General features: G+C 48.4%; 3 protein-coding genes across 3 annotated transcripts; 1 reads left to right on the top strand and 2 right to left on the bottom strand.

The window, feature by feature from the left end:
• Positions 1 to 8,257: 8,257 nt before the first annotated feature.
• Positions 8,258 to 10,864, bottom strand: Chp2 (calcineurin like EF-hand protein 2). The gene is made up of 7 exons (XM_026392163.2): positions 10,651 to 10,864; positions 10,000 to 10,072; positions 9,820 to 9,900; positions 9,577 to 9,704; positions 9,357 to 9,418; positions 8,530 to 8,652; positions 8,258 to 8,335 (listed from the first exon to the last, which is right to left on the bottom strand). Exons 1-7 carry the CDS (start codon positions 10,715 to 10,717, stop codon positions 8,282 to 8,284), a joined length of 588 nt encoding a protein of 195 aa, XP_026247948.2. The 5' UTR covers positions 10,718 to 10,864; the 3' UTR covers positions 8,258 to 8,281.
• A 24,228-nt stretch (positions 10,865 to 35,092) lies between these two features.
• Ern2 (endoplasmic reticulum to nucleus signaling 2) lies at positions 35,093 to 52,743 on the top strand. The gene is made up of 22 exons (XM_026392083.2): positions 35,093 to 35,188; positions 37,297 to 37,402; positions 37,757 to 37,790; positions 37,998 to 38,070; positions 39,084 to 39,156; positions 39,272 to 39,379; positions 39,677 to 39,778; positions 40,587 to 40,851; positions 42,709 to 42,787; positions 42,871 to 43,018; positions 43,128 to 43,249; positions 43,937 to 44,092; positions 44,341 to 44,500; positions 49,414 to 49,498; positions 49,685 to 49,874; positions 49,948 to 50,047; positions 50,137 to 50,336; positions 51,382 to 51,529; positions 51,613 to 51,740; positions 52,091 to 52,214; positions 52,288 to 52,355; positions 52,438 to 52,743. The coding sequence occupies exons 1-22, from the start codon at positions 35,093 to 35,095 to the stop codon at positions 52,741 to 52,743; spliced, it is 2,871 nt and encodes a 956-aa protein (XP_026247868.2).
• A 135-nt stretch (positions 52,744 to 52,878) lies between these two features.
• Plk1 (polo like kinase 1) lies at positions 52,879 to 63,522 on the bottom strand. The gene is made up of 10 exons (XM_026392132.2): positions 63,124 to 63,522; positions 62,328 to 62,496; positions 61,413 to 61,557; positions 60,462 to 60,555; positions 58,859 to 59,078; positions 55,167 to 55,322; positions 54,118 to 54,195; positions 53,770 to 53,924; positions 53,492 to 53,674; positions 52,879 to 53,313 (listed from the first exon to the last, which is right to left on the bottom strand). The coding sequence occupies exons 1-10, from the start codon at positions 63,520 to 63,522 to the stop codon at positions 53,107 to 53,109; spliced, it is 1,806 nt and encodes a 601-aa protein (XP_026247917.1). The 3' UTR covers positions 52,879 to 53,106.
• Between the last annotated feature and the right edge of the window lie 6,668 nt (positions 63,523 to 70,190).

Below are 70,190 nucleotides of genomic sequence, written 5' to 3'. Positions count from 1 at the left end.
GCCTTTCCACCGTCTCTGGCCTCCTGCCTTGCCATATGACTGCCCTCTCCCTCTTTGAATGCAACCAGTTCCTTTTCTCCATGTTATAGCACAGCCCGGGGGCCAGTGCTCTACAGATTGGACCCTCCAACCACCACAATTATGAGCCAAAAGAATCTCTTTTCAAAATAAACTATCTAGCCTCAGCTATTTTGTTATAGCAGCAGAAAACTGACTAACACAAACTCCAACTGAACTCAAACACAAAGCATTAGTGTCCTAGAAGCAGACACTCAGTATCAGGAGTATGGAGGTTTCGTTGGGAGAAACATCTGCAAAACGTCAAATGATGAGCAAGCAGGATAGACCAGGGAGGGAGAACTTCAGGGGGCAAAGTCAGGCCCATGTCTTGCTCAGTTTTTGTTAGACTTGCCTAAGAGCGTGACCACAGCTTAATAGATAAGGCATACCCCGAAGGGTAACAGTTGAAATCTATCAGTGGCCAGCTGAAGAGCAAGTTCCTTCTTGAAGAGAGTTTCAGGCTCCCCACCCATGTGCCACCTGGTCAGCTGACATCAGTTGTTCACGTTGCTATCAACAATACTTAAGTGAACCGTCTTGATGGTCAATTGTTCTGCACATCCTTAACTAATTACTCAGGATAAATTCCTAGAAATGAGTCTCTGGGACACAGAACATGCCCATTTTTAGGGCTTTAACACATAAAACCAGGTTGAGCCTCAGAAGAATCATGGTTTTAATCAGAACCTAGTCAACAATGGACTAAACATCTATCTTTCTTTTTAAAAATTTCTTGTTCATATTTTTGTCTACACAATGTTCACCTTTTTCTAATTCTAGGAGGTACTTATATGTAAAAAAAAAAAAATGGTAACCCCTTCTCTGATAGGCATAATGCAAATATTCTCCCATTTGTCCTTCACCTTTAAAGTTTAAAATTTTTGTTTAGTTAACACATGAATATTTTCCTTGAAAATATTAGAGAATCCTCTGCACCTCAAAATTGCTTTAATATCTATACTCCTTTCTCTCTTTTTTTAAAAGCAGTGCATTGTACTGTTTGGTTAGAAATACAAGTGCTAAACTGACCCTGTTTTGTTTTTTTGCTTTTTGCTTTTTGTTTTTTTGAGACAGTGTCATGCCAAGTTGTGCAGGCTGCCCTTGAACTTGCAATCCTCCTGCTTCAAACTTCTGAGCAGCTGGGATTACAGGCATGAGCCACCATGCCCATGTCACCCCTTTCTCCAAACTATTTGCCATTTCATTTTGTAACATAATCTGGGCATCTAGTATGTAAATATATCATATAAGACATATGTATAGACTTCTATATGCATACATGTAGGTTTATGTTTCTTGGATTTCTTCTTTGCCTCAATGATCAGTCTGTAGCAGTATTGCAACAATTTTAATTATTTTCTCTCTCATTCTCTGTTTGTGTGTGTGTGTGTGTGTGTGTGTGTGTGTGTGTGGCATGCTAGGGATTGAACCCTGACCTTGTACATGTTAGGCAAGCACTCTACCTCTGAGCCACATTCCCATCCTTAATTATTTTCATTTCATGCTAAATGTTAACTGGTAAGGCAAGGCCCACCTTTAAAAAAAAAAAAATGTCTGCTTCCATTCCCTGTAAGAGGATTATGCATCCTCACCTATAGCCATATGCATTAGTCCATTTTCTGTTACTATAACAAAAAAACCAAGGCTGTGTACTTTCTAAAGAAAAGAGGTTTGCTTACAGTTTTGGAGGGACAAGCTCAGCTCAGATGACACCATGATGGTAGTGCATGAAAAGAGAGAGAGAGAGAGAGAGAGAGAGAGAGAGAGAGAGAGAGATATCAGGAAGCCAGAGTACCAGGGAGGGGCCAAACTTGTGTTATTATAAGAACCCTTTCTCACAAACTCACCAGGGCCCCAGGAGAACTACATCAATTCTTTCCCAGACCTAATTGCCTTCCACCAGGCCCCACTCTTAAAGGCCCACCACCTCTTCCATCACCAAGCTCCCCAAAATGAGAACCCCAGGGAGACACACTCCAGTCATATCCACGCCAAAGCACCGTGTGGAGCAGATTGAAAATGGCCCAGAGACAGACTAGATCCCCTCTCTACGGGTTCGATGGCTGTCTTGTGTATTATGGTGGAAGGGCTGTTGGACCAGTTTCCAGCCTAGGCTTTAAGACACTGGCTTCTCCCACTTCCTGTCTCTACAGTACTTTCCTGGAAGCTGTCAGCTGCCATCTAAGGAGTCTACAACCTCCTCATCGCCATGGGCGCACTGTAACCTCCAAGGCATCCTACCAAGGTAACAGAGTGACAGACCAGGCCACCTGCCAGCTGAACACCAAACAGCGACCCAGTCAGTGCCACACGGGGCAGAATACTGCCCAGCTGAGCCTGCCCAAACCCCTGGTCCACACGATCATCCGATATAATAGTCAAATGGTGGCTATTTTAATCTGCTAAGCTTTAGCCAGTAACATCCGTCCAGACAAGGTTCATGTCAGATCCAAGCAGAAAGTCGAAGAGCCATTGTTTCTGCAGGTCTCTAACTCCTTCCCCCACCACGAGCAGAGCATGCTCCTGATGAGGACTGCCCCCCAACATGCAGATGCATGGAACAGAGCCCCAGCCGGTCCCCAGAGAACACCACAGAGCCTAAGCAAAAATGAACACCCGCAGTGTCAGCCATTGAGATGTGGGATTGTTCTTACAGCCACACTTAGCAAAACCCCAACAGCATACCTCACCTACCATTCCTACCCGACTTATCCCTGTTGGTCAAGCCCATCATGAGCGCATGATAAACTCTGAAAATACCAGAGAGATTCGTTTTCCAATCCTCCCTGCGGCTGGAGGTATTCTGGTTCTGTCTTTATCAATGGCAGGGAAAGAGGGTAAACTTCAAGGAGAAATATTTTCCTCGTTGATCAAAATTAAGGGGTATGAGGGGCTGGGATTGTGGCTCAGTGGTAGAGCGCTTGCCTAGCATGTGTGAGGCACTGGCTTCAATCCTCAGCACCACATAAAGATAAATAAATAAAGGTATTATGTCGGTCTACAACTAAAAAAATATTTTTAAAAAATAGAGAGACATGAAAAAAGCTATCTTTAGCTGCCCTGGTCATTTGCCGGGGCGCCTGTTTACACATTGTTCCTGTGAAGAAGCAATGGCTGGAGCCATAAAAGCCATCTTGTGGCCATGAGACAATAGCTTGAGAATTCAAAAGTCAAGAAGAATGGAAGGATGAAAGATCTTAGATCCTTAAAAATACTTTTTTTTTTAATTTTTTTTAGTTGTTAATGGATCTTTTATTTAAATTTATTTATTTATTTATTTATTTATTTATTTATTTATGTATTTATTTATTTATATGTGGTGCTGAGGCTCAAACCCAGGGCCTCACACATGCCAGGCAAGTGCTCTACCACTGAGCCACAACCCCAGCCCCTAAAAACACTTCTGAATCACTCAGCAACTTGAGGACTGACTACCACCAGAGACGTTTTATGGTATGAGATAATTATCTTCATTGTTTAAGTCACAGTTAGTTGGTAATTCTGTTATTTGCAGCCCCAAGCAAACATTATTATGCAGCTATCTGCTGCTTGACTGTCCAACATGCAGCCCGCTGATTCTGGTAGAAACATTCTGATACTGTGTTAGGGAATCCACACAGAGGCTCATACATTGCATGTCATGTAATCTCTGCTTCTTGGAAGACCACGTGACCCGGTCTGGCCAATCAGGGTGTTACTTTTGCCTGCCTGTTTCTGCAGATCCAGGACTGAGTTCACTGGGATCTCTGCTTGAGAGCAAAACCAGCCCTGAAGAGAGCAGAGTTGAGAAAAGACAAGATGAGTTTATGATCTTTATCCTCTGGGACGCTCTTTCACCTGGGCTACCTTTGGACTTTTCTTTCCTTTCCAAGAACCAATAAATGTCTATTATTCCTTTTCCTGGCTGATGGAGGCCAGAGTCCAGGCTTCCAGAGGGGCCCGAGGTTCAGAGCTGGGAGACAGCAGGGTTGGGTGGCGGCTCTGCAGGGCGGCTGCTATTACCTAGCTCTTCCCCCCAGAGCAGAAGCCAGGGCAGGAGGAGCCAGGTGAAGTGCCCGGGGCTGCACAGCAGGTCATGCAAAGGGCTCAGATTCAAACTCAGGCCTGGGAGGACTCTAAACTCAAAATTATTTTTCCTAGACCACACTGATGTCAGGGTAAGTCTTTACCAGGAATCAAGACAGTGTGTTTCCTCTTAAATATCCAGAGAGGAGTTTTGTTTTGTTTTGTTTTTTGGTATTGGTTGTGTGGGACCGAGGGACCTGACAGGGCTCCCCTGCACTTGAGCGTCTGGGCCAGAATCCTTAACTGTGTTCCTGATCAGCTACAAAGAGGCAGTGGTGGCACCATGAGGTCCACACAATGTCACTGCCTTCTACTTGCTTCTCTTCCCAGGGCTCTCCCTGTACCTTCTGCTTCAAGTTCAGGCTACTTGGCTCTCTCTGGAGCTCCCAGCTCTTCAGGATATGTAGATGAGTTCTTCTAGAAAATTCCAGGACCGTCAACGACCCTTCCAGATGAGATGTCCCACTGTCCTTCTGTTACTTATCTCTGCGAACTTCTTTTCAATTGATGCTGGTTTTCACCTTCTAGGGGTGAGATGCCATTCCCTTCACAAACCCAAATCTGTACGTTTTAAATTGAGCCGACGTATAGACACATACAGGTTGAACATCCAGATCCTGAGAATCTGAAACCGGAGATACCCCCCCCCGAAATCTGAAGCATTTTGAGCTACGGTGCAACACTATGAATGGAAAGTTCCACACCTGACATGGGTCCAGTCAAAACCTAGGTGCAAGGTACCTTCGGGCTCTGTGTAACAGGTGTGTAAGAAACATTGTCGAAACTCACGTTTAGACTTCAGCTCCATCCTCAAAATTATCTTTTTATACATATGCAAATGTTCCAAAATCCTGAAAAAAAAAATCCCAAACACCTGTAGTCCCCGGTGTTTCTGTTAAAGGATACCCAGCCTCTAATGAATGCATAATGGTGCAGGTGACAGGTACCATAGAGCAACAATAATGAGAGTGGTAGACAGATCAGTGAAGATTGTCAACTGCTGCTCGTAGAATGGAGGCTGTCATCAGCCCACCCCCCAAGGAACAATCCATGGGCATCTCTGTCGGAGTTGAACCCTCACCTGCGTGACAGAGCTCTCCAACCTCCTGAGCCTGGCTGGGGTGGGGAGCGGGGATCAGGGGACTTGCATGTTAACAGAGTTAAGGGACATATGATCCCTCAACCACCAGGACAGTGAGCAGAGCCCAGGCGCTCTCTCTGGTAACCCTCCTGAGTCAGGAGTTGGCGGAGCAGGTCTGGACACGATGCGTAGGGAGACTTTCCCGTGCTCGATGCTTCGTGGTCGCTGGAGTCGCTGTAGAGAGAGTGGTCACCAGCAGCCTGGCTGGAAGATTTAGGTCCAATTAGGTCTGTGGACCTGTAGCATCAGAATCACTTTTTAAAGATGTAGATTTCCCTGGAGACTCAGGGACTCTCAAATGGGGCCAAGAGTTCTGAACTTTTAATTAGACGAAATCTTCCCTCAGGGATATGAAGAAACACTGTGATGGAAAATGGGGAAAAAAAAAATACCAACTTTAAAGAATGAATCCTTGCTGAGCACCGTGGCACACGCCTGAAATCCCAGCAGCTTGGGAGGCTGAGGCAGGAGGATCGCGAGGTCAAAGCCAGCCTCAGCAACTTAGTGAGGCCATCAGCAACTTAGCGAGATCCTGTCTCTAAATAAAATATTTATAAAGGTCTGTGGGGGCTGGGGCTGGGGCTCAGTGGTAGAGCACTTGCCTGGCATGTGTGAGGTCTGGGGATGTGGCCCAGTGGTTGAGGGCCCCTTGGGTTTAATTCCTGGTACCAAAAAAAAAAAAAATGAAGAATGTCTCAAAATCAATCTCCCTTCCCCCTCCCCGCCTCTCTCCCTTTCCTTCCCTCTCCTCTACTTGTGTCTACAGACATAGCTCTCACAGTGCCCGAAAAAAAAATGGCCACTGGGTGACTTTTATTCCCCACCCCTGTCTTCAATCGGGATCAAAGACTAAACAGATATCCCTAATCAGAAAGTCCTGGTTCCTGTAACCATCCTCTGACAACAATCACAACGTTCCCCAAGGAACCAAAGACCCCTTTTGATCTCTGCCTGCCCCTCCAACCCCGGGGCTCATCTGTCCGACTCATACTCGAATCAAAATGCAAAGGTCCAAATTGTCACCCCAGATAATTCCAGGCTCCTGGAGCCCCAACATTTCACAGTCTTCATATGATCTCAAACTTCCTGAAATACGAAGATGCCGGGAGTTGTACAACCTTTGAATGCAGTTCTACAGTGTTCCAGAGAGTTCCCCAGCCGCGTGGGAGTGAGAGAGAGAGAGAGAGAGCCTGTGTTCCACAAGTCCTAGTACATCCTGAGACGGGGATTGGAGGTGATTCAGAAGGGACCGAGAGGACGGAGCAAGTGAGACTAGGAGGAAAGGGAGTTGGTATAGGGTCCTTTAACCAGCAGGTTAACACTGTGGGCTCCTGGGCTTGAACCTGGAGATTTATACACGAAATAAGGAATGTACCTCCAAAGTATCCCACTCAAAAGGTGGAATAACTGGGTGTTTAGCTACCAGGTGCCATCTGTCACTGGTTAAGAGCAGCTCCAGGGGTCATGAATCCCTGGGTGTTTCCAACCTGCCCATCATGCAGGTCAAGTACACGACTCTGTCTGGCAAAGACCCCAAGCACCCGTATTGCAGGTACTGGGGGAGCAGGGTACAAAGACCCTGGCCCATGCAGTAGAAGTGAATGCCTAGCAGGGGACGTGACGTTAAATGTTGGACAACTGGCTTCCCCAGGGGAGAGCCCTGGCCTGTTGCGTTTGCCCATGTCTGTGGCGTAAATATTCTCTCTACAGCCATTTGCCATCTACCAACTTAATGTCACCGAATACAGAGTCCAAAAGATACTGGTTCTCATGTGTTGACGTAAGGCATCTCCAGCACATCCCAGAAGAGGATCCAGGCAGGCCACTAACAACAGCTCCTTACAGGTATGACTGGAGCACTATGTTACGTAACTTTTACACTCTATGATATATCAACATTTGAACCTTTTATAGCAGGATTACTCTTCAAATCTTATTATTACTTTTTTTTTTTTGTACTGGGGATGGAACCCAGGGGCACTTAACCACTGAGTCACATCCCCATTCCTTTATTTATTTTTCATTTCACTAAGTGGCTTAGGGAGGGCCTCACTAAGTTGCTGAGGCTGACCTTGAACTTGCAGTTCTCCTGTCTCGGCCTCCCGAGCCTCTGGGATTACAGGCATGCACCATGGTACCCAGCTGCTCTCCAAATCTCGGAATAACTTCACACACCCAGGAAAGTACACGTTGTTTATTGTTTTTACACCATCTTCCCGGCCCCCATAAACCACACCCACCTCATTTACACAGTCATGCATTTATGAAATCAGTGAAAATCTATTCAAGGGGCCAGATTTCAAAGATACCTCCATTGGATCAACCAGACAGTAATGGCCATATCTTGTTTTGCCTGAACAGAGACAACACACACACACACACACACACACACACACACACACACTTTTCCCCTCCTCCTCCTAATGGTACCTCAATCTTGAGTCTTCAAACCTTATTTTCTGGCTCTAGGAGTTAGTGCCTGACACCAACCTGACCAACCAGAGGAGACCCCAGTTGGGCCAAGGATACTCTTTGCTTAGAATTATTGGAATAAGAAAATCCTCCTGCTGTGTTAGGAGGCTAGAAGGATGCAAGTTTGGAGTTACTGGTAGCCATTCTGCACCCTGAGGGAAGAGCTCTCGGGAGAAGGGTCAAACAGAGTCCCAACATCATTTGTGCCCTTGGATCCCGTGATGTCTGAAGACACGGACTTTTTCATTGTGTGAGCCCATAAAATCTCCCCCCCCTTTTTTTTTTTTTTTTTTTTTTTTTACTTCAGCTGTTTTCATTGGATTCTCTGTCACCTGCAACCAAAGGATGGCTGACGGATCCACAGACCTGAGATCCAGGGACCTGAGCTTTAGGATAGGCCCTTCCAACTGTCTCTCCTTGACCCCAGAGTTCAGTTTAGAAATAAGAATGGTGTAGAGACCCTGCCTCCATGAAGACGGAGGACGACTCGCAGGCAGAGACTGGCCTGCAGGAGCTGGCCAGAGATGCAGGGGGTGGCCGGCCTCACTTCAGGATCCGGATGCTCATTTTTTGTTCGATGTCCATCTTCTCTAAGGACTGGAGAGAGAGATGGAGGTGGTCACGTCAGAAGTCTCGGATCGCAGTCCACCCTGCCTCCCCCCTCCCGCCGCAGGGCTCTACGCATTCCCCAGAGCCCCTTATTTTTCAGCCCTCCTTCTATGTTATGTCTCATGCCCATCTCTCTGCGGGAACTCCACTCCCCAGTTCCCCAGGGGGTCAGCACGCCCGACCTTGGTGAACTCCAAGAAGGACACTGCCCCATCCCCATCTTCATCCGCCTCCTGCACCGTGCGGTCCGTGATGCTCTCCAGCTGCTCTTCTGTCACCTGGACTCCGACCATCAGCCGGAGAACCTGGAGGTAGAAGCAGCAGCCATAAAGAAGAGGCACAGAGTGTACTCAGGCACCCCCCAAACTCACTGCTGAAAGGACTCCCAATTTCATGATCTCTCATCCATTTCCCACCCCACCGTCTCCCCTAATAATTCCCCCCCCCCCACACACACACACACACACACGGCTTGGGCCTCTGATCCCCCATCTAACCCTCACCACTCACCGCAACAAGCAATATGCCCAAACTCATGACTCCAACCCTATAACCCCAGCTCGCCCATCGCTAGCTCCCCCTCTGTCACCACCTCAGCACACCTGAAGAGAGGTGAGCTTCTTGATTTGGGTGCTGTGGACATTCGGGGCCAGTCCACCCTCTGTTGTGGGAAGCTATCCTCACTATTATCCAATGTTCAGAGCAGCATTCCTGACATCGACCCAATGCCAGCAGCACATTCTCCCCCAGTTGGGACAACCAGGAAGGTCACCAGCTATGGCCAAGTGCTCACTCAGGAGACAAATTTGCTGCCTGCTGAGAATCCCTGATTCGTCACCTCTTACCTAACTGCTACCCACCCCTCCTCCCAACTAACCTGGCTCCTTTCCATTTCCCACCCCGTATGCATGTTCTGCCCATGGAAGGATCATCCCGCCCCATGCCCAGCAGCCCCATCCAACCATCCCCCCTCACGCAGCAGGTCTGTTTGCATCTGCCTCCTTCCCACCTGCAGCATCTCGTGCCTGGAGATCTTCCCATCCTGATCCAGGTCGTAGAGCTGAAAGGCGACTGGGAAGACGGGGGATAAGGAAGGTGGGTCTTACTGGTCGCCTTGGAGGCCTAGATCATCAATAGGCTCACGGAGGGAGTGGGAGCTTCCTGGGGCCTCTCCCTGGTGTGCCCAATTCTGGGGTCTGACTCGGGCAAGCCCCCCACACATTACTCACAGCGAAGTTTGTTCATTCTGCTGTTGAGGGGTTCAGGCTGCTTGGGGTCTCGGACTCCTGTGTCATCGTCTCTAGGTCGAAAATGAGCCAGAACCCTGACAAAGCCTGAGAAATCCAATCGCTGACTCCTGGAGGGTGGGATGGAGAGGAGCAGGGGTCACCTTGGCCAGCCACCTGCCTCTGTCTCTGACCTCCCCCACCAGGTTTCTCCCGCTCCATCTCCTCCACCCCACCGGGCCTCACCCCTCGGGGAAGAAGCTGTCTATAATCCGGTCTCCCAGGGGGTTGACAGCCAGCGCCCCGATCTGCTGGAGATCCATGCGGCTGTAAAGTCAAAGTTCACAGTGGCTGGGACCAAGGCGGCAGGTGGTGTCTGAGAGGGGAGTGGGGGCAGAGGTCATCGGGCCAGCCCCCTCCCCTCACCTCAGGTAGCCCTTCTTGTTCCTGTCCAGTGCCCGGAACCGGTGGTAGAGGCGGAGCAGACTGGCCTGCGAGACTGCGGGAGGCAAGGAGGAAGGGTGACCTGCCCAGTGCGCTCGGGACGTGGCTGAACCCCAGAGCCGCGGGGCAGCGCCCCAGAAACCCCCTCCCGGTGGCCAGGGGAGGCAGGCCGAGGGCTGAGCACTTGCTTGGGGGGGTCTTTATCCTCGGACCCGGGGCAGAGGGACGGAGTTGGAAGGAGCTGGACGAGACCCAGTGAAGCGCCAGGTTGGAGACCCCGGAAGGTCCCCGCGTTTCAGCGCTGGGTTCCCGGAAACCAAGGGATCAAAGTCACCCCCGTCCATCCGCGGTCAGCTCTGCCTTCAGCCTCGGTCCAGGTTCATGGACACCAGGCTGCTTGGGTGAATCCCAGCGGATGAACCCGGACCATCTTCCCACTTGGACGCGGGACCCCCAAGTTTACGCGCCCCTGTTCCCAGGCGCCTGGGTCCAGGTCTCCCAGCCCCGGGGTTCCCCACTCCTCCATCACGCCCTGTTCTGGGGTCCCCTACGCTGCCCTGAACCCCCTCCTGTCCCCAACGGCGCCTGGCTTTGTCCGGTGTCCCCTCCCGGGCAGCGGCGCGGCGCACTCACAGCCGGTCTCTCGGCGAATGCTGTCCACGTCGGGAATGAGAGCGGCGTGCGAGCCGCGCGAGCCCATGGCCGAGCTGGAGGCGGGAGGACCCGAGCGAGCGAGCGGCCGCCGGACCCAGGCGTTCCCTCCTCCAGGCTGCAGGCGCGGCCGCCCAGTGACCCCGGGGCCGAAGGCCGCCACCCGGCTGGAGAGCAGCCAGGCTCCCGAACCCCAGCGTTCCTCGCCTCCCACCTACGACCCGGGCAAATAGAAAACAATAGCCCGGGTAGCGGGTCAGAGGGGAGGGAGTGGACAACGGGTTGTTTCAGCCCAGATTCTGCTGTCCCCAGGGCAGAGGCTGGGCGAGGCCCGTGCCCCGCCTTCTGAAGCCTCCCCCGGGTCTGCATTCTCACGGTCTGCACCAGATACGAGACCCACTCCTCCTCCAGGGCGCTGCCCTCCCTGTCCCCCTCTTCTTTGCTGCGTGCATGCTCAGAAGCAGAGTCCAGGTCCTGCTGGGAACCTGGTGGGGGCATTTGTCCCCATCCTGGATGACCCCGGTCTGCGGGCTGGTGTACAGGGCAGGGAGAGGCATCAAAGCACTCCCAGAGAGGAGAGGTCAGGAGGCTCCTGAGGGGCAGGGTGGAGACTCCTTAGGTGGAAAGGACACTAACTAGATTTAGAGGATTTGGGCTGGACTCCCAACAGCACCAGCTAGTCTCCAGAGTCAGTGTATCTCGGTCTTTTTTTGTCTGGTCTACACAGCATGATTGCTGCTGTGTCATTAAAACCAATGCTTTAAGTGCAAATGTATCCCGATTCCTGGCTTCTCCTGAGATATTCCAAGATCTGACACCACTAAGTCAGGGCCTGTCCATTTGCATGTCTCCACCCAGCCCAAGCTTCTGGCTTTTATGCATGGGAGGCTGCCAACGGGACTGGTTCTGAACTATTGTTAAGCATGCTCTCCTCCTGATCCATTTTTTTTTTTCTGTTGCTATAATTGAATACCAGAGACTGGGTAACTTACAAAGAATAGAGGTTTGTTAGGTTCATAGTTCCAAAGGCTGGGATGTTCAAAACCAGGTGGCTGCACATCTGATGAGGTCCTCCTTGGTGGCATGAACTCTCTGCAGAGTCTCAAGGCCACATGGGCATCCTATGGTAAGATTGGGGCAGCACATCCCAGCCCAGGTCTCTCCTACTGTTGTAGAAAGACACAGATCCATTGGATGAGGGCCCCACCATTTGCCTTCCAAAGGTCCTGCCTCTGAATGCCATGGTCAGATTAAGTTTGCATCCTGTTCATACCTCACATTGGGGATTAAATTATTTTTCTTTCTCTCTCTCTCTCTCTCTCTCTTTTTTTTTTTTTTTTTTTTTTTGTGGTGCCGGAGTTTGAACCCAGGGCCTTGTGCATTCGAGGCAAAAACTCTACCCACTGAGCTATATCCCCAGCCCCCCAGGGAATAAATTTCAACATGAACTTTGGTGGGATGTTTAAACCATAGCACATGCATCCTTGGTAGAGGCATATCACTCCCCAGGGAAGGGAAATCTTATTTTCTTGTGTACAAAGCACAGATTTACATATAGAACATAAATAGACCAGTATATTGGGGGTTGTGGAATTTCATGGGGGGAGGGGTAATAGAGGAAAAAAAAATGTCTAAAAGATTTCAGGGGAGGAAGGGATAGCGATTTTTAAAAACTTGAGAAACTCGGTTGTTCACGGACCAAGCACCACGGGTGCCCAGTTTTGAAGCGATCCTTCATCATAGTCACACATACACACCAGCTTTCCCGGAGGAGAAAATACAAGCAGTTCATTAGAAGGGTTCAAGTTCATAGAGAAAGAAGCTGGAGAAACGCTCTGTTTTTTCCAGCCCAAGGCAGAGCTTGCATCAAATGGGCTTGAACATATTGATCTAAAAAGTGCTTGCTTCTCTCACATACCCCAGGGAATAAGCAACTGGCCTAAGAATGCCCGATTCCCTTTCAGACACTCCCCGGGGACAGAACCATGTGGGAAGCCCCCAAATCATGCAGGTGCGTGGCTGGGGGTCAGGCTAGAAGAGTTGGTGTGGGTTGGAGACCCCCAGGAAGCTGCCAAATCACCTCTGGCCAACGTGGGATGCTAATCTTGGAAAGGGCTTCTCCAGCCTCGTTGTCTGAGACAGTGATACACTAAAGTGAGTGATGCCAAAGAGTAGTTAATAACCCTGAGGTTCACACCATGCACAAGGACAGGACTGCGCTACTCTTCCCTGCGTCATGAAGGCCAGTGAAGGTTAGATCGGTCTCACAGAACACGTGGCCACGTCTTCTCCTAGCATCCACATTCAAGAGAGAGATGCATTGGGGAAATTTTCTTCTCTAGACTCTATTGGACTAAACTTTTTTTTTTTTTTTGCCTTTAAGCTATATGAAAGCTTCTAGCCATTCTTGATGAAGGTTCACCTCTAAATAACATACAAGAGTAGTTAGAAAAATGTAAAACTTTTATGACTCCATAATAAAAGGATAAATGTCAGCCAGGCACAGTACCCACACCTGTCAAGCCGGCAATTCAAGAGGTTGAGGCAGGAGGATCTCAAGTTTGAGGCCAGCCTGGGCCACTTAGCAAGGCCCTGAGCAACTTTGTTTTAGTTAGGGTTTTCACTGCTGCAACTGAAAGATCTCACCAGAACAATTTTAGAGGAGGAGAAAAGTTTATTTGGGGGCTCACCGTTTCAGAGGTCTCAGTCCCTAGACAGCAGGCTCCGTTCCTCAGGGTTTTAAGATGAGGCAGGACATTATGGCAGAAGAGTGTGGCCTAAGGAAGCAGCTCACATGGTGATCAGGAAGCAGAAAGAGAGGTCTCCGCTTGCCAGATAAAAATATATACCCAAAAGCCCAGCCCATAATTCCCACCTCCTCCAGCCACACCCTGCCACTTTAGTTACCAATCAAATCCTATCAGGGGATCAATTCGCTGATTGGATTAAGACTCTCATAATCAAGTCATTTCTCCTCTGAACCTTCTTGCATGGTCTCACACATGAGCTTTTGGGGGGACACCTCACCTCCAAACCATAACAAACTTAGAGAAACCCTCAAAATTAAAAAGAAAAAGGGCTGGGGAGGCAACTCAGTAACAAAGAAAAGGGGGACCATAAACTTGAAAAGAAGTTTCTTTCCAAGAAGATACATAAACAGCCAAATAAATACATGAAAAGATTCTCCGTATCACTAGTTATCAGGGAAATAAAAAAATCAAAGCACAAGTGAGCTACCACTTCACACTCACTATAGTGACAACAGTTAAAACAAATAAAAACAACAACAGACAATATCCAGTCTTGAGGTGGATATGAAAAAATTGGAGCCCTCTTACGTTGCTGGTAGCAACATACCGTTCCACAGCAACAGGCTATGAAAAATAGTTTGAAGGTTCCTCAATAAGTTAAGCAAAACTACCACCTGACCCAGCCATTCCACTGCTAGGGATATACTCAAAAGAACTGGAAATAAGTGTTCATAGTAACACTATTCCTATTAGTCAAAGGATGTCGGGGGCTGGGGTTGTGGCTCAGTGGTAGAGCTCTTGCCTGGCATGTGTGAGGTACTGGGTTCGATCCTCAGCACCACATATAAATAAATAAATGATTCACTGACAACTAAAACAATATTTAACAAAAAAAAAGGTGTAAACTACTCAAATGTCCATCAACCAATGGATAAACGAAATGTGGCATAACTAAGCAAATGGAATATTATTTGACTATACAAAGTAATGAAGTACTGATGTATGGCCCAACATAGATGAACCTGGAAAATATTATGCTAAGTAAAAAAAAAAAAAAAAGATCACACATTATATGTGTTCACAGAAGATCACATATGATTCCACATGTATGGAATATCAAGAATAGGCGAACCTATGGGACAAAAGAATTGTTAAGGGATGGGGAAAGGGAGAAATAACTAAACAAGACGGGGCTTCTTTTTGAGATGATGAAAATATTCTAAAATTGACTTGGTGGTGGTAAACTATAATAATATCTATTGAACTGTACGCATAAAATGAGGGAATCATATGGTATGTAAATTGTATCTCAGTAAAGCTGTCTCCAAAAGGATTAGCTAGGAAAGTCTACAAGTAAAAGAAATAACAGTGAACTTGATCTAACAGATTTTTTAAAAAGTATTATCAAGGAACCATCAGTAAATGTTGTGAGGGTGCGGGAAGGAATAGACAGTTAAGGAAAAGACCGGGAAGTCAGAAATAGACCCAAACGCATATGGGAATTTGTCATGTGATAAAAGTAACATTTTAATTCAGTGGAGAAAAATGTGGATTGTTCAATAAATGTCATTTGGGACATCTGTCTTTTAGGGAGAAGAATAAAGCTGTACCCCTACCTTCTTACACCAAAATAAATTCCAGAAGAAAATAAAGATCTATACACAAAACCAAACATAGAATGTCAGAAGGAAGCTTGAGTGTATTTTGTTTTAATCTTTAGCAGAAGGTCTCTCTAAACATGAGACAAAACACGGACATCATTGGGAAAAGACTGACAAATTTGACTACATGATAATTAAAACCTCTGTATAGACACACATAGGTACATACACAGGTGCAAACATGAACACACACACACACACAAATGTGTGTGTGTATAAAGACAAAAAGACAAATTTGGGGAAATACTCAGTCTCTATAAAAGGTAGAAGACCACCTAACCGAAAAAAAAAAAGTTGGGAGAAGTTAAGAAATAGAAATAACAAATAAACCTAATAAGCAGAAACTGCACAAGGTTTCAAAATCCAGATTAAAACAAGGGACTACTTTTATCTTCCATGTGTTGAAAGCTGGTCCAGAACATCAAGTGAGCCAGAATCATCTTGCAAGGTCTTTTAAACCTAAAGTGTGCTAGGACGCAGGGGTGAGGGTTCAAGTTTGAAGGTAGATAATTTAATTTCTATTTTGATAGCATCCCAAGAGTCACTCTGGCGGTACAGGCAGACGTAACGGGAGCTAGGGGACTATTGCAGTAATCCAGGTGAAAAACGATGGCGGCATGTACCACGGTGACAGCTGTGGGAAGGATAAGAAGGGACCCAATTTGAGTCCTATTTTGAAAGAAGAGCCCATGAGATTTGCTGATGCATTGAATTAAAAAGTGTGAGAGAGGGGGAGGGGAGGGGAGGGGGGACAGTAGAGAATAGGACAGACAGCAGAATACATCAGACACTAGAAAGGCAATATGTCAATTAATGGAAGGGAAACTGGTGTGATACAGCAATCTGTATATGGGGTAAAAGCGGGAGTTCATAATCCACTTGAATCAAACCGTGTAATATGATGTATTAAGAACCATGTAGTGTTATGAACGACCAATAAAAAAAAATTAAAAAAAAAAAAAAAAAAATGGAGACAAAAAAAAAAAAAAAGAAAAATATAAATATGCCAAGGTAAATACTGACGATTACTGAAGGGAAAGCGTGGAACAAAAGACGGGTAAGCGAGAAATGAAAGACGGAGACCAGGCAGAGATACACAGGAGAGTTTATTCGACAGAGCTGACAAATAAAGGCCATCTCTCTATAGGAGAGAGGCAAAACAGGCAAAAAAAAAAAAAAAAAAAAAAAAAAAAAAAAAAAAAAGTGTGAGAGAGGAATAAAGGATGATTCCATGATTTGGGTCCAAAACAATTAGCAAGGGCCATTTGTCTCCATGATAGAGAAAGGGGACAAATTTCAAGGGGAGAAATTTTGTTTAAAAAGTCCTTGGGCTTCTTAAGTTCTTCCAGATGTCAGTTCCGGAGCCCACGAAATTAGTTCTTATTGGGGCTAAGGTTTCCCGCCAGCGAGATTTGAAATTGGGGGTTTGGGGCACCGGCAGGAAAGGGAGAGGCAGGAAGAGAAGCTCCTCAGGCGCCATGTTGGGGTTTTTGGGGTGTAGCTGCCGTTATACCTTTTCCCAACAGTAAAGATATTAAGTAGCTAATTGATGATGGGTGTATGGAATCCAAGAGAGAACTTGAGACAGGAGCTCTCTATTTGGTACGTTGTACATTTTGTTTTCATTTGTCTCAAAGCATTTTCTAATTTCCTTGTGATTTCTTCTTGTTAAGCTCGAATTCGGGACCCCCAAAAGACCACCAGAGACCAAGATCGATGTCAGCAGCAAAGAGGTGTTTATGGCGAGCTAGCTCGGTCCTCCACGCGCACACAGCAACTGGTGACGCTGAGAGGCCCCGAGCCCAGGGTTTGCAGCAGTTTTATACATTCTTTGGAGAAGGCAGGGACCTCACATACATCATAGCATCTCTTAGCAAATCATCACACACAGCGGGAAAATCAAATAACAACTCTAAAACCTGATTAGCACATTCACTGGTGGGAACAAGTTGGGTAGGGGTGATTGGTTAGTACAAGAGGGGGATTCATTTGAACTGATTGGTTTAAGCCAAGAGGGGTGTCCATGCTGAACTACGTGGTTTCCCAACACGTTATCAACCACCATAAACTACTGGGGGGTCATCTGGCATCCCAGGTATTTCCCTGTCTCATGCTGATTGGTGGCTGCTAGGGGGCTGCTATGGATCCCCACCTAGCCTGACTCAGTCAGGGACACCTGGAGCAGCAGATCTCTCCTGTTATTTGTAGATAAACCACTTAGCAGGGTGGGAATGTGCCTAGGAGTGCTCTGTGGGTCTTTCCAAGGACAAAGGTGATGTCCCTTCCTTGGATAGGCTTTGCTCTGAGGTAGAGGCTGGTTTTCATTCTTTGCTCCACCAGTTGATGAAGAAGGTATTGTTTAATTTTCCACTTATAGGTGAATCTTATAGGTTTCCTTCCCTTATGGATTCCTCATTTCATTGGATTGCAGAAAAGATACTCGACATAGTTTTAATCTTTTTCGATTTATTGAGACTCATTTTATGGTCAAATAAATAGTTTAGCCTGGAGAATGTTCCTTGTGCACTTGAGAAGACTGAGTATTCCACTCTTATTAGAAACCTTCCACGTGTCTGTTAGTTCTAGTTGGTTTATAATGTTGTTCAAGTTCTATATTCACTTTATTCACTTATTGATTTTTCTATCTGTTTTTATCCAGGACTGAAAGTGGGGTGTTGAATCTCCCGTTATTTTTTGTAAAGCAGTCTCTTTCTCCCTTCAATTCTGTCAGGGTTTGCTTTTTAGATTTTGGGGCTGTGTTGTTTGGTGCGTATATTTATAATTGTCTTACCTTCTTGGTGAATTGAAAAAGTTATAGGCTAAGAAATTATCAGTGTCTAGAGATGATATTAAATCTGTGAGAGTGGGTAAGATTACCCAGATGTCAATAAAGAGAGAAGTCCCAGGACTACATACTGAGGAGGAGAAGATTGGCAATGGGAGACTGAGAAAAAAAATGACCAGGGACATGGGAGGGGAAATCAGGAGTGTGGTTTTCTGTCTCAGTAAAGAAAATGAGTCAGTACAGTATCTATAAATCGTGGGAAGTCATGGTAGTTTCTAGAATCCTGTATCTGGAATGCTTTTCAAAAGGAACACTGAAAACATGCATTTCCCCCCCCCCTTTTACTTTCCAGTGCCATGTTTGGTGCTACGTACGTGACAGGGGTGGCTTTCTTTCTATTAAGGGTTGGCATTCTCTGTAGGTCTGTACTCAGGGACAGACTAATATTCTTTCTCTTCAGAGTCCCCAGGAAAATTCTCATTTTTCATCAAGACTGATATAGGGGGCTGAGGTTGTGGCTCAGGGGCAGAGCACTTGTCTAGCATGTGTGAGGCACCAGATTTGATTCTCAGCACCTTGTATGGATAAATTAAGGTCCACTGAAAACTAAAAAAATATATATGTATAAAAAAAAGACGGATATAAATCAGAATCCAGTGAGACTCGCTGCCTAGACTACCTCCAATCTGATTCCGCCAACCGTACATGGTGCAGTATCATTCTGACGGAACTTCAGAACAACTTGGGCCACCTGGGAAGGGAATCTCTGAACTATAAGCCACCTGCTTTTTGTTTGTTTGTTTGTTTGTTGTTTGTTTAGGAAGGAGAACAGAGAACCAGATTTGCAGAGGGTACAGTCTAGGATAACTTTGGAGAGTTGAACAGGACGAGTCTGCACAGGAACTAGTGCAAAGGTGACTTAGATGGTTCAGCAGTTTCTTTCTGAGATAGACACAAACGGAAACATCCAGCCACAAAGAACTCTGCACAGGAACTCTGACAGTTGTATTATTCATAACAGCCAACGATCGATCGATGGAAAGCACTGATGGCCCCCTGGTGCCTCTTGGATAAGGCACTGTGCTCGTTTGGATCTCAAACCCAGCCTTCTTCCTAAAACACCAGATGGCTCCCCACCATGATGTACGGCCCCGCCACAGCCCCCAAAGCCACAGAGCCAACCAACCCTGGAACGCAACCTCTGAAACCAGGAGCCAAAATAAACCTTTCGTCCTTTAAGTTGATTTATCTCATGTATTTTGTCACAGCGACAGAAATCTTTCACAGACACGGATCCCTTTCATGGGGGCTCCGCCCTCCTGACCTAACGACCTCCCGACGGTCCCAGCCCTTAATAACATCACGCTGGAGACTAGATTGCAACCTGTGGATCTTGGAGAATCCCTGGAGCCCGGCTAAATTAAGGGGGAAAGGTCACTAATGAGCTCAAGTCGAAGGTAAGGCACAGCTCGATCCAGACATTCAAACAGGGTTCCCGGGTCTCTGTGACTTTTTCTCCTACCTGGGCTTTCTTCTATCTCAGGCAGGTGCTCCACATAGCTACCAAGATGGTGCCCAACATCTCTAGAGTCAACTGGTCCTTAATACGGGTGACCTCAGAAGAGGGAGTGGGTCGTTCTCCTAGTGTCTTGATGCGCCTTGTGTTGCTGTAACAGAAGATCACAGACTCGGTGACTTTTAAATGATAGAAAGGTACTTGGGTTATGGTTCTGGAGGGTTGGGTAGTCCAAAGATATGGCACCAACATCTCATGAGAGTCTTCTTGCTGCATCACCCCACCGCAGAAAGATGAGAGAGAGAGAGAGACAGACAGAGGAATTTACTTTTATAACAAGCCTGCCCTTACAATAACCCAATTCTGCAAAAATAACCCTAATCTGCTGCTGAGGACAGGGGCTCTCCTGACCCAATCAGTACTCATTAGACGCTCCCTCCCAACCCTGTTATATCCAAGAGTAAGTTTCCAACGCGTGAGCTTTGAGGGGACACATCCACACCATACAGCCAAACAGACTCTGGAAAATGACCCACACTCCCACCTTTCAATCAATCACGGCCAGGTGAGCAGGGGTCTTACCTCCCCCCTGGGGTGGGACCATGTGACTGGCAGGCCCGCCGTGGGGTGGGGGTGCAATTCCTGAAAGCAGTTTCTGCAGCCAAAGAGGAAAGCGAGTGTGGAAGACCAATCGACAGGTGTCCACCAGAGAGGCCCCGTAATGAAATAACCAGCTCATCCTCGTGGCCAGCACATCTCCAAGCAGAGGAACAGGAAGCCAGGAAGGAACCGGGAATCCGTTGAAGCTGTAAAGCAGGTGATTTTGGAAGAACCCAATTGGCCCCAGTGAAGAGCTTCTCTAGGGGCTTAATCTCTTCAAAGTGACCTGCATTTGGAACTCCAGTGAGGTGCAGAGAGGGTCAAGGCAGGAGCGTGAAGTCATAAGAAATCATTAAGAATATCTGACACGTGTCACAGCTGCAGACCGTCACAGGTACACGGTGAAGAGAGTCTCCCCCACATCTTACCTCCCGGCTCCATCTGCCTCTTCTTGCTTGTGAGACTTTCAGAGGTCGTCGTGCCTACGTAGGAACACACACAGGGTGACTTCTAGGCCAAGAGAATCTTTTCCAGAAGAGCCCTCCCAGCAGACCTCCCTTACATCTCAGTGGGCAGAGGGGCCCACACACGTTCGTGCAAAGACCACCATGAAAACGTGACATCAGAAGCCGACCTCGGAGGGACTGGAACATCAGGTCCCTGGCTCTGTCCCTCCTGTTTTGAGCCAAACATGGTGGCACATGCCTGCAATCCCAGCTAGCCTAGAGGTTGCAGCACGAGGATCACAAGTTCAAGGCCAGACTCAGAAACTTAGAGAGACCCTGACTCAAACTAAAAATATAAATACATATTTTTTTAAAGACTGGGGGTGTGTCTTAGTAGTGGGGCACTTTCTTAGTGAGCATAAGGCCCTGGATTCAATCCTCAGCACTGAGACAATCAGAGATAGAGAGAGAAAAGATAGATAGAGACAGAGAGAGAAGGAGAGAGAGGGAGAGAGGAGTGTGTATTTGACAGCAGAGGAGGATGGGGGAAGGTTTACTAGAGAGATCAAGGCAGGCCTCCATGAAGTGACATTTGCACAAAGACCCCAAAGAAGTGAGGAACAAGATGGGCAATTATCTGATAAGAGCATTCCTCCATCTTCAAAGCGTCGGCCCGACCTCTGTGACCACGGTCACATCTCCTTGGACACCGATCCCCGGGTCCCCCTTTTCCCTGGGTGACAGTTCACATGACCACATTGGGCCCACCCAGAGACTGCAGGATGACATCTCCAAATCCCCAACTCAGTGACTTCTAGAAAGTTCTTTTTGACACATAAGATACTACATTCCCAGGTTCCTGGGGCTGGGACATTTTGAGGGGACCATTTAGTGTTCTGAGAGTGTGGAGGGGGCCATCGGACCCACCAAGGGGGTGAGGGGAGGTCCAGGGAAGGGGAATGTCATGGGAGGGTCCAAAATGCATCCCCCAGGAAGGGACCACCCCTCTCCAAAGTCCCCTCCAGTCGTCTTGGTGGCTGTGGGCTGCGTCCTGCTCCTCCTGGGCTCTCCTCCCCGCAGACCTGCCCCAGGGACTCCCCGCAGGGCGGTCCACTCTGATGCCCGTGAGGATGGACAGCCTTCTCCCTTCCCCATCCCCAGGCCAGACGGGGGCATTTCCTACAGAGCTTTGCCTGGGGGCCGAGGGGAGGGGCTCCAGCAAGAGTGTCCTTCACTGCTGCCCTGGGGAGGGCTCCGCTTGGGGCTCACAGACACCAGCCTGGGGAGGGGGGCTTCCAGAAAGTTCCAGCCGCCATCCTGCCATTCCTTGAACCCAAGGAGTGGACCCTTTCTTGCCTAATCATGAACCCCAGGGGTTCTGTGTCCCCATGTGCCACCTCCGTGGGACTGAGAGAGGGAAACTTGATCCCCCACAGAGCCCTTCCAACAAGCCAGTCCCCAGTCACAGTGCTGTTTCTCAAACCTGGAACATTCCATCCTAAACATATCCTACGGCCGACCACAGTGCTCCAAGTCAAGACTTGAGGAAAACCAGGGGTGATGATGCACGCCTGTCATCCCAGCGCCTCGGGAGGCTGAGGCAGGAGGATCATGCACTCAAAGCCAGCCTCAGCAACTTAGTGAGGCCCTAAGCAACTTAGCAAGACCCTGTCTCAAAAAAAAATATTAAAAGGGGATGGGGATGTGGCTCAGTGGTTAAGTGCCTCTGGGTTCAATCTCTGGTACTAAAAAAAAAAAAAAAAGAAAAAAATTAGGAAAACATTTCTCCAATTCTCTCAATCCTGCTGCAGACACATTAGGAAACAAGACAACCCGTCAGCCAGCCTCGATATTACAGTGACTGCCAGGTTTTTATGGGCTTCCATTTGCTTTATTTGGGAGAAAAGGGGACTCATTCCAGGAATCTGTCCCAAAAATAATCAACCTCTCTAACTCTGGCACAAACAAATGTTAGTGATTTCAATAGTCAAAAAAAAAAAAAAAAAGGTGGTTTCTTTTTAAATTTGAAGTTCTTTTTCAATGTGGGTCCACCACTTTGGGTGAATTCATGGGTGGAAGAAAAGAACCAACAAATTTCTGTCAAGAAAAGAACCAACAAATTTCTGTCAAGAGTAAGTATTTTCAGCTCCGCAAGTCTACAGGCCAACGTGCCCCTCGTCAACCCGGCCGCTGTGGCATAGAAACAGCCCTAGACAACATGTAGTAGAATGGGTGTTCCAACCAAATTTGATTTTCCAAGGGAAATGGCTTTCTTTTTCAGAACAATGGACTCTGCTTAGTCAGGAAATTGAGTTCCTAAGTCAACATGTAATTAAGAAAACCCAGTGTCATCAAAATAACCCATTCCCATCCACAAAACCACCGAGCAAAGACCAGAGGGTTTGTGCCCTCCACCTGGTATGAGAACCCTCACAGCTAACTGAATAATTTATATCAGAGGATGAGATCGTGAACCAGAAAGTCACAGACTCTCTGTTGGATGATCTTCCTCGTATCCAAACGATTATTTTGCCTCTTTTCTGGGTAGAGAATTAGATACAAGTAAGTGAAAGGAACACATCTTTGATGCAATTTCAGGAGATCAGAAACTATACAATTTTAGAAGTCATCCCTATTCTCATAGTAAGTTCTAGAAAACGACCTATGCTACCCACCCAGCATGTTTCATGTCCTGAGATATTAGATGATGATGATGCATGAGACCATCACCATTAGGAAGGCATTCCAAAAACCAAGCACCCAGTTCAACTTCAGTCTCGTTAAGAGAAATGCAAGTTGATACTACACTGAGATCCCGGATAAACACATTGGTGGTGAGACTCACCTGCATTGCAGGTGAGTGTGTTAATGGACACCACCCTTGTGGCAGTCCTATAGGTACTATTGAACAAAACCACCAATGCCAGTGCTCTTGGACCCAGCAATCCAGCTTCGAAGGATTCACCCTCCACATACCCAGACACACTTATGAAGTGAGGTATTCTCAAGGTTATTTATTGCAACATTGTTTCTTCCAGCAAACAAAAAAAAAAAAATGGAACCCACCCAAATGTCCATCAGCTTGATGATACTATTTTAAAAAATGCTTTCTATAAATTCTGATGGAAAGATCTCTAAGCTACAGCAAGTGAAAAACAGTTATTTGCAGAACAGTGTGTATCATTGTGAATCAATATGCTATCTTTTCTGCAAAAAAAGGTGAGAGAACACACAAATATGCGTGTATATTCATAATTGCATGAATAAATCGGCAAGATACCAAAGCAACTTCTTATAAACTGGCTACCCGGAAGGAGGGAGGGCTCAGGGCCACTTAGGTGGGTGTGGGAGGCAATTAAAGAGACTTGTCCTCTTTATGCCTTTTCATATAGTTAAGTTTGAAACCATATAAATGTATTTTCTTCCCCCCCCAAAAAAAAAGTGAATTTTAAATTCAATTTAAAAGAAAATATCATCTGAAAGCAGGACTTGGAGGTGCTTGCCTGTAATCCCAGCTATTCAGGAGGCCGAGGCAGGAGGATTGCAAGTTCAAGGCCAGCCTCAGCAACTCAGCCAGACCCTGTCTCCAAAAAAACAGTTAAAAAATTTTTTAAAAAGGGCTGGGGATAGAGTTTAGTGGTAGAACGATCTTGGGTTCCATCCCCAATACCACCAAAAAAAAAAAAAAAAAAAAAAAAAAAGAAATTATCATCATCTGGTAACAAAAATATTTTATACTATTAACAAACTAAAATGTTATTTTAAAAGTTAATTTCATCATGATTTTATCCTTAATTTCATCCATAATTATCTTGAAACTCAAAGAGCCAGAATAATAAATAATCCATACTGTATGATAACATTTACACAAAAGTCTACAAAATACAAACTATCATGTAGTGACAGAAAGGACGCAGAGTTGTGCCAATCATGACCATGTGATGGTTTCAGGGGTAGGCACCCATGAAATGTGTCAAAACTTACCCAGTTGTGTGTTTTTAATATGTGTTGTTGTCAATTACATCTCAATAAAGCTTTTTAAGGTAAAGTTGAACTTTTTCCTATTCCTAATTCCAAATTTTGCTGTTTTACAACAAACATATGTAATATCAGAACAGGAATTATGAGTACAACTTATAAATTATAACACATAGCTGAAAGTACAATGTTTAAATCTTTTTTTTTTTCTCATTGAAAGAAGCTTGTAACCACAAATGTCTGGGAACCCCTGGCTGAAGCCAGTTTCAAACTCCTTGGTGGCCTTGAAACCCCGTATTTAACTGCTACCCTCGACTGCCCCCTGCTGTGAGTAGGTGTGGTGACACCCTTAGCCTCCGGAACTCACAATTTTCACGAGGAAAGCTGTATCCCAGGGCAAAAGATTTTTTCTATAGATCAGTTTAGAATCAAATCCTTCTAAACCACACACACAGAAAGACACGCCATATAGAACAGCTCCAGATCTTTCTACCACACCAGCTTCAAGGCAGCTAAGAGAGGAACCATTCAAAACTGTGAATGAGAAAAAAAAAAAATCAGAAAGAAAAGGAACAGGTTCAAGGTCGAAACCCTTCCCCAGGACCCTGAATGTCCCACCCTGGAGGGCACGGGGGGGGGGGGGGGGGGGGGGAAGGGTTTCTCTCGGGTTCCACGTGCACCTCCTCCCTTTCTCTAGGGAACTCAGAGACTTAAAGCCCAACCTCTTGCCAACCAGGGTTGCCAGAAAAGTTAGCTGAAAGCACTCTTGTGGTGGAAGTCCAGAGAGCTACTTAAGCACTGGGATCTGAGAGAACCCAGGAGAGGACTTTTAGGGACTTTACAAGTGTCTCTTGACAGCTGCTTCCAATAACTTCTGGAACGGGTGAGCTCAGGAGTTCCATTTGAGACTCGCCGTGACGTGGCCAAGAACCCACCTCCAGGGCAGCAGCCACGCTCAAAACCATGCTCGGTGGTGGGACCCAACCCAAACCGGAATCCAGATGGCATCATGAGGGAATGTGCCCAAGGTAAACCCAAAGCCTCAGTAAGGCGATTCTGCAGTCACCCCAAGTAAGCCACCCCCCCTATAAACACTACTCAGCAATAAATGAGAATACAATCATGGCATTTGCAGGTAAATGGATGGCGCTGGAGGAGATAATGCTAAGTGAAGTTGGCCAACCCCCCCAAAAAACAAATTTCGAATGTTTTCTCTGATATCAGGAGGCTGACTCATAGTGGGGTAGGGAGGGGGAGCACGGGAGGAATAGATGAACTCTAGGTAGGGCAGAGGGGCTGGAGGGGAAGGGAGGGGGCAGGGGGTTAGCAATGATGGTGGAATGTGATGGACATCATTATCCAAAGTACATGTATGAAGCCACGAATTGGTGTCAACATACTTTATATACAACCAGAGATAGGAAAAACTGTGCTCTATATGTGTAATAAGAATTGTGATGCATTCCGCTGTCGTTTATTTTTTAAAAAAAAAATAATAAAGTAAATACCACCATGTTGTTATCAGTGCCCTGCTTCCCCAGAAACCTAAAACTCACAGCAATATTATTAAAAATCGAGGCTCCAATTAAGTGGAGCCTTGGTCTGATCCGTGGGGGTTCCCGGCAGAAGTCCCTCCAGGGGACAATTGTGATGGGTAACTCCTGAGAGGCAGCTCCCACCAGCCCAGGAAGGAGGACAGCTAGGAGCTGCCCATGGCCACCACCACGGGGACACGGTGGTGAGACGCCACAGGGTCACCCCAACCGTGTCACCCCAACCACTTCCCCTAACCCCCCAAATAGGTACCACTCACCAGGATGGATGCCCAGCAAGCCTGAAGCTGGGGTGCCAGGCTCTGTTGGGGGGAAGGAGGTTCTCTTACATTTTATTAAGAAAAGTAAACAAATCTGTTACAGACGGAATCCCTCCTGTTGTGACCATCAGGGACTAGCTCTCCTGTCTGTGTCGTCATTTGCTCTTCACCTTTAGACCAAGCGCAGTCACACAGCACTTAATGACAAGATGTGTTCTGGTCCATGTGTTGTTAGGAGGCTTCGGTGTTGTGTAAACATCACTGAGTGTATTTGCATGAACTAAGCAACAATGCCACCGAGCCACATAATCTGTGGGGCCACCGTCCTATAGGTGGTCCCCCATCGAAATATCATTCCGCAGTGCGTGACTCCGTGGCTCACGATACGGTGGCACATTTTCAATAACCGGCTTGCCAGCTGTCGCTCTGACAGCACGTTGGTTGATATTTTTGTTTAGATTCACCAGGGGGAAGAGAAACAGGGAACTTGACTCGTTTTCAGGGATACAAGGAACTTTGCTGAATCCAATAGTAGATTTCAAATATTGGAAGAGCATCTTCGGACACGAAGCTTTTTAAAATATTTTTTATGAAAACACATATCACAAACTTATTCCTCTTCACCATTTTAAAGTGTAAGGGTTTAGTAGTGTTAAGTGTATGTAGAATATTGTGAAACACATCGCTGGAACTTTTTTTTTTTTTTTTTTGAGAGAGAGAGAGAGAGAGAGAGAGAGAGAATTTTAATATTTATTTTTTAGTTTTCGGCAGACACAACAACTTTGTTTGCCTGTGGTGCTGAGGATGGAACTCAGGCCGCACACATGCCAGGCGAGCGCACTACCCTTGAGCCACATCCCCAGCCCAAGAACTTTTTTAAACTCATTAAACAACTCTCTGCCCCTATACCCAGCAGCCCCTAGCAATCTCTAGTCTACTTACTACATCTATGAATTTAATTACTGTAGATGCCTCCTCAAACTGAAATGATGGTGAGTGACATTTCACTTGACCTAAGGTCCTCAAGGTTTATCCTCATTGTAGCATGTGACAGAGCTTCTTGCTTTTTACAGGCTGCATAGTATTCCCTTGTCTGTATATACAGCATTTTGTTTACCCATTCATCCCTTGATAGACATTTCAGTTGCCTCTAGCTCTTGGCTATTATGAATAGTTCTGCCATGATACAATACACTTTTAATTTTAATTCTCACTGTTGATAATTTCTTCATTGTTTTAATATCAAGGCCCAATTTGTGATAGACATTGATTTCTGTGGTGTAAATTACTCACACCATAACTACTTCCAAGATGCTAATGTGATGTCACTGAGCAGGGAGTCGACATGTGGTCCAAGTAGCACCCCATTACACAGTATTTTCACCGTATCGATGCCATCAATGCAAATAACCCCAAGAGCAGAGATAACAGTAAAATAATTAGAAAGCAATGTTTTGAATATATGTTACTTTCCTCTTTAGCATAATGTATTTAATTGTAGGTTTATATAGCTTAAGTGTGTGTGTGTGTGTGTGTGTGTGTGTGTGTGTGTGTGACTAGGGTCTGACCCCAGGGGCCTTCTGCCACTGAGCTACACCCCTTCTCATTTTGAGATAGGGTCTCACTAAATTGCCCAGGCTGGCCTCCAACTTTCGATCCTCCTCTTTCAGCCTCCCGAGTTGCTATAGTTTAATTTTTAATAATTGTGATTTATGCAACAGGTCACAAAATTCCTGAAAACATATCAGCTGGTTCTCATACACGGGTTCCATGTCCATGAAACTATTACCATATCAAAAAAAAAAAAAAAAAAAAACACAGGATCAGATCCCGGGAAGCCTCCCTGGTGCCTCGAGCTATTTTCTCTCTCATCTCTCCCTCCCCACCCCTGGGTGGCCAACACCCTGGCTTCACCAATGGAATCATAACCCTGCAGTTTGAAAAGGTACCACTAGAGGCCTCTGGTGAGGCCAAAACAAAATACTCCGACTGCCTCCAGGATTTTTGCTTCCCAAACCCAGTTCTTGACTGAACTGGCCTTGGGGAACGGGAGGAGGAGGTTGGTTATTCATGCCCCAGAGAATATAGAGGAAACCCCTGGGCCCTGAATCTGTGTGCGATTGAGTCCCCAGAGGACAGGTAGGATCACGTGGTCCCCAGGGGGAGTTATGGGGACCAAAATTGGCAAGGAACCCCAGCGGGGGCTCTGTCCTCAAAACCTGGTGTGGTCTGCCAATGAATTAGCACGGCTCAAATGAGTACTGAGGGCTAGTTCTGTGGGTACCAGGCCCAGTCACCTCAGTGGCTTCTTTGGGATTAAGGCCTAAACTTAATCTCAGCTCTGTAGATGGTCCCTGATCTAGTAGGGGTGAAGCTCTGGAGAAACTCATGGAAGAACAGGAGAAAGAAAATATAACACTGAGGTGAGGTTCACAGACTCAGGCATGACACAGAGCTGAGTTTGGATCATTGCCTTGTTGCTTACTAGTTTGGGAAACTTGGGCAAATTAAGCTTTCCAAAACTTAGTTTGCTCCTCAATAAACTAAGGGTAACAAACCCTTCCTTGCAAGTTAGTTAAAAGATTAAGTAGATCATAGATGTGAAGCAAGAAGAGGGTCTTAGATATTTATTTCAACAGTGAATAATTTTATACTCAGGGGATTAAAGGGAGACTCCTATTTTGTTTCCAAAGGCATTCTAGAATTTACTATGTGCAGAACTGGTAGGGTGTGAAAAAACGGATGTATTAGTCCATTTCTCATAACTATAACAAAACACCTAAAGCAGGTTGACTTTATAAGGAAAAGAGGTTCATTGGGCTCACAGTTTGGGAGGGTGCAAGGACAAACAGTGTGGGGCAGGACCTAGGAAGGGTGTCATGAAAAAGGCAGGATCCAGGAGGAAGGATCACTTCTGGAAACAGGAAACCACAGAGAAACTGGGGAACTATTCTCTCTTTCCTAGGGGTGGTCCCCTTTCCCTGTTTGACCTAAGGACCTCCCACTTGGCTCCACCTCTTAAAGGTACCACTACCTTGGAATTCCACTACCTTGGGGACCAAGCCTCCAAGTCATGAATCTTTGAATGGATAAACGTGGCAGGGGAATTAAAACAGTTCTGTATCGTAATACAAACAGCTACTTCACCTGGTCAGCAACCTATTGGCACGTGGATGCACACACAGGCCACATAAGTGCACCGAATATTACATAAATGGAATAGATATGCATTGAGAGTATTCTCTATTTTTGAGTAGATTTTTTTAATTATAATTTTAATTTATTTTATTTTTTTGCCGGCTTATGTATGTCTCCACCATTATAACCCGGGGTGCTTTTATTTTTACAGGAAATATTCCCAAGAGTGAGTTTTCCAGGTCAGAGGGTAACATTTTTTTTTTCATTTTCCCACGGTTGTTAGCAGATTGCATTCGAACAACTCGGGGACAATTAGCATTTCCTCCAGCACTGTGTGAGGAGGCTGCCGCCATATGCCCAGAACCAGAGACTCAGCATTCTTTTTCCTTGTTGTTTGGGGTTTCTTTTATTCTACTTATTATGGACATTTTCAAATATTTTTAAAGAAAATAAGATAGTAGGAGGAGCCCCCCAAAAAAACTTACAAATCAACTTTAGCAATTATCAGTTATTCTCACATTTCCGGGAGGCTTCTTTTTAATTTTTTTGCAAATTTATGGGCAAAAACTGATATACTTGTTGTTACTTTTTTTAATCTTGTTTTTCCCATTTCTCTGACTGCTAGGGATTTTGAGCACATTTTCACGTGTTTGGAATTGATCTGATGTAAGGGTCTATTCATAGCTTTTGCATATTTTTTAGTTGTTTTGTCTTTCTCTTGTCAATTTATGGGAGCAGATATATATATCGTAGATGTTAATCCCTGGCTTATTGTCTAAATTATCAGTATTTTTCTAATCTGGTGTTTGTTTAACATGCTTTTTACCATTTTAAAGTTTTATTTTTTTATATATTTCACATATATTTGTTTTTCTTTTACATCTTCTCTATTTTCTCTGTTTCATTAAAAAAAAATCACCACCACTACCAACAAATGTCAGCTGGTACAACAGTTTGGAAAACTGTTTTCCAAAATCTACGGAGGCTGAACATATACATGTCCTATGACCCGGCAATTGTGCTCCTGAGTATATGACTAATTGAAATGTATAAATGTGCTCACCCAATAACAGGTACAAGCTGGCCCATGGTGGTACATGTCTGTGATCCCAGCGACTTGGGAGGCTGAGGCAGGAGGATAGCAAGTTCAAGGCCAGCCTCGGCAACTTAGCAAGATCCTGTCTCATAAAATAAAAAGGGCTGGGGATGTGGCTCCCTGGTAAAGCATCTCTGGGCTCAATCCCCCTGTATAAAAAAAGAAAGAAGAGGAGGAGAAGGAGGAGACAACTACTATGTGGCCCGTGGCTCTTTGTACACTGTTCTGTATGATCCACTTCAATAAGAAATTTACTAAAAACTACAAAATCAGTTCCCCCCACAGAATATGATTGTCATATTATTCACATTGACCTTTGATCTACCAGAATGTATTTTGTATATCGCGGTACACAAGCTTCTACTGTGTCCCCAGCGAAAGCCCTTGTGTAATCCCCCTCCCGTGAGTGGAAGGTGAACTGTGTCCAACGCAGAGAATTTGGCAAAGGTGCCAAGGTGCCATTTCTGAGATTAGGCTACCAAAGATGGTGATTTCTATCTTGCTAGCATCTCTACCTCTGTCCTCCTCTCTCCTCCTCTCACCTCCCTTCTCTCCTCCCATCCCTCTTCCTCTCTCCTCTGTCCCTCTCTTTCTCATGAATTACACTGCCACGTTGTAAACTCTCCCTATGGGAGAGACCCACACAGAAGGAACTAAAGGTGACCTCCAACCAACAGTTCCCAAGCAACTGAGGCTCCTATCCCAAGAGCCCACCAGGAACTCGGTCCTGCCCACAACCACAGGAGTGAACTTGGAAGTGACTCCTTCCCCCTTTCAACAACTATAGCTCTGGTCAGCACCATGGTTGCTAAGCCCCCCGCCACACACAGAAACTGAGATTGAACCCAGCGATATTGGAGGTACTCTTCTATGCGGCAATAGGTAACTCATACATAGACGGCATAAGAAAGATTTGCATTTTTCCTGATGGGTAGACCATTGTGCCACAGTATGAGTCAAATATTGCAATGAATTAAAACATCATCTTTGTCATTTATTAAATTCTCACATATACTGCTACATATTTTTGGATTCTCTGTTCAATCCAACTGACATTTCATCTGGTTGGCAGTTCCTGTGCTAAAATTATCCTGATATTGTGGTATTACAATATGTTCTGATGTAAAACAAGCCCCCTTCCCATTAGACTTCATTTCCACACTCTTCCTGACTTTTCTCCAACATTTACTCTTGCATAAGATCTTTATTTTCACCGATTTTTTAATTTAAAAAAAAACATGATTTAATAAGAATTTCATTATACTTATATTTTCATTTAGGGAGAATTGGCATTTTCATAATATTAAGTCTTCCCACACAGGGACATGTCTTTCCATTTGTTCACATTTGATGACCTTCATAAAATTTTAGTTTGTTTTTTTTTTTTTCTAAGTCCTGTGCCCCTCTAATTAAATTGATTCCTAAGTATTTTCTTTTTATTGCTAGTGTGGCTGGGATACTTTTGCCCTTTCTGTTTATTTTTTCCATTCTGTTGCTAGAATAGAGGAAAAAACATTGGTATCAAAGTTCAGTAATCCTCAGTCTTCACAGGGAGTGAATCCAGGAACCCCATGGATACCAAACTCCTTGGATGCCCAAGTTCTTGATACCAAATGATGTAGTGTGTGCATATAACTGATGGACATCTTCCCACATATTTATCTAATTATTTTTCATACTGAGGATTGAACCCCGGGAGGCTCTACCACTGAGCTACATCTCCAGCCCTTTTTATTTTATATTTTGACACAGGGTCTCACTACGTTGCTTAGGGCCTCTGCTAAGTTGACCTCGAACTTGTGGTCCTCCTGCCTCAGCCTCCCGAGTTGCTGAGATTACAAACATGCATCACCAAGCCAGGCTATACTTTAAGGCATTTCTAGATGACTTATCACACCTAACACAATGTAAATGTTATGCAAATTATTGCTATTTCTGTAGTGCTCGGGGACTGAGGACAAGAAAAAGAACCCTATGCCCATTCAGTATGGATGCAATTTTTTTTCAAATATTTTCAATGCACAGTTGGTTGAATCTACAAATGTGGAATCTGTGGATCTGGAGGGCCAACAGCATGTGTCCATAGATACAGAGCAGTTAAGAACACAAACTGGGATGGAGGGAAGGAATGTAGCTTCATTTCTTTATGGCTAAAATGTGTATAAATTTTATTCAGTTTTCTAAAACTTCATAAACTTGCTGCATTGAACCTCTTTTCCCTTCTAATCTCTCTCTCTCTCTCTCTCTCTCTCTCTCTCTCTCTCTCTCTCCCTCCCTCCCTCCCTCCCTCCCTCCCTCCCCCGCCCTCGGTCAAATTTTTCATCCATCTCTCTACTTCTATTTCTAACTTGCTCCATTTTAGGTTGCTATAGCAGAATATCCCAGACTAGATAAATTACAGACAAGAGAAGTTTATTTGGCTCACAGTTCTGGAGGCCAGGAAGCCCAAGAGTCTGGTACCAGCTCTGGCAAGGCTCTTCTTGCTATGTCCTCCCGTGGCAGGAGGCACCACGTGGCGAGGGTCTCTTCCTCATCTTATAAAGCCACTAATCCCATCACGGGGGTCTTCAGGACCTCATCTCATTCCAGTGACCTCCCAAGAGCCCCCTGTCCAAATACCCTCCGCGTGTGAATCTGGAGATTCAGTTTCTCACACATTGACTTGGGGATCCCCTCCCCCTTCAAGCCACTCTCGGGCACATGGAAACACCCACCCACCTCTGGATCATGCCAATCCGTGGGAACCCCCCTGATACCCCTTCTCTGCCCACACCTCTCTGGGGCCTTACTACGTTACCAGGCTCTGCCCGGGAAGCCAGGCCCAGACGCCTGCAGCTCTTGGATCCCCAAGCCAGCCTGGGGCTGGTTCCTGGGGCCAGGAAGCTGCACATGTGGCTCAGGACCTGCAGCCTCCGCTTGAGTGGGAAAACAGCTGGAGGGAAAAGGAAGCTCAAGAGGGAGAAGGTGTTCATATTCTACCACAGGGTCTCGCCAGGCCTGTAGGGACAGGGAGAAGACACCAGAGGAAACCCGGTCACGTAGGTCCTGTGCTTTCCAGGACCGGGAGCCATGATGATTTGGTTTTCTTTTCTGATTTGACAAAGTTTCTGGAAGACATAGTATTTCAATCATCACACACACAGCATATTCCAGTTCACTCCTAGATCACATGAGGCAGATTGGCTGGGTGAGAAATGACCACGGACCCACGCCATGCGCCTTCCAAAAACAAATGCACAGTGTAGACAACATAAAGCACAAGGAAGAGATGTCATGCACACTTCAGGAGCTCGGGTTGGTTTCTAATGGGGCAAGAAATCACTTTTGTTAGGAAGTTAGGACTGCTAGGAGGATGTGGGAGAATACTGGAACAGCTCGGCATGAGGGCACAAAGAAGTCAACCAAAGCCTTCATGGTGTATGTTATTTGATTTTTTTTCTAATGTTCACACGTGTACATATATATGGGGTAGAGTGGGACATTTCCATGCACGTTCACCGTGTGAACTGATCAAACCAAAACAATTAGGCTTTCCATTTTCTGATCATTTCTTACTGGTTTTCCTTTGAGCTAGTCTCTTCTAGATCGTCACAAAATATATGTTATGGTGAGTTCTAGTCACCCAACTATGCTGGGATGGTTTAGATGACAGGTGTCCCCCAAAAGCTCATGTGGGAGACAAAGAAAGAAAGTTTAGAAGTGAAGTGATTGGGTTACGAGAGCCTTAGCCTCATCAGTGGATTAATCCCCTGGTGTGGATCAACTGGGTGGTAGTTGTAGGCAGGTGGGGTGTGACTGGAGGGGGTGGGTCATCGGTGGCATGCCTTTGATGCCTTTGGCATTTATTTTGACCATGGTGAGGAGAGAAAATCTCTCTCTCTCTCTCTCTCTCTCTCTCTCTCTCTCTCTCCTTCCTGGTGCCATGTCCAGTTGCTTTCCCCCACCCCACCCCCCCCCACCCCCCCCCCCCCCCCCCCCCCCCGTCCACCATGATGTTCTGTCTCACCTCGGGCCCAGGACCATGGGGCTGGCTGGCTGTGGACTGAGACGTCTGAAACCAGGAGTCCCCAGATAAACTTTTCTTCCTCTAATTGTTCTCCTGAGACCTTTTCATCACAGTAGCAAAAAAATCAAAACCAGCACACGTGCCACAGAACCACGATGTACGTCTGCTAAGCAAGGTTTGCAGGTCTTGAGGTCCTGGCGGTCTCCATGGTTACACGGGATGGAAGTGGGATGGGAGGGTGTCTTCCATTTGGTCTGCAAAAGTAGAGCCTGGGACGGGATTTCTCCCTCTGGTGATGGGTGGGGAAGAGCTTTCTAGAAAGGAAGTGAAGGGAGCAGCAGGGGACACACTGAAAGAAAGGGTCTGGCTGAGGGCCTCTGGTGCACAAAGGGCACCACAGAGTCCCCCCATGTCACTCCGTCATGGAGGGGCACCAGGCGGCCCCAGTCAGCCACGGGCGATTCGGTGTGAGTGTCCTGGGAAGGGCAGAGGCCCGCGACTGCAGGTTGAGGTGGTGGCCTCTGCGTGACCAGCAGTCCCAGCCCAGGGCGGAGTCTCCTCGGGAGGGCGGGAACCACACGGTCCCCAGGAGGCCAGGAGGGATCCGGCCAAGTGTGCGGCTGCCTTTTGGCGCTATGGGGACCGTCGCCCCGGGGTCCGGGTCGTCGCTGTGGTCCGGGCTCGGGCTCCTGCTCCAGCTCGCGGCGCTGCTGGGGACCCTCGGGCCACAGGTGAGAGCCGGGGAGGAGGCAGCGCCTCTAGAGTCTGCGGGGAGCAGGGGACGGGGGCGAGGGGACAGCGGGGCAATGGGGCCCCTTCCCTTCCTCTCCGGCCCGGGTCACCTCCAGTAGGTCCCTGGGGGAAGTGCCACTTGCGTCTGGAGCTGGAGAGGTGTGCCAGCGTGGAAACGCACAGGGAGGCGCAGCGCCCGCCTCTTCTCCACGGAGGGCAGGGAGCAGGGTTCATCTGGAGAAGGGGACAGTCTGGCAGTAGAGCCAGGTCCCTCAAAACTTCTAGGGAGCCTGGCCTCCTTTAAAGATGTGACCAATTTAAGGATCCCCTGCTGAGACATGCACCTCTACGTTTTTCCATACCAGGTGCTTGGCAATGCACCCCCCCCCAACACCGTATCCAAGACCGGACCCCAGGTTCAGAACCTCCGAGAAAAGTGAGCTCAAGGTGGTAGGGATCTGGTCCAGCCCAGCCAGGAGCAGAGACATCCAATCTTGGGGGAGCGCAGTCAGGACACAGAAGATGCCCAACCTAGAACCCAACCGCCCAGCCTGGAGCCCCCGCCCCCAGCACTTACTCCCCAGCCTCCTTTCCAGCTCTGCATCCATCCGCGCGGTTGTCAAGTAAAAATGAGAGCCCGGTGGGGCCAGAGCTGGTGTTTCCAGAAAAAAAAAATGAGAAATGGGAACAATTAGAAAATCTGATTTTTTTAAAAAAAGTGAAATCTTCCAAATGTTACAAAAATTGGTAATAAAAACCAAAATTTTGAACATGAATGGTCAAATGAAATTCGTTGGGGACAGTGTGTAGCATCTTCTCTAAGCCATCCTCACTTCTGCCATGTTGCAGATGGAAGAACTCAGGACCAGAAAAGAGAGGGGCTTGAGCTGGGTGTGGTGGCCCTAAGCAGCTCAGTGAGACCCGTCTCTAAGTAAAATACAAAATAGGGCTGGGGATGGGGCTCAGTGGCTGAGTGCCCCTGGGTTCAATCCCAGGTACAAAAAAAGTCAGAGGTGGGGGTGGGTCTCGGAGAAAGTTGCCGCACTCTGCACCAGATACTGTAGGCTCAGACCCCAAGCTGAGGGTCCTGGAGCAGGATGTGGCCTTCGCAGGGGTGCGGCTGGGCCACCCGGATGTTAGAATGCCTGCTGTGAGCTCAGCCTCACCTTGTTTGCTCAGGGAGGGGCTACAGCTGGTGAGTTAACCCAGCAGGGGCCAGGTCCAGGCCTCCCTCCCCACAGCTACCCCCCAGCTGTGGTTTGGGGGCCTGTTGGAGTCTGGCACCCAAAGCAGCTGGGCCAGTTTGGGGGGAGGGTGTGGGGCAGAAAGGCTCATTCTAAAAGAGGCAGACATTGTGCCAAAGAGAGAGAGACCAGGCTGAGAGAGAGTTGGTAGTTCAAGACCCAGTTGCACCTTTGATTATCTGTGTGTCTTTAGGGCAGTAACCTAACCTTCCTGAGCTTCCTACTCCCTGATCTGTGCAATGGGGAGACTCAGAGATGCAATCTCCTAGGGAGGCTGGAAGGGTCAGGGAAGTCTTTTCATTAAAAATTGCAGTGTTGGGGCTCCGTGGTAGAATGCTCATCTGGCATGCGTGAGGCCCTGGGTTTGATCCTCAGAGCCGCATATTAATTAATTAATCAAAAAGATCCATTGACAACTAAAACATTTAAAAAAAAAAAAACTTAGGGCTGGGGTTGTGGCTCAGCAGTAGAGTGCTCACCTAGCATGTGCAAGGCCCTGGGTTCCATTCTCAGCATCACATAAAAATAAATAAATAAAATAAAGGTATTGTGTATAACTACAACTAAAAATAAATATTAAAAAAAAAAAACACTTGCAGTGTTTTTTGAAAAGCCAGAGGAACGGAAGCGGGGAGGAAGTGGGAATTTAAATACAGTGGGGGGCCAACTCCCCTGGAGCCCCCAGCTCCACTGTAGCCTCCCCACAGGGTCAAAGCAATGATGGGTGCAGACAGAAGCTCCCCTGATCATCCTCCCTCTCTGTCCCACCTCTGGGAGAAGAGGGGTCACAGTCCGCCCTGCCTGGGGCAGGAGCAAGGGTAGCCCAGGCCTCTCAAAGGAGCTGACGCGGTTCCCCACCACAGGCCCAGACCCTGAAGCCAGAGAGCCTCCTGCTGGTGTCCACCTTGGATGGAAGTCTCCACGCGCTGAGCAAGCAGACAGGGGACCTGAAGTGGACGCTGAAGAATGGTGTGCCAGGGGCTGCCCGGGGCTGCCCTTGCTCTCTCCTTGGGTCCCTAGTTTGATGGTGGGCATGGTAGGGAGTCACTTGGGCATAGAGAGTAAGCACGTGGGTGCCAAGTTCCCACCAAGCCAGTGTCTGCAGGCAGCTTCCCCACTTCCCAGCTGGGTAGCCGTGGGAAGTCCACTTCACCTCTTGGAACCTCGATGTCCTCACCTGTAAAATGGGGCCAATGAGCCCACCTCACAGAGTTCTTGGGAGGAGACCTGGCATTCCTGTCGAACGCTGGGCTCGGTAAGCACAAGCTGTGCTTCTCAACTAGAGTCTAGAGGGGGCTCATGCTGCGTGTCCTGTCCCTGCAGATCCCATCATCCAAGGACCAATGTATGTCACAGAGTAAGTGAACATGAGGAGGAGCTGGGAGATGGAGATGGGAGGGTTGTTTTGAGGGGGTGCGTGTTAGAAAGGAGGGAAGAGAATTGGGTCTGGGTATGATACAGGGGAAGATCTTGGGGCTCCTGCTGAGAATTTGGAGGGAATGGGGACCTTCATAAAATCAGGGCCTTGAACTCAAGCTTCTCCATGTCCTTCTCTGTCCCACAGAACAGCTTTTCTCTCCGACCCTGCTGACGGCAGCCTGTACATCCTGGGGACCCAGAGACAACAGGGATTAATGGTGGGTTTCCTACAGAACTCTGGGATGGCGAGGGCCCTGATGCCGTCAGCTAGTGCACTGAAGGGCACTGGGGTAGCATGGTCAGAATCCGGGTGTCTCACGGGGGATATAAGTCAGGCTCTGAGCATCACGGGGAAGGCTGTCTGCTGGAGGGAGCATGGCTCTCACTGTCAGCAGAGCTGGCTGAGGACATTGAGGGGGCTTCTCAGGACTCTGGTGGATTTAAGGATAAACTTATGTGTCAATTAGCTTTTGCTAAATAACCAATTGCCTCAAAACCAAACAACTCGAAATTTAGTGGGATGATAGTTAGGCTGGGCTCGGTTGGGTGGTTCTTCTGCTGGTCTGGATCAAACTTGCTCCTGCACCTGTGGTCCGCTGTTGGTCAGCTGGATATGGCTCCGTTTCTGAAAGTTGGGAGTTGTTTGGCTGGTAACAGGGTATACATACCCTGATCTTACCCTGTCCCCATTATCCAAACCTAACAAGGATCAAGAGCACATGGAGTCCACTCACATAATCCAGACAAGTTCAACTCCAGGGAGAGAACAGGGCAGAGGAGGGTGGTGGGTGGATCTCTACTCATAGCCACATTGGGCAGGGTCCCCTTGATTTTGGATCAGCTCCTCAACCTCTCTGAGTCTTTCATGGCTGTTGACAGTTTTGAAAGTCTCCGTGTGTGTTTTTGAGGAGGGCATCAGGCAGGGATCGGGTGTAACCTGGGGCATCTTGACACTGGGTATGGGAAGATCTGCAGGTCCTTGAGAAGCTGTGTAGCAAAGTGGTTGTGTACTGCCTCGGAAGACACTGGCTCTGCCACTCAATGACTGTGTGACGTTAGTCAAATTATTTGGCCTCTCTGAGCTCCAGTTTTCTGGGAAGCGTAAATAATAATAACAATGATGCCTCATGAAAATGTGATTATGGGGTCAACCTCAGAAGGGTGTCCAGCACAGCTGACTGCTGTGTGTGTGTGTGTTTCCAATTCTTCCTGAACATTGTCCCTATCCTAGAAACTGCCGTTCACCATCCCAGAGCTGGTCCATGCCTCTCCCTGCCGCAGCTCCGACGGGGTCTTCTACACAGGTGAGCTCCTCTCCAGTCTTTGGCATCCAGGTCCAGCCAGCAGGAGGGAACCTGGGCTGTGATGGGCCAGCCTGACACAGAGGCACAGTGTTTCCCACGCCATCCCCCTCTGCAGGACGGAAGCAGGACGCCTGGTTCATAGTGAATCCTGAGTCAGGGGAGACTCAGATGACACTGACCACAGACAGTCTCTCTACCCCCCACCTCTACATCGGCCGAACACGTGAGTCAAGCCCCAGCTGCTCCCCAAGCTCGGGGCAGCACCCTTCATTCTCTGTCCAGGCCTGGCTGTTGCTATCCAAGTTGAGACCAGGCAGATTGGTTAGTCTTCAACAAACATTTAACTCAATGGTGGCGGATACAGAAATGGACAGCCTCGTGCTCTGTCATTGGGTTATTCACCAGGCCTACAGGAGGGTGCCCAGGAAGTCCCTACGCCACAAAATGAACAGCCTTCGGGATGGGGTGAGGGAAGTATCACATGGGCACTCCTGGTAATCTTGCTTTGGGGGATCTCCAGAGTACACGGTTACCATGCATGACCCAAGGGCCCCGGCCCTGCGCTGGAACACCACCTACTGCCGCTACTCAGCAGCCCCCATGGATGGATCACCTGGGAAATGTGAGTGCCACCTTTCCCCAGCCCCGTCTTGGAGTAAGGTCCCCAGGCCAGGGAACCTTGAATGGCATTTCTGACCAAGTCCCACCCATATTCTGACCCACAGACCCCCTCACGTGCTGAGTGACATACCCCTGGTAGATGACTCCAAGATATGACTTCACCCTCATATCTCCGAGCAAGGTCTCACCATCCCAACTCTTCCATAACCCAAATGACCCCACCCAGGTAGCCTTAGGTCACTCCAGCCTCTAAGTGACCACAAGCGACCCACACACCCTGAGCACTCCCCACTTGCCCTAACTGAACCCTACATGATGAGTGACCCTTGCAGATGACCCCCAAGAGAAACCCGGCCACCCCCTGGATAGTATGCCAGGCCTTCCCAATGCCCAAGGACCTCACCGGTGCCCCTAAATAGCCCCTCAAATCTTGACTATATCCTTCTGCATGAGACTCCATGAAGGTACCCTGACACATCACAGTGACACGCCCAGGGCCCTTAACTCTTTCATAATCTAAGTGACTCCAAGTGACCTGAATATCTAGGCCACAATGATGACCCATCCTAAGTGAGCCTCAGTCGATGGCTGACTACCCTACATCCTAAGGTTCCTCTCAGATGACCCAGTTTGACTCACGCACATCTGAGTCACCTTTGGATGATCCCATGAACTCTGACCTTCCTATGTCCTGGAGACCCTCCAAGTAATCTCACCTGACCCCCACACACCTGAACACCCCTCCACCCTGGATGCTCTCGGATGCATCCACCAGGGCTCTCACCTCTCCCGGCCATCTTCCTTGGCAGACATGAGCTACCTCACATCCTGTGGGATGGGCCTGCTGCTGACTGTGGACCCAGGAAGTGGGACTGTGCTGTGGACCCAGGACTTGGGTGTGCCTGTGATGGGCATCTACACCTGGCATCAGGATGGCCTGCACCAGCTACCCCACCTCACCCTGGCTCGGGACACCCTGCATTTCCTCGCCATCCGCTGGGGCCACATCCGGCTGCCTGCTTCAGGCCCCCAACATACGGCCACACACTTCTCTGTCCTGGACACCCAGCTTCAGTAGGTATCCACTCCTGGGGGCCAGAAAGGGAGCTTCTGGAGTTATCCCAGCCCAGACCCAATGACCAGGCATGATGTTCAACCATGACCACCAACAGCACCAAAAAAGGTGTCAAAACACTGTGCCCCCAAGTACCTCCAGGGCCCCCTGGATAGCCCCACTGTTCAGCAACTAATAGGGTAAAATCTGGCCTACGAGGGAGCCTCCAGGCCACAGCCCCTCTGATTGCTAGATTCTGTGCCTGATTATTAAATACTTTAAAAATCACCTTCCCTCATAACACCTAATACTTTGGTGTCTCCATCTTGCAGTATCAGGAGACTGGGAAAGTCTGGGATTGTCCATTTATTCATTTTGTTCCCCAAAAACTTAACTAAGCATTTACTATGTGCCAGTCACTTGCTAGGCTCTGGGAATACAACAATAACAGCCACTGTTCCTGCCTACAGGAATCTTGGAGTCCTAGCATGGTGTGAGAAAGGATGAGATGATAGAAGTACAGGGTATGGTGGGAATGTATAAGAAAGATACCCAAATTGAGACTGGGGGCAGGAGCAATCATGGAAAGCTTCTTAAAGAAGGGACATGTGGGCTGGGGATGTGGCTCAAGCGGTAGCGTGCTCGCCTCGAATGCGTGCGGCCCGGGTTCGATCCTCAGCACCACATACCAACAAAGATGTTGTGTCCGCCGAGAACTAGAAAATAAATATTAAAAATTCTCTCTCTCTCTCTCTCCCTCCTCACTCTTAAAAAAAAAATAAAATCTTACTACCAATGTTAATTTATTCATTTAAAAAAAAAAGAGAGAAGGGACATGTAAGTTGAAATCTAAAAGGTAAATAGGAAATGGGAGATAGAAAGCACGTCATCCAGGGAACAGAAAAAATTAAATAAGCTGGAGCATATATCCAACAGGAAGTGAAGTCTGAAGTTCTAAGTTAACTGGGATCTTGTGGGGTCATGTAAAGGGCTTGAACATTTTTCCCCAAGGCTAAGGAGAAATCACTGGAGGACCCCTGAGACCCCCATATGAGGAAGCGATTTGATCATAGTTTCATTGTGGGAAGCTCCTTCTAGTCGCAATGTGAAGAGTGATTCAGGGAAATATGGACGCTGAGAGGATATGCTTTAGTTCAGGCAAAGGATGATACTTTGGACGAGAGTGAAAAACGAGAGATGGAAATAAGACGTAAGACATGAAGAGGTGGTGATAGTAAGAATGATCAGGAAGCAGGGTGGCTGTGAACGAGGAAAGGCCAAGGGTCACACTTAGGTTTCTAGAAGCATGTGGGTGCCATCATTTTCAGGGGTAGGGAGCACTAGAGGAGGAAGCCCGGAAAGAACAGAAGCAGGGGAAGAGTCAGGTGATGTGTTCAGATTTAGAAAATTGAGATTTTTTAAAGGGGGTCTGGGATAGACATAAATTTATAAATTGTGACTACAACGTTTGTATCCATTTTGCTGCCCAACTACTCAAAACATAGCACTTAAAAACCGCATTTATTTGTTCTCAAGCATCTGTGGGTCATCTGGGTGGTTCTTCTGGCCTGCAGTCAGCTGGTGACTTGACACAGCCAACATCTAGCCTGGTCCCCACTCACCTCTCTCCATATGGCCTACAAAGTATCAAACAGCAGAGTTCTTTGCTACTTCACCAGGTCTTCCTCAATGGTCATCTCAGAGTCCCCAAGAACAATACCAGGGAGGAAGCCCCAGTCCACAAGCATTTTACAAGTCCCTTCTAGGGACATTGACTAACGCAACTCACATGACCAATATGGAAAGATCCTCTATGTGGGTATCTGAAGCCACACACCACTGTGACCCATTGTTCTCTTTTTCCTCTCCCCCCTTAGGATGACACTGTACGTAGGAAAAGAAGAAGCTGGCTTTTATGTCTCCAAAGCCTTGGTCCACACAGGAGTGGCCCTGGTGGTGAGAAGGGGTCTCTCGAGGGCTGGAAAGAGGGATGTAGCAGGAGAGGGGCCTCCTTCATGGCTGTCCATCTTCTCCCATAGCCTCGTGGACTGACCCTGGCCCCCATGGATGGCCCGACCACAGATGAGGTGACACTCCAAGTCTCAGGGGAGCGGGAGGGCTCACCCAGCACTGCCGTCAGATACCCCTCAGGCAGTGTGGCCCTCCCGAGCCAATGGCTGCTCATTGGTAAGGTTCCTTGGCTCAAATTTGGAATCAAGGGTCTGAGCCCAGATCCTTTAGAAGTTAGAAGGCCGAGATCACCTTCAGCCCTCTGATTTGTGTCCCTGCCCCTTAGGACACCATGAGCCACCCCCAGTCCTGCACACCACCATGCTGAGGGTCCACCCCACCTCAGGGAGTGGGACTGCTGCCACAAGACCCCCGGAGAGTACCCACACTTCAACTGTCTTCTCAGAGGTCAGTGCTAGACGGGCAGAGGGCAGTAGGTACATGGACAGCCCTTGGACCTTTCCCTCGGGCTTCTAGGAGTAACCTGATGGAGGATTAGGTGACCTCAGAGTTTCTGAGAAGACAAACATTTTGTGGTTGTCACTGTCAGAACTGTTAGAAGTATCAAAAAGATATTGGGTTCCTAAACAGTGAAACATGGTTTGCCGTCTTTTATTTTTCTTCAGCACAAATATTGTAAAATATTCATCAAGTGAGAATTTTAAAACAGAAAAACTATAAAAAAAAAATATTTTGCCTTCCTGGGAGCAGGTTAGATAAGAAGTACCAGTAAGTAGTTCAAGGTCAGGAGGAAGAGCCGTGACTTGGAGTACTAATTCTCAAATCTGGTCGCTCATCAGAATCACCCAGGAATCCATTCCAGACACACCAAATGCAGAGTCTCTGGAGGTGGACGTCTGTATTTTTAATGACGCCCTACGAGTACCTGTATTTTTAGTGACATTCAAGGAGATGCTGGTTTGGCAAACCACACTCCTGGGCACCATGATGTTTCAGCACCACGGAGAGCTCCATGGTTCCCACCATAACAGACCACTCACTGCCCCTTCAGCTAAGCCCTGCCCTGGACTGGGGAAGGGTTGGGGGTTCCACTGTGAGAGGGAGTACCAAGATTGAAAACTGCTTCGTTCCCAGCTCCTGAGCCCAAGTCGAGAGGAACCTTGGGACACAGAGCTACATCCTGAAGAGAAAACTCCAGACTCTTCTCCAGGGCTGGGATCCCAAGACCTGCTGGCAGCGAGTCTCACAGGAGTCCTCCTGGGAGGCTGGATTCTTTTCCTGATGAGGCAGGTAAGCCCATGGCTCTGACCTCAGGTGCATCGTAGTGTCTTTCCAGAGAGAACTCTGCTCCTCTCAGACCACTGAGCCACCCTCTCCCTCACCCCTTTCCAACTCTGCGCCCTGCCTTCCCCCCAGCAGTTCCCAGTCCCCTGCTCCTGTGCTGTGTGGGTTCATGGTCCAGGTGGAGGCCAGCTTAGGTGTGGGCCCTCACTGGGCAGGCCTGGCTGGGCCAAGCTCCCTGAACCCTCCTGCGTTAGCAGCAGCAGTTGGCAGAGAAGCAGCAGAAGAGTCCCCCAGCACCTGAAGGCCCTGCCATCTCACAGGACGCTCAGGCCCAGCTCCCAGGGGCCACCCCGCAATGCCAGAAGAGTCTTCAAAGTCCCTCCGAGCAAGCCCATGCACCCTGCGATCCTGAAGGTGAGCTGGAGAGAACAAGATGGGCCAGAATCGGGACAGAAAAGGGAGGGGCACACTTAATTTAATTTCAAAGTGAATTTCATAGAAGCCATGATAGTGGGATGGTTCCACCTAAATAAGATAATAAGAGGGTGCTTTGAGGGCATTGTGTTGAGCACCCAAGGGTCTTCTTTATACTTATTAATTTCAAAGAACTCTGGATGTAGATAGAACTGAATGTAGATCAAACTCTATTCTCTGTTAACATTGACCAGTTGCTTGACCTCTGTGAATTTCAGTTTTCATTTTGTTAAGAAGGACTAAAAACACCTGTCTCATAGTAACCTTTCCCAATGAGGTGATATCATTATTTAAATCAGGCCTAGGTGATGTTATTAATATAAAATAATATCACATTTTATAATGGTAATGGTAAGCTATCTAAGTAAAATTGTATTTTATTTTTATTTTTTATTTTTGATACTGGGGATTGAACCCAAGCATATTTAACCACTGAGCCACATCCCCAAATCTATTTTATGTTTTATTTAGAGACCGAATCTTGCTGAGTCACTTAGGGCCTTGCTAAGTTGCTGAGGCTGGCTTTGAACTTTCGATCCTCCTTGCTCAGCCTCCCAAGCTGCTGGGATTGCAGGGGTGCACCGCCACACCTGGCACCATTTTATCTTTTTAAACATTCCTCTCATCTTTTCTCAATTTAAACCTATCGACAGTCCCTTTCAAAGATTCTGTGGTATCTGGGGATGCTTCCGGGGGTCTGTGCTTCTCCTGCTCCTCTGGCTCTGGGCGGGGCTGGTGCTGTTGGTGAACCAGCCCTGGCCCCTCCTGGTCCTGCTCCCCCCACTTCCCCATGCAGCAGCTCCACCTGCTGAAGTCCACCCTGCAGTTGACTGTAGCTGTACCACAATCCCGGTGCTCCCCTGTGTGCTCCCCTTCCTCAGGCCTCTGCTGAGAGGGAAACACTCCCCTTCCTCGGGATCAGAGATTGTCTTTTGGGATAGAACCTTGGGCCCAGCACAGACAAAGCATATGCTGTAGGACTGAGCTACACCACAGCCCAGGCCAGCTCTCCCCCAGTGTCCCACAGCCAAGTTGCCTGAGCCCTGAAGCATTGTAATTCTTGTCATTTTCGAGATTCAAAGTGGGTCCAGGGAATAATCCCCCTATTGCACCCCAAAACCCTCATCTCCGTTTGGAGATGACTTTAGAGTGGAGTGCAGACAATCCAGACTCCATCTTTTCCTGGGTGGTTTTTGTCAAAGGGTGCTGCAAACCCTCCTTGCCATTTTCCTTCTGTTACCCCTCACACCCCAACTCACCAGGCTCCAGTCATTGAGGTGGTAGAAATTCTCTCCCCAGAAGTCTCCCCAATTTCCATCTAAGTCACTAGATTTCAGTAATCCTCTAGAGAAGTAACAAGGAAGAAGGAAAAGAATCTCAGAACTTGAGTCTCAGGTCTGACTCAGCCAAGTCAGCCTTGTTATATAAAATACCAAAAATTATTTATGCACTCTAGGGAAAGAGTCAGGGTGATATCGATGTTTTGGGACAAGCGCCCAAGAAAAATCAAAGAGATTAGCCTAGATAGAGCCTGGTAATTTTGTTATTAAACTCAGTAGAAAAAAATAACTGTATATAATACTAGATTTCCTCTGTCATTTAAAGTCTTTATAGTTCTTTCACTTCTTTATTTAAAATGTGAATAAGCTTGTTATTTGGCATTTTCATGCACTCTAGACAAAACCCAGAGAGAACAGGAGATGATTATGTAGTGTGGTGGTGGGATCATATAAGGAAGGAGTTTCGGGAATTCAGAGAAGGGGCACAAAATCCAGACTTGGGAAACAGGAAATAACCTAGATTCGAAGCCCAAACTGGGAGCCCAAGAAGGGGGAACTGCAAGTGAGCCCCAAAGAGTGGGACACAAACTAAAATTCAAAGATTACATTCTGCAAGTGAAAGTAAGGTTGCAGATTCATGCTCATGGACCAAGTGGATAGAGTAAAGCAGCCACCAAGGAGACAATAAGGAATGGTGGGGACTGTGGCAGTCTGGGAACAGCTGCCCTGCTAGTTTATAGCAGGGATTATGCTGGTCTAGCTTACTCCTACGACCCTTGGCAGAGAGGAGGGCTCACTGAATGTTTGTTGGATCAAGACTGACTCTGGGCACTGGAGATTCAAAAACAGCACCTCTCATAAATAGGTATGAAATGAACGTGTGCTAAGCCACTGTGAGGAAAAGGCGGAGTTACTGTTGTCTGAGATTTGCCCATTTAGGCAAAACCCAGATAGAACTATTTCAGAGTCCACAGTATCAGAATCTCAGACCTGGGAGAGTCAAAATATGGCTCATGGAGAAAAGCTCTTGAGAACCCACTCTTCAAACACAGCCTCCACCCCAGCACTCGGGGCAGCCTATTTTATTCTTAGGACACAAATGTCAAGCTCAGGAACTCTGATCTTGGAAATCTCAGCCCTCCTATCTCAATAGGAGAGAGGGACATTTCTTATGAGTGTTTCTATGGCTAACAAATCACTTAACACAAATGCACGTACCCGTGCATACTTGGGTGTCCTTCAGAACTGCCAATCATGTCATACATCCAACAGCAAGTGGACATTATCAAGCCTGAACCAGAGTGAGCCTGTTTCTAGCATTTCCTGTGCACAGGCACTGTTCTAAACACTTTGCATGTATGAACTCACATTAACATTCCTGTGCTGTAGGTACTGTTATGATGCCTCTTCTATGGAAGAAGGCAGAAAAGCTTAATGACACTCTGCATCTCACCTCCAGGCTCATAGAGCTACTGAGTGGCAGCTCAGGAGTTCAAAGACAAGTAAGCTGTGCTCTTAATGGGCTGCTGTGGGATCCTGCCCTGTCTGAACACTGGCAAACACCTATGAAAGGATGTGACTATCTCTAAAGGTTCCCAGCCTATGTCAAAGCAGCAGCAAAATACAGTGTGTGCTCAGGACTTCCAAGAGATAATTCTGACTGTGCCATGTTCCCTGACATGACAACTTTTGAATGCTTTATAACTTACCTCTTGCATGTGTTGCCTCTCTACTATGATGCTGCAGAAGGCTGATAAATACCTGAATTCAAGGTCCTCAAGGCCTTAAGGCTGGACTCTGTCTAGTACTGAGGGTGCCACTGAACATCAGTCTAGCAAGCACTGAGCCAACATTTATCCTACACCATGGGCATCAAGAACAGGAAAAGCAGGCGTACAATAGAATGAAAACCAGATGACCAGCGCTTGTTCCAACAGGTTTTCAGGCGATTCTGTCCCTGATTTCTGAGCTGCCACAGACAGTACAGGTGATGTGCTTTCTGCAAAGCCCTGAATGCATTCATTCAAGTTGGATGTCCAGGGAACACCAACTTAGGTTACTGCCTGCATATTGCAGAGAGGATGAGAGTGAATGTTTAGCAAGCAGTGCTAAAGCATGGCTTGGGGCTGGTTTTAGTCAGCTTTTTTGAGGCCATGACTTAAAGACCCAAACAGAAAAATTATAGAAGAGGAAAAGTTTACTTAAGGGCTCACAGTTTTAGAGGTCTCAGTCCGTAGATAGCCAGATCCATTCCTTGGTGCTTGAGTTGAGGCTGAACATCATGGTGGAGTGTGTGGAGGATGGAAGCAGCTCTCGTGATGATCAGAAAGCAGAGAGAGAGACTCTACTTGCCAGATACAAATATATACCCCAGCTGGATGCCATGGCGCACGCCTGTAATCCCAGCAGAGGTTGAGACAGGAGGATCACAAGTTCAAAGCCAGCCTCTGCAACTTAGTGAGGCGCTAAGCAATTCAGTGAGACCCCAACTCTAAATAAAACACAAAATAGGGCTGGGGATGTGGCTCAGTGGTTGAGTGCCCCTGAGTTCAATCCCCAATAATATATATATATATATATATATATATATATATATATATATATATATATATATCCCAAAGCCATGCCCCCCAATGCCCTCCCTTCTCCAGTCACACCCCACCAGCCTTCAATTACCACTCAATAAATCCCACCAGGTGATTAATTAACCGATTAAGGCTCTCCTAACCAGACATTTCTCCTCTGAACTTTCTTGCACTGTCTTCCAGGTGAGCTTTTGGGAGACACCTCATATCCCAACCATAATAGGGCTTTTCTTACTGGTTCCTAACCCTGATTTTAATTTGCTTTTCCACTTTTTCTAGAGCCGATTATAGAACCAGAAGCGAGTAGCATGTTCTCAGGGCCCCTGCTCTGCACAATTCAGGGGTGCCATATAGTTGGCTATATGGAGAGCGCCCCTTACAAACCTACAGACCCTTGCTCCCCTGAGCCCACCTCATCCATCCTAATGGGAAACCAAGGCCTTCTGGGGGTCCCTTGCCACCTTAGAACTAACTCTGGGGCCACAGAGGCTCCCAGTGCCCTGCTTCTTCCTTTCTGGCCAGTCTTTTCTGTAACTATGCTCACTCTCTTCATGCTGCCACTGCCAAGTTCACCTTCCTGTTTGAAGCCAGTCCAACCTCAATTAAAGGATTCAGTTACAACTGGTGGAGGTGGGGCTAATGGCAGAGAAATTCAGGGAGAAAAAAATAGGGCAGAAGATGCCAGAAAAGAGGCTAATTCAGCAAACATCTTCCTGCCCCCTCTTCCCATAGTCCTTCAGTCTTCACATTAATATGATGTAGGGTCGTTGACGCTGCCCTGCTTTACAGATGAGAAAACCCAGGCAGAGAGGTCAATTAACTTGCTCAAGTACACAGGAAGGAAGAGCTCTTGGACCTGTTTCTGACACCTGGGTGCTGGCTCTTACCCACCAGGCTGAGCGTGGAAGGGGAGGTCTGGACTGGGCAGAGGGGGGCTGTGGGCAGCAAGCAGAGGCTCCCTGTGACACGGCCCTCCTCTGTTCCCTAGCCGAGCAGCTCACTGTAGTGGGAAAGATTTCCTTCAACCCCAAAGACGTGCTGGGACGTGGGGCAGGTGGGACATTCGTTTTCCGGTAAGTGGCAGGCAGGCAGGAGCCAGGCTACAGACACGGCACCGAGAGCCTTTGGCCGTTACCTCTTAGGGAACCATTCTTTCAAGACTCCCCAGGGTGGGGACAGGCTGACCCCTCTACTCACAAGTTCCTACCCTTTCCTTTATCTGCTCTCTCGGAACCCCTGTCCCCTTACCCATCTCCCAGGGGACAGTTTGAGGGTCGGGCAGTGGCTGTCAAACGGCTACTCCGAGAGTGCTTCAGTCTGGTTCGGCGGGAGGTCCAGCTGCTGCAGGAGTCCGACAGGCACCCCAATGTGCTCCGCTACTTCTGCACGGAGCGGAGCCCCCAGTTCCACTACCTTGCCCTGGAACTCTGCCAGGCCTCTTTGCAGGAGGTGAGCTGGGAGCTCAGGGAGGGCAGGGGGCCCTGGGCTGCATAGTGACACTTTGCCCTTCCATGTTGCTCAGTATGTAGAGAACCCCGACCTTGGCCGCTGGGGCCTGGAGCCCACAATGGTACTCCAGCAGCTGACATCTGGCCTGGCGCACCTGCACTCCCTACACATAGGTAACCGCTGGCCCTGCCTCCTGTCCCCAACTTCCACCTGCTCTTCTCCGGCACCAGCCACCAGCTCCCTCTCCGTGCCACCCCTGTAGTGCACCGTGACCTGAAGCCGGGCAACATTCTCCTCACCGGGCCCGACGGCCAGGGTCAAGGCAGGGTGGTCCTCTCGGATTTTGGCCTCTGCAAGAAGCTGCCTGCCGGCCGCTGCAGCTTCAGCCTCCGCTCGGGCATCCCTGGCACCGAAGGCTGGATGGCACCCGAGCTCCTACAACTCCTGCCCCCAAACAGCCCTGTGAGTCTTCCCCCCTGCCCCAGGCCACAGGGCTCCCTGTGTCCCAGCTGCCTTCCAGAAGAGGCCCTACCCCACTTGCTGGGTGATCCACTCCTCCAAGCCTCTGCTGCTTGATCTGTGCAGAAGGGCTCTTCTTACTCGGGCAGTGGCTCTCCAACAGGGAGATTTTGCTGCCCAGGGGATCTTAAGATAAAAACCAATCTTCACTGATTCACAATTACTGGGGAACTGATGTGGGAAGAAAATGCCCAGATCCCCGGTACCCAGTGGTTCTGATCTAATTAGCTGGGGTAGAGCGTCCTGGGTGTTGTAGAGTTGGGTCCACAATCACTGATGTGGATGGAGGGTTCTGGGGAGCATCTGCTGATGTAGATAAAGCACAGAACAGCTTCTGACCCCATGGGCACTGGAGTTGGGGACCCCAGGGATATAGATTTTGGAGTCACAGTGTGTGGGTGGAAGTTGAATTCATAGGTGTAGATAACACCAAACGACAGTCACTAGAGAAATCACTCCCACTCCCCAAATCAGGAAAAAGCTCCAAGTGGTGGGCTGGAGATCCAAGGACCAATGCACTAATGCTGCAAGCCCAGAAAGTTTATTTTTTTAAATTACTGGCCACTATTTTGACATTAGGGGAAATCCCGCATAAAAATCTGGATTTGGGATTCTCTTGGGGGGGGGGGGAATCAGCTCTGCCATCCTAGCAGAGTCCCCTGGTGACGATTAGCGGGAGCCGGGGATCAGCTGGCAGGGTCAGGGCCCATGCCAGGTCTCCAATCCTCACCATCACCTACTGTATCCTCTGTCGTGCTCCCTGTGCACCTGCAGGAAAGAGCGGGAAAAACCCAAACCAAAAATTCTGCAGGGTCACAGGTGCCGGGTGAAGAGCCAGGGGGGGTCTTCAACAGAGCGGAGGGGAGGGGACCTAAAGCCAAGAGATGCAGCCCAGGACATGGCCAGGAGTTGTAGTCTGAACCAACCTCTGAGGGGAATTAGCCAGGGTGACTTCCTCCTCCTCATTCCCGTCTCTCTGGCCCCCCAGACCACTGCTGTGGACATCTTCTCTACAGGCTGTGTGTTCTATTATGTGCTTTCTGGTGGCAGCCACCCCTTTGGGGACAGTCTTTACCGCCAGGCCAACATCCTCGCAGGAGCTACCTGTCTGACTCACCTGGAAGAAGAGGCCCATGGTGAGGGAGACCTAGGCCCAGCAGAGGGAGGAAGAGGGCACGAGGCTGGGTAGGCCTGAACCATCCTTCCTTCTGCCCCCCAGACAAGGTGGTGGCCCGGGACCTGGTGGAAGCCATGTTGAGCCCTGTGCCGCAGGCCCGCCCTTCCGCTCCACAGGTGCTGGCCCACCCCCTCTTCTGGAGCAGAGCCAAGCAGCTCCAGTTTTTCCAGGTCAGAGGGAAACCTTGGGAATGGCCCCCCAGAAGTCCTAAGGTTGGGTCCTAATCAACAAGGGAAGTTCCATCGTGCCCAGATATTCCATTCCATTGTGTGACCCCGACCAAGGGGACTGTGCCTCTGAACCCATTTGCTCTCTATACAATGGACACATGGCGCCTGCCTTCTGGGTAGGTGGTAAATCCCAGAAGCGCAGCCCAGCAAATCCAAGGTCCCCAAGAGACAATGGTCCTGACCACCCTAAACCAAGAGGCTCTCTGCTTCACACTCCTACAGCGAGACACACTCCTGGCCTTGGGGCGGCTGGCACTGGTCACAAGGCTCAGGAGCTCTGTGGGTCCTAGGACGTCAGTGACTGGCTGGAGAAGGAGTCTGGGCAAGGGCCCCTGGTGACGGCGCTGGAGGCGGGCGGCTACAAGGTGGTCCGGCACAACTGGCACAAGCACATCTCCGTGCCACTGCAGACAGGCAAGGCACACACCTGGGGTGGCCAAGGGGAGCCCATGGGGGGCAACTCCAGAGCCCGTTCCTCTGCCTACAGATCTGAGAAGGTTCCGGTCATATAAGGGGACATCGGTGCGAGACCTGCTGCGGGCCATGAGGAACAAGGTATGTTCTGGGTCTGGGTGGGGCCTGGATCCTGGAAGGCCGGACACAGCCGAGCCAGGGTCCCCTGTCTATCACCCCCCAGAAGCACCACTACAGGGAGCTGCCGGCTGAGGTGCAACAAGCCCTGGGCCAGGTCCCCGACAGCTTTGTGCAGTATTTCACCCAGCGATTCCCGTGGCTGCTCCTCCATACCTACCGCACCATGAGGAGCTGCGCCTCGGAGAGCCTCTTCCTGCCCTACTACCCGCCAGCTGCAGAGGCCAGGGAGCCATGCCAGGAGCCACCCGGAGCTGAGCCAGCAGAGGGCGCAGAGACAGCCTCCATCCCAGCAGGCAAGGGAGTTGGGCCTGCAGCTGAGGCGGAGGCCAAGGCCCATCTCAGTCCCTGAGGAAACCAGGGAGGCCTGGCAGCCTGGGTCTGCTGGAGCAGACTTTCCCTGAGCCCGGGCCCCTCGGGGAACACAGCCACAGTGAAGATCCACGTGTGTTTAATGCGTATAAAGCAAGGAAGGGGCAGTCCCGATTCAATAGAAATTCTCTGTGCAATTCATCTGGTGGGCCGAGTGAGAGCAGGAGCCAGAACCCACACCCCAACATGTACAAAAATAACTTACACACCCCACCTGCAGGGCCACGGAGCTCCTGCCCAGCCCCCAGGGCTGGGGCACACTACAGAAACTGCCCACCGGAGCCAACCAGCGCAGGCCCGGGAGCTGGTGGGGGCGAGGAGGCGCCAGTCCAGAGGGGGAGGCCTAGGAGGAGGCCTTGAGGCGGTTGCAGGCCGAGCGCGAGCTCAGGAGCTTGTCCACCATGGTGCGGGCGTAGCGCAGCCGGCTGGCCAGCTCCTTGCAGCAGCCGAACTCCTCCAGCAGGCTCAGGCGGTACGTGCGGAAGTCCCGCTTCTCGTCAATGTAGGTCACGGCTGCCATCAGCGGACACAGGATGAGTTTGGTATGGTCCTGGAAGGAGGGAAGGGTGGCAGGAGATCCCAGCTGCCAGTGTGCGCAGGGGACGGGGGAGGAAGGCACCGCAGCTGGGGGAGGGGGAGCGCCGCTTGGCTCCCCGTCCAGTGCCTGCAGCGGAGGACCAACACCCACACTCCCGCCCCCCCATCCACCCTTCTCCTGCCCCGCCTACCTGGAAGAAGTTGATCTGCACGGTGCCATTGCTCAGGTGCAAGATGATGGCGCTGCGGGTGCGGAACCAGGTGCGCAGGTAGGGGAGTCGCGCGAGCTCGTCACCCTCGCGGGGCGTGATGTTGGCGCCCGCCTTCAGCAAGTGTTCGCTCATGTAATTGCGGAAGTACTTCAGGAGGGTGATCTGGAGGGAGAGTGGGGAAGGGCTTCTGTGATTGAAGCCCGTGCTGCGCAGTGGCCCACCCCCGGCCACCCAGAGCCGCCAGGGGCTCAGCTCACCTTCTTCATCAAGGAGTTGGGGTGGGAGCTCACGGAGAGGTAGGACTCGGTGCCGTCGCGCTCTATGTATTGCAGGCTGTCCCCGTCGTCGTATAGGATGAGGCGTGTGGAGTCATTGAAGAGCACCCCTACACTGTTGTCACACAGCTGATACCCTAGAGGCAGGGGGAGGGAGACCTCAGAAAGGGGAAGGAAGCAGGGGACTGGGGACTGGAACTGGGAGGCCTGGGATGCAGACAGGAGAGTTCTGAGAGAAGGGGACCTGGGAGCCACAAAAGGCCAGAGCTTGTAATAACTTCAAGGGTCACTGGCTGACCTGAGCCACCCCCCATTCTGGGAGAGACCTACCGAGGCCATACTTGTCGGAGTAGTCCACCCACTTGCTGACCCAGAAGATGGGGATGCAAGCAGGATCCTCCGCCTCCTCTGGAACAGACAGACAGACCACTGATCAGAACCAGTCTCCTCCCGCCCACTCAGAGCCCACACCCAGGAAGCTTGCTGAGCACCCACTGCTCTGTCCAAGGGCCTGGGGCCCCAGAAAAGGCACAGCAGGGCCTCTGCCACCAAGGAGCCAAGACGAGTGGCAGCACACACATCTAACTGGCAAGCTATCACACGATGCACCAAGTTCCACCCCTCTGGCAGGCTGGCACTCACAGAAAGCCTACTGCGCACCAGGAGTTGGGGTGGGAATTCAGGGAGAGAGCAAGATACAAAAGCCTGGCCCTCAGAGCTCACATGTGAGGTGGGGTGTGGGGGGGAGATTAATCAAAACACATATGGACAAACTCCATAAGTTAGTTAGTTAGTAAAAGTCAGTGCCTAACTGGATTAGAAAACTGAGGAAATACACAATTCTGAATATATCAAATTGTGACGTTCAGTGCATGAAACAATTATTTTAAACACACTAAGCAAAGCCGGGAATTTTGGAATATGCTGGGTGAAACGGTTATGGATAACTAACTACCCAGCAGGTAAAGGGTTGAGAAGGCCAGCAGTGGGTGCCAGGAGATGTTTGTGGAGCAGACATTGGAAGAAGCAAGAGTTTGAGGCTCGCAGATGTGGGGAGGAAGCGCATTCCAGGGGCAGGAGCAGAAGGAACTAAAGCCCTGGGCCTGGGTCTCGGTGTCTGGAGGGAAGGCTGGGATCTACTGAACAAGTGAACAGCATGCACAGACGTACACGCTGGCATGCTAGAAGGTGGAATACTTGTAGTGCAAGAAAAAGGCCACAGGGGCCCCACCCTGAGGGCCTTGGGTGTCAGGCTCACTCATTCAAATTTTGATCAATAGGAAACAGAAACCAAAGGGAGTCAGATGCTATTGACTTTCCCTGCTCCTCCAGGTGGCCCCAGCACCACCCCCCCACCACTGGGGCCCTGCAGTACTCACCTTGCCTCACCAGCCCTCGCTCTGCGGGCTTGGAGGCATTGACACTGTGTAACTGCTGCAGCATGTCACTGAGGTGGCATTCGATCGCCTCATTCGTCTCCCGAACCACTGGTTCCTCTTTTTCCCGAGGACGATCAGGCTGGGGCTTCTCCGTGCCTAGGAAGGTGGCAGTCATTAGCTGGGCACAAAATGGGGTGTGTCATAGGCGGGGACACAGGACCGCTGTCACAGCTGGCACTCTTCCCAGAGAAGAGCTTGTAGCTACCACTGCTTTGGGGAAACTGAGTCAGTATTCGCTTATCAGAGCAGCTGCTGTGCTCACCAGGAGGCCAGAGCTTCAGGCACTCAGGCCTCTGGCCCAACAGCGTGGCCTCGCAGGACATCACCTATCACCTAGGGAGACGGCCTGAAATCACCTACAGCTCAGAGCTGCTGCGCTTTAGGCAAAGAATTAAAGGCATCCTCGGTATCCAGAAAGACCCAGGGCTGAGAATCATAATTCATGGACTTAGTAGGCAACTTAATGAAAATTTAAGATTTTTCCACCTTAAAATGTGTTTTATACAATACTGAATTTATATAATGCTGAAACTAGTTACATATGAAATGTTAAAATGTAATATTAATTCTTCTCAGGAGTGAATAGTAAGCCTAAAGAAATTTAAAACAAATGTGCGCCCCAAAAAAAAAAAAATTTTGTTTTATATGCCTAGATGTAACCAAAGATGTAAACCAAAGTTTTCAAAAATAGCAAAATAAATAAATAAAACACTATGCTAGTATGGGGACTTCAGTGTGAAGTAATAAGAATTAGAGATTGGATTTAAAAACCCTAGGGAAGGGGCTGAGGATGTGGCTCAAGCTGTAGCGCGCTCGCCTGACAGGTGTGCGGCCCGGGTTCGATCCTCAGCACCACATACCAACAAAGATGTTGTGTCCGCCGAGAACTAAAAAAAAAAAATATTAAAAGATTCTCTCTCTCTCAAAAAAAAAAAAAAAAAAAAAAAAAAAAAACAAACAAAAAAATCCCTAGGGAAGGGGCTGGGGCTGTGGCTCAGTGGTAGAGCACTTGCCTAGCAGGTATGAGGCACTGGGTTCAATTCTTGGCACCACAATTAAATAAATGTCCATCAACAACTAGTAAAATATTTTTTAAAAAACGTTAATGAACAGGTGAGGGACAGTGTGTAGAATAGATAAACAAATGTTAATAACCACTGAAACGCAGTGAGAATACATGGAAATTCATCATAATTCTCTATGTTTGGGTAAGTTTTTTTTTTTAATGCTAAATATTTCAAATTAAAAACAAAAGTGATCCTTAAAATAATAGAAGAAGATAGTCTCAGAATAGTTCCCTGCAAGATACTTATTGATGATACAGGGAAAATAGTAACTTTGCAATAAAGAAACCCATCAGATGCCCCCTTAACCAAGTGGTCAAGATTAACATCACCAAGTTAAAAAAAAAAAAAAAAAAGCTGGGCCCAGTGGCACACACTTGTAATCCTAGTGGCTCAGGATGCCGAGGCAGGAGGATCCCGAGCTCAAAGCCAGCCTCAGCAATTTAGTGAGGCCCTTAAGCAACTCAGTGAGACCCTGTCTCTAAATAAAATACAAAATAGGGCTGGGACATGGCTAAGTGGTCGAATGCCCCGAGTTCAATCCCCGGTACCAAAAAAACCCAAAATCCAACATGAGATAGAACACCGAGAGGAACATCAGTTCTGCAGTAGCCTTGCCAAAAATGCACAACTCCAATGTAATCTCAAGGAAGCATCGAAATCAAATTAGGGGAGCAGGGATAACTCTATTAGTCACTTAAATAGTAAGTAAATCTTGAAAAACAAATTGAAAGATCTTCTAGGAAATAACCTCACCAGTGCTTTTCAAAGGGCCATGACCAGGAAACACAGACTGAGGCCGTGTCCTAGGTTGGAGGAGACTAAGGCAACATGACAGCTAAATGCCAAGTGGGGTCCTGAATGGCATAGAACAAGGGTATGATGGGAAAAAACTGACGGGTCCAAGGAAAGGCTGATGTTTGTTGTATTGCCCAAAGCTAATGTCTCTTTTTTTTTTTTTTGAGGGAGGGAGGGAGAAGGGGGGAGGGGGAGAGGGGGAGAGAGGGAGGGAGAGAGAGAGAATGAGAACAGAGGAGAGGAGAGAATATCTTTTTTTTTTTGGTAGATGGACAACACAATGCCTTTTTTAATTTTTTTTTAATGTGGTACTGAGAATCGAACCTGGGTCCCACCTGTGCGAGGCGAGCGCTCCACCGCTGAGCCACAATCCCAGCCCTAATGTCTCAGTTCTGATAACTGTTTCTTGGTTAAGCGAGAGTCTGACATTTGAGGAAACTGGATGAAGAGCTTATGGGACTCTGCTTTATTTTATTTTGTAACTCTTCTAGGTAAGTCCCAAATTAATTCCAAAAAGTTTTAAAAGCAAGCAAGTAATCCCTAAAAGCCAAAAACTGAAATAGTTCCAAGTTCTGTATTAAAATGGTGACATATCCACACAGAGAAACAAAAGCTACTTTTAAAAAAATATATTTCACAAAGGATAGTTTAAGCAAAGCAGAACTTTAGAACATTGGAACCACTTTATATATGTCAAAAATTTGGACTATGTTAAGATTTTCAACTTAAGAAATACATCCAAGTATAAAAATCAGAAGTAAAAAAAAAAAAAATGTAACACATTTCTGTCGGAATCAGCCACTTAAATTAACCAAAGAAAAACATTAACTCCAAAGTGGAGAAGACAGTCGCTATAAGATGACATTTGGGGGTGGGGGGCAACATTGGATCCATGTTCAAAGACTTGAACTTGATAATGGTGTCTGCCAGGTACCGTGGTTTGTAAAAGACTCTGTTTTTAGGAATTATACAGTTAACTATTAAGGGCAATGGACAAGATGAATATGAGATATTTTCAAATGGCTCAGAAAAAAAGGAAAAGATACATGGAGAGAGACTGACAAAGCAAATATGGAATAAATGTAATTGGTGGATCTGGGGAAAAGGAAAGTATAGGAGTTAGTCCTGTCTACCACCTTTTCATAAGCTTGATCAATATAAAAATAAAACATTAAGATGATAAAATCGGAAATATCATAAACATGAGGTTTCCCCCCAAATATGCATTTCCTAACTCCACCCTCTGACAGGACCCAGCAAAGACAGTCTCTGTGACTGTGGTTTTGTAAGAAAATGTCCATCCTTTTAAAGAGATGCATACTGAAGTTTTAGGGGTAAATGGTGGAGTGCTAGAGTTCACTTTAAAAACACTTCAAAGGAACCACCAAGTAGATGAAGCAAATGTTTCAAGACCTGTGCGAGTGTTAAGTGGTGGGTCCAGGGGGTCTACTGCATTATGTCCTGGGTGTATATGTGAAATGTTTCATATTTTCTCAATGAGCCATGCAAGAGTGATCATGGGAACTTTTCACAGTGATCCAAAAGTATTTTTCAGGCTTGGTGGGCTCAGCCATTTTCTTCTTGAGCCCGACACCCTGATCCCAAGTTGCGTAAGGTCTGCTTTCCTGATAGAGCCCTGGGGCAGGACGACACCAGGTCCTTCTGGATCGGGGCCAGTCCCATGCCACACCTGAGGTCTGGAGGCCAGACAGCAAGCTGTATGTGCCCCTAAATCCTGGGCTCTGCTGGCTTACCCTGACCCGTGCTTACCTTTATTGAGGACCGTGAGAGGCTTCCGGTTACTGGGGTCAAGGCTGCTGGGAGCAATTGAAAACCTTGGTGGGATGGTGAGGCATGTGATGGGGAGACGGACAGGGATGTAGCCAGAAGTGAAGAACTCGTCATTGAGCAGCTCGTGAATGGTGGGGCGGGCAGTGGGATCTGTCTGGAGCATCTTTTGGATGAGGGAGGCAGCCACAGGGTTGATGTGCTGGAACAGAGAGCGCAAGCCTTAAGCAGGATGTGACAGGGACCCCACATGCAGCACTGCCATGGTGGCCTGCAGGACCAGCCCACGATAGACAGGCCCCTAGTCTCAAGGATGCCACAGGTCAGCAGTCCAGAGCAATGCCAAGTTCTCCATGATCAGCTTTGCCGACTCAACAAGGGTGGACATAAGTGATGAGTATGATTGTTTCCTTCCCCTTGAGACTCAGGATTAACTTGGCATAATTTCTCTCCTGAACTTGCCCTTGTACACTTAAAGTTGCTCACCACTAGAGGAACACTGAAGAACAGGCCTCGAGATTCGAAGACCTGCACTTAAATCTCCGCTTTGGCCTTTAGTACCAGCTTGACAAGTAATCTGGATTTTCTAATGCCTTTGCATCTGCATCTGTAAAATGGGAACACAGCCCCAAGCCTGGAGCCCCACTGAGAACATTCAATGGGATACAGTCTAGCACAGGGCCAATGCACAGGAAGGGCTTGGCACTGATTCTTCACTTACTATGTACCAGGAAAGTGTTCCAAGTGCTTCCTGTCTATTAACTCATTTGCCCTCATAAAAACATCTGGGCGTAGGGATGAGGACACTGAGGCACACAGATGCACAAGAGGCACAGAGAGGGTGAGGGCCTTGCCTAAGAATACCCACCCAGCAAGAGGTGGAGATGTACTCCCACCCATGGGATCTGGTCACCTTGGGTCATTCCTTGCTGTCTTTCTAATAATGAACTCTTTGTGACTCAACAAGGGTGGACTTGAGTGGCGAGTATGATTGTTTGAAGACAGCAAGTCACAAGTTGAGGACACCAAACTGGGGAAATGGCTAGGTGCCAGCCTCTGAAACAGGCTATTCCTTTAAACAGACTTGTGCCAGTGGCTGTGAAAATTCCACACCGTTTTGCCATTGCAAAGCCCTTGGATTCACAATGGCTCACAATTCAGTGAGCACTTACTGAATGCAAGTACTCTTCAAGAAGCTCCAGAGGCAGTCCCTCCACCTTATAAATGAGAAACTCAGCAGAGTCAAGACACTGGCCAGGTGTGACCTGGATGCTAAGCAGAAGAGTCCATTTGAATTAAGCTAGTCCATTTCCAAAGCATGAACCCATCTGCCTGATCGTCTCCTGTAATTTTTTCCTTCTTTTTACATAGCTTTTCTATCTACTTTCAATAATCCTCAAACTTCCACTAGGAAAAAAAAAATGCTTACATGTACATATGCATCAAGTTCTGGAGGCAACTTCAGATAAACATCCCCTATAGCTCCGTGGACCCCTAGACCTATCTCTGTCCTCAGTATAGAGTTGGGCTCAGTAAATAAGCTTCTGGAGAAAAATAAATTTAATTTTAAAGTGTTGTTAGTCACCTTGGGAATACTGTATTCATTCTTCTTGATCCGGAGGTAGGTCTCTTTTAGGCAAGATGTCTCAAAAGGTGGTTTGCCCACTAACAAGGTATACCTGTAAGCACAAGGTCAGATTCAGCACAAGCCTCTCAGGCAAAAATGCAAATGCAGAAGTAGCCTCAGGGCCAGAAGGAAGAGCAGGCATCCTTTGGACACACTCTGCTTAGCAGCCCCAAGATCAATAGCTAGGATGAGCCTTCTGTAGAATACAAGTGACCAGACCTGGATTCTAGTGGGCCAGGGATTGTTCCCCTCTGGCCTGCAGTGATCCAGGCCCTGAGGGTGCAGGCCATCTACATCAGGTCAGTAGGTGGACTACCTGCTCCTGTAGGAGCAGCTCCATGTTCAGTAACTCTGTACTGAAGGTTTGTCGGTTTTATTTGAAAAAAAGTTCCATTGCAAAGAAGTCTGAAAGCCATTGCTACAACCCACGTCTCATCCCCCGGTACCCAGGCCAACAACAATACCAACAGATTACACCTAAAAAAGCCCAGGCCTCTGCTCACCACTAACCCTTCTCTGCTAGGCTTGATCCAGATATCAAGGCACCTCCCACCCGGTGCTGATCAGAGTTTCTAAAACTTCACTGTGCAAAGGAAACATCCAAATTCCAATTTGGTAAGTATAGTCTGGGTCCTGAGATTCTTCATTTCTAACAAGCTTTCAGCTGATGCTGCTGTTGCTGCTGGTCTCAGAGGCCACTGCAAGGTTGTGGAGGCCTCCAGCCCCTTCCCTGAAGCTAAGGCCCAGGCCATGGGAATCCAAGTGATGAGGAAAGCTATGGTAATAAGGTGTTGTTTGGGGGCAGCCTTTCCACAAGGCAGAGAGATCCACAGGATGAATGCAGCCAGGCGGATGTCTCAAAGGGCTCCTTCTGAGGCCAAATAGGGCCGGAGCCAACTCCCAACTTACATGATACACCCAATGGACCACACATCCACCTCGAAACTGTGCCCCTTCTTGCTCAGCACCTCGGGAGCTATGTAATTAGGAGTCCCGCACAGGGTCTTCTTCCGCTCCCCATCATATTCCACTTTGGTTGCCAGTCCAAAATCCCCTGGGACAGAGGAAGGAAGAGGGGGTACTCAGATGCCAGCCTCTGCCATCTATCACTGCAGACAGCTGGCTCAGGCTTGCCCATCAAGCAACAGAGTCATTTGATCCCACAAGCCTCTGTTCCTCATGGGCAGGAAGGCTTACCCAGAATCCTCCTTGCACTGGCCACAGGGACCAGGGCCTCCTGCTGACCTTTCTCAACCCTCCTCTTAGAAAAGGGAATTGACAGAGCAAAACTCAAATGCCTTTGAGGATTAAAGGAATACCCTTTAAGACAGCTGCTTAGTTGGTAAGGAGGTGACAGGGAGAGGTGGGGACAGGGGCAAGCCAGAGGGAGAATCTATGAGACACACCTGCTTTTCGGCCTAGCACAGGTGTCCTGAGGGAATGCCACCCTTGTGATAATGGAGCTTCCAGTTTAAAAGAAGCTCCAAATCCAAGTTTTGGGGCCATGTCTCCCAATTTTAAAAATGGAAGCCGGCTGGGCAGTAGCTCAGTGGTGGAGTGCTCTCCCAGCACTCCAGAAGCACCTCTCCCAGATAAGAAACGAATTCAAATTATTTTTCTAAGATACCATGTTGGGGCATACAAATGAAGCATCTTGAAGGCCAGACTCAGGCTTGTGGGCTCCGTTTTAAACTTCTAGACTAAAGAGAAGTCTAAAGGCGACAGCAGCCCAGCCTTTCCCGCCTCCTGATACCCTCTCTCCAGGCGCCTGCTCATTCCCACCATGACAACAGTGGCGACGAGCCCCCTCCAGCAGCATCTCACCTATTTTCACCTCCAGACTCTCGTTCAGAAAGAGGTTGCCCAGCTTGAGGTCCCTGTGAATCACCCGGTTTCGGTGCAGGTACTGGCAGCCCAGGACGATTTGCCGCAGGTAGTAGCGGGCCTCGGGCTCGGTCAGGGCTTTCCGCCTCTTGTGCAACTCCAGGAGCGACTGGAGGAGAAGGGGAGGCGGACTTGAGGGTTACCTGGCAAAGGAGCCCTGGACGAACCCGGACCCTGGGGGACCGAAGGGTCTGGGCAGGTTTCTCCCCATCGGATCCCCCCGCCCCCGCGCGCCCTCTCCAGGACCCTGCAGTCGCCTGCAGCACCCCCTTTCCTACGGTCCCTCCTCCAGCCCCCCTCTGGAAGCTCGAGTCCCCAAGCTCCCGACCTTCTCCGGAAGCTCAGAAGTTCGGCCCCAAGCACCCTCTCCCGCACCCAGCCCACTCCGGAAGCTCTGGCCCGCGGCGCCCCCGACCCAGGAATCTTCAGCAGCCGCCGGGCTCCTGCACCGCCCAACGCACACTTCGCGTCCAGGAGACGCCTTTCCTAGCAGCAGTAGGACTGGGCCACTTGGCCGGAACCTCCTTCCTAGCAGCTCCGAGAGCCCAGCAGCCCAGAGCAGGGCCCATTTCCATTCCCAGCTCCAGGGTTCCCAGCACCCACTCTCCAGCAGCCTCCAGCAGCCCCGGGTCCCAAGCGCCCCTTTCCGGGAAACTCTTTCCCAGCAGCTCCGGGTCCGGACACCCCAACCGGAGCCCCCAGGCAGCTCCAGGGCCCCAGCCGCAGCCACACTCACCCTCCGGCGGCAGAGCTCCAGCACCACGAACACGAAATCGTTGTCTTCGAAAAAGCCGTGGAAGCCTACGACATGCTGGTGGGCCAGGCTACGGTGAATGGAGATCTCCATGGACATCTTCTCTTTCTGGTGCGGCTTAAGCAGCAAAGACTTAGGCACGATCTTGCCCGCGAACACCTCTTTGGTGTCTGCGTCCGAGATCTCGAAACACTTGGCGAAGCCGCCTTTGCCCAAAAAGCGGCCCCGCACATAGCGCCGCCGGCTGCGTGGGTCCACTAAGACCTCGGGGATCTCTTTCGCTAGTGGAGCAGCCGCTGGGGCTCCAGCAGCCGGAGCCCCGACTTTCCCTGGGTCGGCTGGTGCCCGCGCCAGCTTCCCCGCAGTCGCCGCCGCACTCATGTTCCTAGACTTGCTCAGCAGACCTGGCTGGGTAGGTGCAGAGGCTCCGCTCCGCACCGCTCCGCTCCTCCCCGAATTCAAACACGGCGCTGGGAACGTTACAAAAGCCTACGCGCCACTGATTGGCCGCGGGGATTTAAAATCCAAACCCGCCCGGCGCGCGGCACCATGGGAGCGACCAGAGCCGCAGCCGCCTTTAATTCCGTATCCAGCCCCTTAGGAAACTTGATTGACAGCATCCGCAGACAGCCTGCACGTGTGATAGCCTGGGAAACCCTACCCCGCGTGGGGATGCGGAGACCCAGTCCCGGGAGGGGACAGTTGGTTTAGGGTTTGCCTCCAGCGGCGGGGAAGCTCCTGCAGTTCACTCGCGCCTCCTCCTGGTGGCTTTTCCTAACACCTTCCTCCCTCGGCCTCCCGTCTTCTGGAATAGAAACTCAGAGACCTGGCGGCACGAAGAGGCGGCTTAGGGCAGTACCTGATTGCCATCATCAGCTCTCTTCCAACCCAGGCTAAACAAACTGAAATCTAAGTAAAAACGGGATGCTTGTCCTGTTTTAATGCACCTCTCATGGCAAATCCTCCACATACCCCCACTTCAAATAATGGCTCCCTCTGCGTCCCTATTTACTGAGCAACTACTTGAAGTTCAGTGCAGGGAGTGGCAGCATTACCATCACCTGGGAGCTCGTTAGAAAGGCAAGGACAACTGTTCAGGCTCTACCTGCTCTACAGGGTCAGAATTTGCCTTTAAACAAGGCTTCCCAGGTGATTCCTACACGTGGTGAAGTTCAAGAAGCAACACACAAACACAGCCAAAGATGCTGGCTCACTGCTGGACCTACCTCCCAGTGGACATTCCAATTTCTTGGTCAGGGGGAGGATGGCTGGTTGGAAGAATGCCTAGCACACTGGCATGTCATGGCCAAGTTTGTCCTGCAGGTTGTTTTGTTTGGCTTTTAAAAATTTGAATTCATTTCCAGTATTTAAAAAGGGAGCGCCCATAAAAATGAAGGTTTGTGGCTTTTCCTGAAGGGGAGAAAATCAGCTCAAGCAATTATAAGCCTAGATGTTCTTCCAGTTGGCTGGCATTCCCAGCATCCTCGACACCTATGCCCATTTCCTGTCTGGCTTCTGTGGGCACTGCAGTGGCCACCCTGGAGTGGCAAAGCACCTAAGTTAGAAGCTCTTTCTCTGTGCTGCCCTAGCACCTATGGGTCCCTGACAGAACAAAACCTAACCATATAGTCAATGGTCTTTTTGTTTGGGTTTTGTTTTGATACTGGGGTTTGAACCCAGGGCCTTGCACATACTAGAAAAGTCCTCCCTCTATCACTGAGGGCTACACCCCCAGCCCTCAAACTTGAGCATATTGTGCTCTTTCCCGGCCTCCTGGTTAAGCTGAGAGACAATGATGAGGATTGGTGCTGTGGTTTCTACCCCTGTTCCAAGGTCACAGTGCAATGCCTGATTAAAGAGGGTAAGAACTGAATGTTTGCTGAATAAAAGAAAAATTAAATTTTTTTTTCAATTAAGCTATTTTTTTGTCCCGTTGGTGTGTAATCTTTTATTTGAAAAATTTCACTGAAATTTAGTATATTTACAGGAAAAAAAAAACATTGTCATAATTCAACAGCTAGGTGAATAATCACAAACCCAAATGCCCTCTGCAAACAGTACCCAGATTGAGAAAGAAAATGCTACAAGACCCCAGAAGTGCCCCTGATGCACTGTGTGGAGTCCCCAACACCACCTTCCAGTTGATGGCCCACGTGGAGAGAGCCACAGGGCTCCGAGAACAGACATGGCTATGGCATATAACAGAGGAAGGGAATGAAGCAAATCAGAAAAGGAAAAGGTGCAGGCCCCAGTCCAGAGGAAACTGGGTGCAAACTCCCTGTGCGAAGGAGGGGGTTCGAGACTCTAGGCCTGCTTCTGCTTCCAGGCAGCCTGGCTCCAGCTGGGGCTGAACTGCACACTACAGAATGCAGCAGGTGTCGGGCTGGAGCCTGGTCCAGGCGGTGAGGATGTGTGAAGTTGGGGTTCCAGGCCAACCCCTGCTTTTCCTCAGCTGCAGCACGGGCAGGCTGCAGGGCCAGACAACTGTGGTCCAGGGCCAGATGACAAGCACAGCTTCCTTTCTCGACAGTCTTAAGAGTCCAGATTGAACCATTCAAAAACAGGCGCATCAGGCTAGGAAATCATCAGCCTCCAAGGGTCAGACTTGAGATTCCAACAAGGGCTCATTAGCAGCTTAACTGCCTTTTCAAAGCCAAATGTGGGTTTCCATCCAGAAACTGGCCCTCTTTCATGTGCTCCCTTTCTTTCCAGAAGCTCCAGTAGACACAAATCACAATAAAAATCACCAGTTATAGAGATTTCTCCCGTTGTAGCCACGAAATGCAAATGCCAACTTGTGACAAAAAGCCAGGAAGTTGTATGCTATGGACAACTTTTTTTTTAATGGGGAAGATCCTCCTGGCATTGATAAAATTATAAACATATAATATTTTAAATCCATTTTATATATCCAGGTGCAACAGTCATAAAATACAAAGCCATTTTTTAACCTTTATTTTATTTATTTATTTTTATGTGGTGCTGAGGATCAAACCCAGTGCCTCACAGTTGCTACACAACAGTTCTATCACTGAGCCCCAGCCCTAGCCCACAAAGCCAATTTCTTAAATGCAAATTTTCTCATTGCAAATTTTCTCAGATCCCTAAAAGTAATTCTGCATTTATCGAGTTAATGTTGCAGTGTTACAGGTTACACGCCTGCCATTTGAACTCTTATGCAGAATGTCCACACCACAAAGTATGATTTTTAAGCCATGGAATAAACCAATAAAACAAGTTAGAGTGTTTTGCATTCACATATCCAAAGAACTATTGTTGAGTATCCATGTATGCTTTATTTATTCCATTTAGAAACATTTACCAAAAAATGAGGAAGCATTGAGGAAAATATCCCTAATTTCTTGGGGTCCTGTAATAGCTATTTTCATAGTCCCTTCTCTTTGACAACATGAAGTTTTCATTTTTATTTTTGCTTTATTTTGAGACTAGTGGCACTGTGTTGCTAAGACCGGGCTTGGAGTTTCCAGGTTCCTATGTAGCAATTATGGTGTGTTAATACAATCTATCTGCACAATTCAGTAATAATGATACTAACAGTGAACCCTCCCGAGCTCTGATTATGTGCCAGCTTGGCAAAGATGATTGTACTTCATCTTCACAGCGACACCAAGGAGAAAAGAATTATTATTCCTGCTCTGTAGATGAGGAAATGAGCACTTCTGGATGAGGTTGCTTGCCAAGGTTATGTGGCCAGGAGGTGGGAGGATCTGCAACGTCAACCAACTCTGCTGACTCCGAATACACCCACCTGCACAGTGCCTGCCTGTACACAGCCTCTCGGGCCTTGGTGTTTGTGCTGTAAGGCTGCAAACCCCTTGTCCACTGCTCCCTCCCTCCCTTCCTGCCAAAAAGCTATAGACGTATTATTAACTTGGGGATTAAATAACCTGGGTTTTAATGCCAGCAACTTCCTTCCCGATGTGTGACCTTGGGCAAACTACTTACCTCTCTTTGCCTCAATTTCCAGGACTATAAAATGGAGGTCATTAGAGTGCCCATCTCCTAGGACCCTGTCTAGGAGTGCATATTGAAAATACTTGTAAAGAGATTAAACGAGGACAGCACTTCAAACAATGCCAGGCACAAAGCACATGGTTTTATTTTATTTTTTATTTTTTTGGGTACTGGGGATTGAACCCAAAGGGTGCTTTACCACTGAGCCACATCCCCAGCCCTTTTCATTTTTTATTTTGGGTTTTGCTAAAGTTGCTAAGGCTGGCTTCAAACTTGGGATCCTCCTGCCTCAGCCTCCTGAGTCTCTAGGATTACAGGTATGCACCACTGTGCCTGGTAGTTGTTGTTATTAAAATAAAAAGAACCTGAGCTGAGGCCTGGGCTCTTGGTCTCCCCCAGGCCTTTGCAATCCCTAAGCCTCTCATTTCGTTATTCTCCCAGCCCCCGGCCCTACTGCTTCCTCCAGCTCTTGTTGTTCCCATGGACAACCAGAAAGTGCACCCCAGACATCAGAGACTGTGGTGAGCACAGCTGAAGAGACAAGTTGATGGGCCAAGGAAAAACAGGGGTGAATGTTCAGACCCAGAGTCTGAAATCGGAGGTGTGAATTTCATTCATGTCTTTTCTCAGATGATTTTCATCTGCATGACCGCTTTGCCTGATGCCCATGGACTTGAAGATACAGAAAGGTCCCCGGACATAGAGGTCCATTCAGAGACCATTATAAAAGTGCCTGGAGCCAACCCACCAGAGAAAACTTCAGGAAAACAAAGAATTAACCCCTGGAGCAGCAAGCACAGCACTCAGAGCCAACTGCACCCGGGTCCGTGGAATTGGAAGAGCTTCATGAAACATGAACTTTTGCAGCCAGGTAGGAGTTGGCTCTGATTGCAGTCCAGCCACTGACTAGCTGTGGCATCTTTACTTAACTTCAGCTGTGTGCAAATTTACTTTACCTCTCCCTTTATTCATTTCCTCCTCTGCAAAATGGGCTGTGAAAATCCCTAGTTTTTAAATTTTTTTTTAGTTGTAGATGGACACAATACTTTTATTTATCTATTTATTTATTTATATTGGTGCTGAGGCTCAAACCCAGTACCTCAGAGGCAAGCCCTCTACCACTGAGCTAAAACCCCAGCCTGAAAAATCCCTACTTTTTAGACAGCTGGGAGAATGAAATGTTTTCTAAGTGCCTGGCACTCCATCATGCAAAGCAGGGAAGAATGATCTCTTTTCTCCATCTTTTCGTGATGGACTGATTATGAAAGCAAAGGTGTTCTTAATCTAATTTTAAATTTTAAAACACACACACACACACATACATATAAGAATGTAGCAACTGGGTGTGGTGGCACATACCTAATCCCAGCAGCTCTGGAGGCTGAGCAAGCCTCAGCAACTTAGTGAGACCCTGTCTCAAAATTATAAATAAATAAATATAAAAGGCCTGGGAATGTAGCTCAGTAGCTCAGCGCCCCTGGATTCAATCCCCAGTTTAAAACAAAAATGAATAAACAAGCAAAAAAAAAAAAAAAGTTGCATCTTATACTCTAAGGGGCCCACTCAAGGGTTTTCAGATTCTGGTGACTTTATTTATAGGGACCATTTATTGAGTGCCCACCCGCAGCCCGCTCTCACACCTGCACGTGAATGCACTTGAAGTTCAACCCTCCCCATCTTGCCCACTTGTGGATGAGATGGAGGTTCTGGAGGTGGGGTAACCGTAACAGGGCTAGTAATGCAGGGTGGGCCTGCCCTGCCTGTCTCCAGAGCCTACACTTTGGACCACTACGATGACCCTGAATACAGGTCCCTCGGGTCTCCGTGTCCAAGGACTCGTTGGCTTTCTCCCCTACCAAGCTATAAGATCCTGTGGGGGGCGGGTGGGGGGTTGTGGCTCAATGGTAGAGCGCTCCCCTAGCACAGGCGAGGCCCTGGGTTCGATCCTCAGCACCACATAAAGATAAATAAATAAAATCAAGGTATTGTGTCCAACTACCACTAAAAAGTAAACATTTATTAAAAAAAAATTCCTGTGGGTGGGGACTGGCTCCATCTTATTCTCCGCTGTATTCCCAGGACCTAGGGCAGTACCAAGCACTCAGGGGTGGCTCAGTCAAGAATTTGGCAAATGACACTTTCTTCTCTATGTCGCATGATATCAGGTCCCGCATCCCCACTGTGAAGAGGCAGCAAGCACACATGCTACAAAAAGCACATGCCATTCGGAAGGTTTCTGAGGGTTCCGGCTGGGATGGCACTTGTCCAAGCTGGCAGGACATTTTGCTGCGACCAGTTCTATAATAACCACGCCTTTGGACACACTGTCCCAACACTGCCTGTACCATTTCAAGGGCCTCGAAGCTCACAGAAGTTACCCCAAGAGATCACCAGCTGGATCTGTGTACCTGTCGCAACCATCCAGATGGGCTTGATGCCAATTTGTCCTAGAGAGTGGCCAAGGCCAGACAGAACCCTCAGGGCTGTCACCTGACGGATCAGGATATTGAAAAGGCCTCCCCAGTCACCAGAACTCTTCTTTATAGTGAGAAACTTCCGAGGGTGTGTTAAATAGGTACACTATCTCATTAATTCAAGTCTGATTAATTTCAAGTCTGCTATCACCCAGATGGGTCGATGACAAAGAAAGAAACTGTGGCCTCAGGTCCTAAGTGAATTGATGGATACAGAAGTGACTAATTCAGAAGCCACCACCCATTCCAACCAACCACAAGGGCTGTGCACTGCCCACATAAAACAGAACCAGTCAGCAGGACCCTCACAGGTTCAGCATTCAACCCTGTGCCCTGTACCAAGGATCTGGCATGTGAGACTAACCTGGGGCAGAAGTAGGGCTACATCCCGGCAATCACCCTGTCAAAAATGTGCTGAATAACCCACAGGCTCAAGTCTCATTCCTCAGGAGCCAGTGTGGGCTGGGACAAGAACGTAACTAGAATTCTACCTCAGACCATGACAAGGGCCCTGCTGGGCTGTAATGGGGTCCATAGGAAAGCAGTTCTAGAAGACGACTGTGCACTAAATGGCTTTTTGTTGAACATCCCTCTTTGACC

Source organism: Urocitellus parryii, chromosome 9 (genome assembly GCF_045843805.1).
Source record: "Urocitellus parryii isolate mUroPar1 chromosome 9, mUroPar1.hap1, whole genome shotgun sequence".
Classification (NCBI taxonomy): Eukaryota; Metazoa; Chordata; class Mammalia; order Rodentia; family Sciuridae; genus Urocitellus; species Urocitellus parryii.
This window is presented reverse-complemented; position numbering and strand designations above follow the sequence as displayed.

Coding starts and splice junctions, on each gene's coding strand:
- Ern2 (XM_026392083.2), top strand. CDS start 35,093: ATGGGGACCGTCGCCCCGGGGTCCGGGTCGTCGCTGTGGTCCGGGCTC. Junction 38,071..39,083: donor AGAGACAACAGGGATTAATG/GTGGGTTTCCTA, acceptor TCCCTATCCTAG/AAACTGCCGTTCACCATCCC. Junction 42,788..42,870: donor ACACAGGAGTGGCCCTGGTG/GTGAGAAGGGGT, acceptor CTTCTCCCATAG/CCTCGTGGACTGACCCTGGC.
- Plk1 (XM_026392132.2), bottom strand. CDS start 63,522: ATGAGTGCGGCGGCGACTGCGGGGAAGCTGGCGCGGGCACCAGCCGAC. Junction 60,556..61,412: donor TGGTCCATTGGGTGTATCAT/GTAAGTTGGGAG, acceptor TTGTGCTTACAG/GTATACCTTGTTAGTGGGCA. Junction 55,323..58,858: donor TCTCACGGTCCTCAATAAAG/GTAAGCACGGGT, acceptor CCACCTTCCTAG/GCACGGAGAAGCCCCAGCCT.
- Chp2 (XM_026392163.2), bottom strand. CDS start 10,717: ATGGGCTCGCGCGGCTCGCACGCCGCTCTCATTCCCGACGTGGACAGC. Junction 10,073..10,650: donor CATTCGCCGAGAGACCGGCT/GTGAGTGCGCCG, acceptor TGCCTCCCGCAG/TCTCGCAGGCCAGTCTGCTC. Junction 9,901..9,999: donor AACAAGAAGGGCTACCTGAG/GTGAGGGGAGGG, acceptor TTGACTTTACAG/CCGCATGGATCTCCAGCAGA.